General features: G+C 35.4%; 2 protein-coding genes and 1 long non-coding RNA gene across 4 annotated transcripts; 2 read left to right on the top strand and 1 right to left on the bottom strand.

The window, feature by feature from the left end:
* Nucleotides 1–27,033: 27,033 nt before the first annotated feature.
* On the top strand, nt 27,034–28,639 carry LOC112732979 (uncharacterized). Its single transcript, XM_025781820.3, has 3 exons — nt 27,034–27,441; nt 27,536–27,665; nt 27,748–28,639. Exons 1-3 carry the CDS (start codon nt 27,309–27,311, stop codon nt 28,388–28,390), a joined length of 906 nt encoding a protein of 301 aa, XP_025637605.1. The 5' UTR covers nt 27,034–27,308; the 3' UTR covers nt 28,391–28,639.
* A 3,079-nt stretch (nt 28,640–31,718) lies between these two features.
* Nucleotides 31,719–37,304, bottom strand: LOC112732978 (uncharacterized). 2 transcript variants are annotated; one of them, XM_025781818.3, is made up of 11 exons: nt 36,985–37,304; nt 35,425–35,951; nt 35,216–35,302; nt 34,870–34,969; nt 34,591–34,698; nt 34,252–34,352; nt 32,792–32,857; nt 32,609–32,696; nt 32,373–32,433; nt 32,177–32,240; nt 31,719–32,046 (listed from the first exon to the last, which is right to left on the bottom strand). In XM_025781818.3, exons 1-11 carry the CDS (start codon nt 37,043–37,045, stop codon nt 31,915–31,917), a joined length of 1,395 nt encoding a protein of 464 aa, XP_025637603.1. In that variant the 5' UTR covers nt 37,046–37,304; the 3' UTR covers nt 31,719–31,914. The 2 variants fall into 2 exon arrangements, with proteins under 2 accessions (XP_025637603.1, XP_025637604.1); XM_025781819.3 differs by lacking the exon at nt 32,373–32,433.
* A 5,932-nt stretch (nt 37,305–43,236) lies between these two features.
* On the top strand, nt 43,237–43,629 carry LOC140178190 (uncharacterized). The gene is made up of 2 exons (XR_011870444.1): nt 43,237–43,329; nt 43,431–43,629. It is a non-coding gene; the product is annotated as an uncharacterized lncRNA (long non-coding RNA).
* The last annotated feature ends 28,460 nt before the right edge of the window (nt 43,630–72,089 follow it).

The following is a 72,089-nucleotide window of genomic DNA, read 5'->3' as shown; positions in this document are numbered from 1 at the left end:
AAGCTGCAGTTTAAGCTTAAACTACAACTTAAACGCCACTCTTGGAAAAGGTTTCTGGGCCAAAAATATTGTGATTTAAGTTAGTCTTTGAGCACAAATATTAACTTAAACTTACTTTGGTATGAAACCCAATTGAATATCATGGTTTATGGGATTGGGCCTGAAGGATTGATGAGTTTGAAATCTCAATTTATTGAGTCATGTGTCATTATTTGATTATCACTAAGTTGGCTCAATAAATGTTACAGGATTTGGATCAACAACCTCATCAAGATTATGGATCATAAACCCAAGGCAAAAGGAAAGCAAGGAGAGGCCTCAAAGCCCAAGAAGCACAACTGAAGCTCAATATAGAAAGTGTATAAATAGGATAGGAGTTAAGTTAGAGGACTTTTACTTTCACTTTTAGCTAGTTTTCCTTTTCTTTGTAATTGAATTCAGAGCTATGATTCACTAAACCCCCTTTCATTGGGTTAGGGAGCTCTATTGTAATTCAATGAATCAATAATAGTTTATCTTCTTCTTCAATCTTTTCTCTTGAATTTTGTTAGAAAGCTTCTCGATCTAATTCCATTGAGTAGTTGTCTTGGGAAAGAAACTACTCATACTTGGAATCCTTCGGAGCCTTGGGAAAGGAATGGAGGATTCATGCTAGAGAAGCTTTCTCACAGTGGATTGGATTGAGGTTTGGATGGATATTGTGACATGTAATCCTACCAAATTGTGGTTCATGAAATTGTGTGGTATAATCAGTGATCAAGCATCATCTCTTCTTATGAACATTTAAACCAAGGGATTGGGAATTTGTTCGTTTTTAGAGAGAATTGGTGAGCCAAGGGATTGGGATCCAATCATATAAGATTGCCAAGCAAAATTCAATGAACGCATTGGTTGAGAAAGAGATAAACATGTTTTGATTCGGAGATCTCAATATCTCCTATAACCCAATGAATTCCCCATTTCTGATTTCCACTTTCTCTTTACATTCTGCTACTCAATTCATGCAATCACCCCCATTCCCTTTTAATTTCAGCAATTTAGTTTCTGCTCTTTAATTCATGCAATTTAAGATTCCGCCATTTCAATTTCTTGTCATTTACTTTTCCCGCCAATTTTACATTCCGCAATACTCATCTCAATCTTGATTCCGCTCAACTAGAACACACTTCTAATCCGAATTGCTCACTCAACCAATCCTTGTGGGATTCGACCTCACTCTATTGTGAGTTTTTACTTGACGATAACCGGTGCACTTGCTGGAAGGAATTTTGCCGATCGTGCAATTTCCTAAATCGTAGCATAACTAGTTTATGTGCATCACTAGGAGACGCTCCGATCCAACCCCTCGGATACATCCCACTGCACACGACCATCAGAAAGGGAACCTGGTCCAAGACACTGAGCATAGACTACATCGTGGTTGACGTGAACTCCGCGTACAATGCTCTTATAGGCCGGACAACCCTAAATCAGCTCACTGCGGTAGTCTCCACGCCCCACCTATGCATGAAGTTCCCAACCCCAGAAGGCATAGCCACCGTCAAAGGAGATCAAAAGCTCGCGCGACGCTACTATAATGAAAGCCTGAACCTAAAGGGTGATCCAGAGGTAAAGAAGCCAATGCAATCGAACTCGGAGGAGACCAGACTCGCGAGGAACTTCGTCCCTAACCGGAAGGCGAGACAGAAGATGTCCAAATTGGCAACACCAGAGATAAAACAACCAACATAGGTGCAAACCTAAAAGAGGACCTAAAGGAGCTACTAATAAAGTTCCTAAGGGATAATTCTGACCTCTTCGCATGGAAGGCAGCGAACATGCTCGGCATAGACCTCGGCTTAATGTACCACAAACTGGCAGTGTACCCTGGATCTCGACCAATGCAACAAAAGCGCAGAAAGCTCGACCCGAAAAGATCACAAGTCGTGGAGGAACAGATGCAAGCCTTGCTAGAGGCCGGGTTCATAAAAGGAGGTCAAGTACCCACTGTGGTTGGCCAACGTTGTACTGGTCAAAAAGCCAAATAGAAAGTGGCGGATGTGTGTAGACTACACCGATCTCAATAAAGCCTGCCCAAAGGACCCATATCCCCTCCCGAACATCGACACCCTGGTCGACGCCTCATCGGGATACCAGTACCTCTCCTTCATGGATGCTTACTCATGGTACAACCAGAGCCTAATGCATCGATCCAACCAAGAGAAGACCTCGTTCCTAACCCTGAGAACGAACTACTGCTACGTAGTAATGCCGTTCAGACTCAAGAATGCCGGGGCCACATATCAGAGGTTGATGAACAAAGTGTTTGCCGACAACATCGGGAAGCTGATGGAAGTCTACGTAGACGACATGCTAATAAAAACCCCAAAAAGAAGAAACACTGTTGCCCAACCTCGCCAAAGTATTCAGCACTATAAGAAAGCACGAGATGAGACTAAACCCGACAAAATGTACCTTTGCAGTAGAGGCCAACAAATTCCTAGGGTTCATGCTTACGCAGAGAGGCATTGAGGCAAACCCAGACAAATGCCAAGACATACTCAACATGAAGAGCCCGACCTACGTGAAAGAGGTACAACAGCTAAACAGAAGACTAAAGGCCCTGTCCAGATTCTTAGCCGGATCGGCGCTAAGATCTCTCCCTTTCTACGCAATACTAAGGAAAGGGAAGAAGTTCGAATGGACCCCAGAATGCGAACAAGCCTTCCAAGACTTCAAAATATTCTTGGGGCAACCACCCATCCTGACCCAACCTCGACAGGAAAAAGAGTTGATACTATACCTCGCCGTTGAAAGTCGGGTGATAGCATCAGCGCTAGTCCGAGAAGACAAAAACAGACAACAACCCATCTACTTCATCAGCAAATCTTTGCAAGGGGCTGAACTAAACTACCAAAAGATAGAAAAGTTCGCCTACGCCTTCATACTTATCTTTCGGTGACTTCGACCATATTTTCAAGCCCACACCATCAGAATACGGACCAACCAACTCATAAAAGTCATCCTACAAAAAACTGACTTAGTTGGAAGAATCCTACAATGGGCGATTGAGTTGTTCGAATTCGACCTCAAGTACGAAGATCGCACGGCCATCAAGTCCCAGTATTTAGCTGATTTTGTCGCAGAGTATACTGATACCCCAGGAGCCCCCGTTGAATGGAACCTTGACGTTGGGATTTTTACTAGTAAAGAATTTTATAAAAATAGTCGCGTTGTAGATATAGTTTCTAAACCAACAGAAATCCTTTGGTACAAATATTTTGGTTGTCACAAGTAACAAACCCCTTAAAAATTGATAACCGAAGTATTTAAACCTCGGGTCGTCTTCTCAAGGAACTGCAGGGAAGTATGTTCTTATTATTGGTTATGAAGATTGTAGATTGGGGTTTTGAAGATGAGGAACAAGTAATTTAAATGGCAAGTGAAATAAATAAATAACTGTAAAATAAACTTTGGCAAGGTATGGGAAATTAGAAGTCCTATCCTAGTTATCCTTATCAATGATGATGAAGATTGAATCTTAATTCCACTTAGTTAGCCTTTACTTAAAGTAAAGAAAGGTCAAGTGACTAATTAGTTTGATCTTCAAATCCTAGTTAATCCCTAAGGAAAGATTGGAATTATTGAAGTTCAATTCAATTAGCAGAGATAACAATTATCAATCATGTTGAGTTTGATAACTCCTGAGTTACTGATTTCTTAACCAAGACCAAAAGGGAAAAAGTAAATCTACTTGAATAAAAATGTCTTCAGATTGGAAGCAACAGTAATATAAATAAAAGAAAGCAATCATAAACTGAAATACCTCAAATAACATTAATTCAAAGAATAATCTGTAATATAGAAGAATTCATAAATTAAATTGAGAAAATAAGTAAAAAGGAATATTGAACCTGATAAAAAGAGATAATCCTGAAAGCAAAAGAAATCCTAATTCTAAATCCTAAAAGAGAGAGGAGAGAACCTCTCCCTAAAAACTACATCTAAATCATGAAAAGTAACTAATTAGAGACTCCCCATGAATGGATGCATTCCTCCACTTCATAACCTCTTATCTGTGCCTTCTGGACTTGGATTTGGGCCAAAAAGGGCTTCAGAAATCACTGGGAGCATTTTCTGTAATTTCTGGTGCGTGGCCTTTGTCACGCGTCCACGTGGGTCACGCAGTCGCGTCATCTGGAGTTTTCCTTATCACGCGGTCGCTTCAGTCATGTGTCCGCGTCATATGCGTTTCGCTTAAGGCGCGCGATCGCGTCAATCACGCGGTCGCATCACTGCCAGTTTCTCCAAAAACTCCGTTTTATGCTTTCCTTCCATTTTTGTATGTTTCCTTTCCATCCTTTAAGTCATTCCTGCCTTAGAAGATCTGAAACTACTCAACACACGAATCACGGCATCGAATGGAAATAAAGGGTAATTAAAATAATTACTTTTAAAGCATAGGAAACATGTTTTTCACATACATCACATAATAAGGAAGGGAAAGTAAAACCATGCAATTAACATGAATAAGTGAGTGAAGGATTGAATAAATCACTTAAATTAGGCACAAAATATATCATAAAATATGGGTTTATCAACCTCCCCACACTTAAACAATAGCATGTCCTCATGCTAAATCCAAGATAAAGAGTAAGGTAAGGTTGAAGTGGTGGAATCTCATGCAATGCAATCTATTCTAAATGCAACTACCTAAATGAATCATGCAATTCTAAATTTTATTCACTTGTATATAAAGCTTACATGTAGTTAAATTAATTTACATTCTCAAGGAATCATATATGCATAGCCAAACCTTAGATAATGATAAAGCACTTTTACAATTGAGATGGGAAAGAAAAATATTTTACAAACTTGCAAGACAATTAGCAATTTAAGCAGAGATATATGTTGATGAGCTATTGAACCCTCACTGGATTTTGTGTTTACTCTCTAGTCACTCAGTGTTTATTGGGTTAATCACTCTATTCTTATTTTTATCCTTACTTTCCATGACTTTGTTCTTCATCTAACCAATCAACAATTATAGAATATAGGCATACAAAAATCATGAGGTCTTTAATTAAGGTTGTAATGGGGCCAAGGTAAAGGTAAGGGTATATGTATAAGGTTAAGTGAGCTAATAAGTGAATCCTTGATTAGTCTAAGATCTTACCTAACATACATACTTTGTAAAGCAAGAATTTCTTTACCTATTCACCCAAATTTTCCCACTTTTGATGTTACATGCTCATGCATTAGTTTTAATTTTGTCCCATGTGCATTGCTTATTTTGCATTTGGGGAATTCTTTTGTATCCCCTTTATTCAAAAATTTTTTTTTAATGCTCATGGTAATTCAATTATTTTGATTTCACATGAGCATGCTTCCCAAAATTTTTATTTTGAATTATTTTATTCTTTTTAACTTTCTACCCTTTGTTTTTATTATCCATGTTCCCAATAGGTTTCCCACACTTAAACAATACACACTTTCTATCTTAAGCTAACCAAGGATTCAACTTGGAATTTTTATTTTATTTTTCTGCTTAAGGCTAGTATTGTGATTTATAGAATAAGAGGGGATTTAAAGGCTCAAAGGGGCTAACAAGAGTGATGTAAAAGGTAGGTTAATTTAGGATAAGTGAGCTAGAATCAAACAATGGCCTCAATCACTTTCTTGGTATGTATCTATATTCTATAATCGGACATATAGATTAAAACAAAGTAAAGAACACCAGAATAAAAAAGAAGGGCGGAACACACAGGAATAAAAATTATGGTTTGAATGTAACCATACAATTAAGCTCAAAACTCACAGGCTGTGTGTTCTCCAACTCAAAAATCATATATTAGTTATATATGTCATGCAAGTAAAAATTAAGAATTCCCATTATTCTCAATGTAAATCTTAAGGTGGCTTTAAAGTTTTAGTGTTTCTCCTTGAGGAAATGTTGTTAACTAACTAACATGTAATGCTATATACAAGGTGTGTGGATTATTTTTATTATGTTAAAGTCTCTAGTTTACTTCCTTTTTATATTTTCAATTTAAACTAAGCTATCTTATGCTAAAAAGGGTAAACTATACTAATTAATCCATATTTTCTATAACTAATAAGTTAGAATTGCAACTAAACTAAATGGCTAAAATATGAACTAAAGTGCAACATGCAGAAATATAGTAAAAATACATGAAAATAGCAATGTATAAATACTGAGAAAATAAAAGATAAAAAGAAAAATACAGAAAAGTAGCAAAATAAAGTAAAAGAGTCTGTAGTGGTTCACCAAAAAAAATACGCCAGAGATGGCGACCTCCCCACACTTAAAATGAAGCATCGTCCCTGATGCTCACTCAAGCAGGGTGTGAAGGGGTGTCACCACTGGAAGGATGGGCAGCCGGAGTCTGTGTGGTGGTGGTCTGAGGATCTGCCTGCTGCAGAGGAGGTGCTGACTGAATAGGGATCTCTGGGTCTACAGCCTGAATCTGAGGCGGGGCCTCCTACTGTGATGCAGCCTGCTCCGTGCCTGCCTGCGCAGCCTCTCTCTGTGGATGGGTCTCCGCCTCGTGATCATCCGCCTCTTCCTCAAATGGCTCTGATGGCGTGTCGGGCTCGGAGGGAATGTCGCCGTCAGATCGTATCATCAGCTTCAGGTGCTCATAGCGTCGCTTGCTGCAACACTCAGATCTCTCATATCGGCGCCGGTTGCGGCGCTCCATCTGGTCTAGCTGATGGAACAGGTGGTGTACTAAGTGATAAACTGGTTTTGAGGCAGGTGGAGGTGCAGTGGTGGTAGCAGGGGTAGCTGGGGTAGCTGTAAAGGAAGATGGGCCAGCAGACGGTGTGGCTGTCTCACCAGGAGCTGTGAGGAATGGAGGTCTGTAGCCCAAAGCCAGAAAGTTTCTACTGTGAGGGATAATCTTCTTGCATTCTGCAGCAGGTGGCCTCTCATTAGCATCCTCCCAAGGCACGTCAGCTCGACGGCCTAGCTGTGTAATCAGATATGGAAAGGGGAGAGTGCCTCGGACGTGGACCCTGGCCATGTAGTACCGGATGAAGCGTGGCAGGTACAGGTCCTTACCCTCCATCACACACCATAGGAGGGTGATCATAGCGGCAGGTAGCTCCGTCTCATGGGTACTCGGCATAACAAAGTTGCTCAAGATCTGATGCCATAGCCGAGCCTCATCATTTAAGTAAATCCGCTTGATTCCCTTAGGCATGGTGGTGTTCTGACCCATGACCCATGGAACAGTCGGGTCAAGGGCTATCCTTGTCTTGACGGCATCCCAGTCAAACTTCATGAAGCGCATGTCCTCCTCAGCCTTTTGATAACCATCTGGCTGATCAGATTAAGGCAGAAGCTTTAGAATATCCTCAATGGCCTCTTCAGTGACCAGTATATGCTTTCCTCTTAGGTTCACTGCATCTAGGGAAGTTTTGAAGTAATTACAGTAAAACTCTCTTACCCAAGATGCATTGACCTCAGTCAGGTTTCTCTCCAGGAAGAACCAGCCTCTTTGTTTGATCTGATCAGAGGTGTATTGCTGGAGTTCTTCCGGAATTTTCAGAGTTCGCTCCAGGTACAGGTTCCTGGAGGTTGCAAACACCGGATACTTTAATTCACAGTATTTGTTTGCAAACTTGATGGGATCAGTAGCAGGGAGTAGCTGGTCAGCCTTCTCCTGCGGGGTGAAGTGTTTCTCCCTCCAGGAGCAATCATGCATGATGTCCAGGATGGACATAGAGGATTCTCCTCTTTTTCATTTGCCAGTTGTTGCCTTTCCTTTTCCTTTTCTTTGGGTGTCAGAAATTCTGAAAAACAGAAATCAAGGATATAATAAAAACAGAAAAACAAGTAGGCAAATAACAAAAGAAGCACATAATGGCAAAGGAGCAGTAGAATGATGAAAATGAGTTAAGTAAATGTGCATTAAGGATTGTATAGGAGTTAAAAGTCCGAGAAGAAAAATTCACAATCCAAAATGTATTAGAATTCATGTTAATTAGGAAAAATTATTATCATGCCTTGGTCAGAAGGTTAAAGAGAATAGTGAAAAACCAGAAGAGATGTTTTGAAAAGTAAGTAGGTTAGGAATGAAAAAGAGGTAAGGAAGTTTGAAATCAGTGAGGTAGGAAAAAGAAAGTCAGAGTAAGTGGCATGATGATTATTTTCTAAGTAACAAGCATTCACAATTAGAAGCTACAGTTAACTTATATCCAAACAAGGAAATCAGGTTGATGATGATTCAGATAGATATAGAAATAGCAAAAATTAGAATCTAAACATCAAAAATACAGATTATGAGCTAGGAAATCAAAAAGAATAAGAAAGCTTGCACTGGTATTCATGAATTGGTTTGGTAGAAGCAGAGAAAAGCAGAGTTCAAAGTGCCAAAACCAAGACATGAATGGAAACAAAACAGTTTACAGAAAATTGGGCAGCATTCCGGCTAAAATTGGATGTTCCCGGAAAATAAACAGCAACAGAATAGTTCATATAAAATAAAACAAACTGCAAATAGATATAAATAAAATGAACATGAAGGAACATTCGCAGTAGCATCATGCATAGTAAGAACAGCATATGAACAATACGTAGAGCACAGCAACAACAGAATTGTGAAAAGTATAAAGCAAGTAGCATGAACAGCGCAATTAATTAGGCCTAAATCCACTAACCACATCCTAGACTACCTAACCACCAAGAATCCACTACAACATGCATATCTAACTAGCCTAATTATGAATATAAACAGAAAAATATGTAATTAACTAGGAATTGAAAGAAGGGTGGCGTTCGGCGGAACCTGGTAGGCGTATGAATGAAGTGGGGCAGAAAGATGGCTGGGGGATGGTGGTGGTGGCGGCTGACGCGGCGGTTGAGGGTGGTTGGCACGGTGGTGGTTGTTCGGAGGCAGGGGGTGTTCGGGTAGGTTAATGGGGTACGGGTTAAAGGGGGGGAAAGGGAAGGGGGCGTGGGTGGTGGGTGGTGGGTGCGGCGGTGACGGCGGCGTGGTGGGGGTGGTGGTCGCGGAGGGGGGCAGTAGTGGTGGGGGGAGAAGAGCAGAGAAGAAGAAGAAAGAGAGAGAAAGGAAAAGGGGGTGGCATTGCGGTGGTGTCTGGGTGGTGCGGTGGCGTAGGGTGGCGCGGGTGGTGGAGGAGCATCAAGGGTTGCAGAGAAGAGGAAGAAGAAAGGGTTAATCTTGTGCATAATTTATTGCTTTTATATCATTCACATTAGTATAACTCAAATTTGACTTTTTTTATTTATGGATAAATTTTTTTTTTCAAAGATAAGATTTTTATTCATTTCAACCAAGAGAAAATGGATACAAAGTTTATAGAAAAAGGGACTCCCAATGCTCATACATGTGAGCTATCAAATAAACTTTATTAAAAGGAAAAAGGAAAAATTAAAAGACAAAGGAACAAAAACCAATTCAAGGAAACCGAATCATTAACTAGGAATTTTAGGAGCGTAGTATGTTCGAATTTTTCACGCCCTAATTCCTAATCCATTTTGTTGCAACTACGTCAACTTCCATCGCTGTTCTATTTACTTGCTCGAAAATAAGTTCATTTTTGGCTCGCCATATACACCAGTAATAGATACTCAGTGCCACCATTTTCTTCGTATCTCCGACGTTCATGACTAGGTATGCACATTTTTCATTCCAGCACTGATAGAACTTCTCCTTATCTTTCCATATGGTGAAATCATTGAATGAACTTCTCAACCAGACTTGCTTTGCTTTTTCACAGGTGAAGAGGCAGTGAATAATGGATTCTGGGTGTTGGTTGTAGCATGGGCAAGTCTCTGATCTGTAGGAGATGCAACGGTGAAGCTGTTTTAGAATTGGGAGGCATTCCATTAGAGCACGCCAGAAGAAGAAATGGACTTTGGGCGGAAGCTTCAATTTCCAGAAAAGATTCCAGAGACTCCGACGAACAAGCATCTCAGGGTAGAACTCAATTGGAGGGTGGGTGAACTAGAAAGCAACTCGATATCTAGAAGAGACCTCGTATCTATCTGATTTATTTAGGCTCTAGGTAAGTTTATCCTCACCCCTCCAATTTTAATTGTTAGAATTTGTTGTCTGATATCATCTATGAAATTAGCTTGAATAATTTGCTGGTTCCATTCATTATCGATAGTAATAAGACCACTGACTTTATGTAGCATCTAGTTACTGTTTAGTGTATTTAGTTTGATAGGTGGTTGTGATGGTTGTTGAGGGGGGAATCCATGGGTCCTTGTATATACAGACATTAGCACCTGATCCTACCTGCCACATCAATCCTTTCTCAATAACTTTACACCCCTTAAAGATGCTCCTCAAGTCCCAAGATGGTGAATTATCTATCTTCGCATCGAAAATATCACTATAATGAAAATATTTATCCTTCACTATTCTAGCTAATAGAGTATTTGGCTGCGTGATGATCCTCTAAAACAAATTTTCTAGGAGAGCCAAGTTTTGGACCTTAAGGTCCTTGAACTCCAAGCCCCATTCTTTCGTGGGTCTTAACATCCTATCCCAACTTACCCAAGCAATTTTCCTTTTATCTCTCCACTGATCCCACCAGAACTTGGATAGAATACTGTGGATTTTGTGAATAAGAGTGTCAGGGAGCTTGAAGCATGATAGCGTATAGATCGGGATTGCTTCGCCAACTGCCTTGATTTGTACATGTCTTCCACCCGAAGAGAGGAGCTTTCTCTTCCAACCTTCTACCCTTTTCTGAATTTTGTCCTTGATGGTGCCAAAAGTAAATTTCTTTGATTTCTAAACAATAGCGGGCAACCCGAGCTATTTTCCTTGAGCACCTATATGGCTGATATTTAAGATTCCGACCAGCTCCAGTCTAGTTTCTTGAGAGGTGTTATTACTGAAGAACACATCTGACTTGTTAAGGTTGACCTTCTACCTACTAAATCTTTTATAACATTCCAATAGATTTAGAATATTGGCACAACTAGTCTCAGAGACTTTGCAAAAGATATTTGAGTCATTTGCAAAGAGTAGATGATTGATCATTGAACATCTCCTATTAATTTAAATACATTTGATCTGCCTGTTTTGCTCTTCTTGGTGTAGCAAGAAGGAGAGACCTTACACGCAAAATAGAAAGACATATGGAGGGAGAGGATCACTCTGACGAATGCCTCTCGATGGTTTGAAAAAATCATATGGTTGACCTTCGACCACCACAGAGTAAGAAATAGTGGTAACCATCTCACGTATCCAATCTACCCATCTAGCATCAAACCCAATCTTTTCTAGCATAAACCACAAAAATTCTCATTCTACCTTGTCATAAGCTTTTCTCATATCAAGTTTAAGGGCCATTTCAACCTCCAAACATGTCTTTCTAGTCTTCAAGTAGTGCATACACTCATGGACTACTAGGACATTATCTGAAATTAGTCTTCCTTTCAGAAAGGCACTCTGAGTATGGCTAATGAGCTTATTCATAATTTCTTGAAGTCTGTGAACTAGTACTTTGGAGATAATCTTACAAACCACAAAGAACATGCTAATTGATCTCACTTGAGTCATATCTCTGGCATTTGGGATTTTTGGGATTAAGCATAATTGGGTGAAGCTCCTAGGCATTCTGCCTCCCATAAAGTAACTCTTTCTACGTTATAGACATCTCCCCTCACTATGTTCTAATAAAAATAAAAAAACTTAGCAGTGAAACCGTCATCCCCAGGCGCACACTGTAAGTGCACACTAAATATGACTCTCTTCACCTCTTCTAAGAAAATAGGCCTGGTCAGTTTTTTACTCATGACTGGGGTAACTTTTACTTCAAATTTGTCAAACTCCATACTCAGGTTAGCGATAGAGGAAGCCGAGAAGATTCCTTGGAAATAAGATTCAGCTACATTAGCAATTCCTTCATTAGTGTAGGCAATAGTACCATCATCCGCAACCAGGTTCCATATATTGTTTCTCCTACATCGGACTCAGGCAAACTGATGGAAGATTTAATATTACGGTCCCCCGCCTGAAGCCACTTGATTTTGGATTTATCTCTCCAGTATCTCTCCTCTTGATTGTAGGCATTTCAAGTTTCTTCTCTAATTCAGTTACCTCATCGCTTCCTTGTACCCCCGTTTCTCTGAGATCTTCTAGTTTCCTTTGGAATTCTTCAATGATTTTTTTAGAATTATTTCGGGTTGTTTGCTGCCACTGAACAATAACATGTCTACATCTTTTCAATTTATGTGCAAGGATAAACATAGCCGAGCCCTCAATGTCTGAACTCCATACATTTTCTTCTATTCTTTTCATCTCTTCAACTCCATACCATCTCTGTTAGAACTTGAACCTTCTTTTAGATCTCTCCCTGGGGGGAGGGGGAGGGGGAGGGAGGTTAGTGTCCAATAGATCAGAGCATGGTCTGAGCCCTCTTCATTTAGTCTAAAGATTGCTGCAAAGGGGTAAATACTAGACTACTCTGCTGCTGCCATCATACAGTCGAGGTGCTCCTGGATCAGCTCTTGACTTCTTCTTCTATTAGACCATGTAAACGGCCTACCCACTATCCCAGATCTAACAAATTGTTGCTATCAATAAATCCATTAAATTCTGCCATAGAAGAACCCGAGCTAATAGTGCCTCCTACCTTTTCTTGTGAACTTGCAATCGCATTGAAATCCCTTAAAATAAGGCTTTTACCTTGAAATTGTTGTATAATCTGTGTTACTTCTTTGAACTGTTTAGCCCTTATTTGCTCCAAACAACTGTGATGTGTAACACTCTTACTACCAGAATATCACGCTTCTGGCTGCACCACTCTGATAGTGAGGAGTGTTACGACGACCTCCATATACTTAATAATAAAATAGGAGCATTTATAAAACTCGAAACTGGAAAAACTATTCTTTTTAAAATCGAAAATATTTTTGTTTGAAAACACATATACATACATATAAATCAATCACAACCACTTAAATATATTTACACACAATAACTAAGTTTTTTATACAATAACTTACAAACATAATCATCACGACTCCTAATCCTCTTTGCAAGATACAATATTAATGGCAAGGGAAAAATAAATAATAACTAAATTAATATAACAATATCGCATAAACAAAATGCAATTAAACTCTTTATAAACTTCTTCATTTGATTCCTGAAAAGATAAAACTATAGGGGGTGAGAACCTAACCATATGGTCTCACCATGAATTTTTAGAATTGTCATAAGGAGATATTTAAAAAGAAAACTGTTTTCAAGCACAGTGATCATCGCTTATCTTACGAATCTTTTAAAAAAAAACAATGGTTTAACATAAAAAAAAATCCAAAACCTTTTTAATCAAAATCAATTAATTATCTAAAATCCAAAACCTTTCTTTTCTTATAAGAAGATCTTAAAAGTTTCCTAGACTGTATGAATGACCAACCTGCTCCAAGCATAGGTTCATTAAGTCTATCCTGAACCAGCTTGATTTTTCATACTTAACTAAACCTCAATCAAAAACCAATCACGGCCTCCCGCCCATCACACAATCAATCAACATTATCATCAACTCATCACCAATGCTCAATCTCAAAAGTACCACACCAGAATAACCCTCAGTGCCTCCTTCACCCGCCAGAGGGATCTCTCAGAAACAAACACAGGCAAAACAGACAAGAAAAACACATGTATAGATAGCAGTTACAGCAAATAGCTCAGATAGTAATTAATAACAGTTAATTAATTAAGCAAACCAAAAAAAATTCAAAATCAAACAAAGTATACAAATGCATATGATGCATGTCTGCCCTATGGCTGATCATATCATCTGTCAGTTATACAGCCAAACCCAACATATCCGGTAGCTAATCTTGGATAGAAACACCAAACACAGAACAAGTGGGACCAAACCGCAACCCCTACATCTTTTTCGCGTTCCCAGAGCAAGGGGGACAACCTCACCCCTTGCCTCTTACCCAGGCGGTGTTAGAATTCTCAACCTGGAGCAAGAGTGACAAAACTCAACCCTTGCCTCTTATTCGGTGTCTCGAACTTTTATCCGGAGCAAGTGGACAATGCCACTGCATCTTACTCGGGTCTCATATCTCAATCAAATTCAACTTCATTTTCAAATCCATTCTCAATATCATTCAATTCATTTAAAAATAATACTTTAAAATCAATCATCGTCATCCTTCATTCAAAATCAATCATCATCATTCCTCATTATCACACTCCTTCTCATCACACCTCCCATTCCGTTCATCAATAATCCAAACTGAAAACATAATTTATTCTTTTCTAAATAAATCAAACTCAAAATGTAATCATTTTCTTGATAACTCAAAAGTAAAACATATAACCCTTAAATCCAAATCTTTCTAAATAACCACTTCAAACGAGACCTCTAATTATTATAAAAATTTTGGCAACATTCCTCTAAAACTCGGACTTTGCCACCCTTATTTTCCAAACCATTCTCAACCATTTTCAATATCAAACAATTATCAAATATCAAATCCTTTCCATTTTTTAAACCAATTCTGATATTAAATTAGGCTCAATATCAAACCACTTTCAATTTAAACTATTTTCAATATAAATTTATTTTTTAATATCAATTCAACTCCAAAACCAAGAAAACTAATTTTCATCATACTCAATCGAATAAACTTTTCAAATTTATTTTTATCAACAATCACACACCACTTAAGCAACCAATAATTCCATCAAGCAAACAATCACATTCATAAAACTCACATAATCACAGAAATATGTTTTTTTACATCAAATCTATTTATAACAATTATGTAATAGAAAATAAGTTTTAAGAAAACTGCTACCTCGAATAGTTGAAACCCAAAAGTTATAAAACGTGTAAAACACCTTCTTACCGGCCCACAACAGCAGCAGAGAGCTCTAGCGGTAACGCAGCAACTTGGTGTCGCATGCAACAACCATTAAACTCAGCATGCAAGACCTGGAACTCTACCCTACGTTACTGACGAACGGATTTTTGCTAGTAAAGAATTTTCAATAAATTCTCGTTGCTAGTATAGTTTCTAAACCAACAAAGAATCCTTTCATACAAAAATTTGGTTGTCACTAAAATAAACCCAATAAAAATAATAACCGAAGTATTCAAATATCGGGTCGTCTCTCAAAGGAATTGCAGGGAGGTGTAATTATTATTGGTTATGGGATTTTATCTTTTTGGGTTTTTTTGAAATAAGGAACAAGAAAAGTAAATTGCAAGAATTAAATCAATAACTAGGAAAGCTCTTGGCAAGGTATGAGAACTGGATGTCCTATCCTAGTTATCCTTATCAATTGTAATGAGAATTGTTCATTGCTCCCACTTAGTTAACCTCTAACTATGAAGGAAAGTCAAGTGGACAAATCATTTGATTCCTCAAGTCCTAGTCAACTCCTAAGGAAAGACTAGCTTTAGAAGGATCCAAATCAACCAGCAACTTTCAATTATCAATCAACAAAGGAGTTTGATAACTCAAGAGTCTCCAATTACTCTACCAAAACCAAGAATATAAAAATCTAACTTAGCACCCTCCCAAGTATTTTATCAAACACTTGGAAGGCATAACATAAAGACATAGGAAACTAGCAAGAAATATTAAATCTAAACAACTAATTTACAAGCATCAATGATAACAAATAAAGGAAGAAGCAATAAACCTGAAATACCTCAAATTGCATTAAATATAAAATTAAATCTAACATGAAAGGTTCATAAACCAAATTGGGAAAATAAATAAACCAATAAGAGAAATAGATAAACTAAAGTGCTAGAACTAATAAGAGTAGAAGAGAAACTAATTAAAGCAAAGTATAAATCTAAGATGGACAATAACTAAACCTAAGAATCCTAAAACCTAGAGAGAGGAGAGAGCCTCTCTCTCTAAGAAAACTACATCTAAAACCTAAAATTGTGGATGAATGATTGAATGAATCAATGATTCTCCCATTCTGTAGCCTCTATTCTGTGTTCCCGGGCTTAGAATTGGGCCAAAAAGGAGCCCAGAAATCGCTCCGAGCGCTTTCTGCAATTTCTTCACATGGCGCATGTCATGCGTGCGCATCGTTTGGCGATATTCCTTGTCACGCGTATGCGTCAGTCATGCATACGCGTCGCTTGTCTTCTGCACTAGGCACGCGTACGCGTCGCCCATGCGTGCGCGTCGCTGCCAGCTTCTCAAAACTTCATTTTCTTGTGTTCCTTCCAATTTTGCATGTTTCCTTTCCATTCTCTAAGCCATTCCTGCCCTATAAAGCCTGAAAATACTCAACACACAGATCACAACATCGAATGGTAATAAAGAATAATTAAAATTGACAGTTTAAGGGCCCAGGAAACATGTTTTTAACTATATCATAGAATTGGGAAGGAATTATAAAATCATGCAAATTATATGAATAAGTGAGCAAAGAAGTGATAAAAACCACTCAAATAAGCACAAGATAAACCATAAAATAGTGGTTTATCAGTTACCAATATCTTAGAACATTTAATAACTTATAACAGAATACCGATTACAATGGTTTCGGAAAGGAAAAATGCTTACCAAGACAGGGACTCCAGCGGCAATTTCCGACGGCCACAGCCACGGCGGCGCAGCCCAAAACGGCGACGGTGCATGGCGAACGGCATTCTTCTCCTCCATCGCGTTCTTCTCCTCCATCGCGTCCTTCTCTTATCTTCTCTCTCTCTCTCTCTCTCTCTCTCTCTCTCTCTCTCTCTGGTGCTCAAGGACGACGGCGAGGATGGCTTCAATGGCAGTGATCTCAACTGCGATGGTTGCGGCTTGCAGCGGCAGGGACGCTTCCTTGCGACGGCAATGACAGCACTGGTGTAGACTCCACGAATGGCAAGATTGCAACTGATGCGACAGATCTGACACTGACTTTGGCTGGTGGTATGCGAAATTGCTACTCTGGTTGTGAATTGTTGTTCGAAATTGATTCCCTGGCAATGGCACCAAAAACGGATGCGCAGGACCATGGTCTAAACATATCTTCACAACTTCGCATAACTAACCAGCAAGTGCACTGGGTCGTCCAAGTAATACCTTACGTGAGTAAGGGTCGAATCCCACGGAGATTGTCGGTATGAAGCAAGCTATGGTCACCTTGTAAATCTCAGTCAGGTGGATATAAAACAGTAATGGAGCTTTCGAAAAATGAATAATAGAATAGGGATAGAGGTACTTATGTAAATCATTGGTAGGAATTTCAGATAAGCGAATGGAGATGCTTTTCGTTCCTCTGAACCTCTGCTTTCCTGCTATCGTCATCCGATCAGTCTTACTCCTTTCCATGGCTGGCTTTATGTGATACATCACCACTGTCAATGGCTACTTTCGGTCATCTCTCGGGAAAATGATCCAATGCCCTGTCACGGCACGGCTAATCGTCTGGAGGCATCACCCTTGTCAATGGCTTCATCTTATCCTCTCAGTGAAAATGGTCAACGCACCCTGTCACGGCACGGCTATTCATCTGTCGGTTCTCGATCATGCTGGAATAGGATTTACTATCCTTTTGTGTCTGTCACTAACGCCCTGCAATCGCGAGTTAGGAGCTCGTCACAGTCATTCATTCATTGAATCCTACTCGGAATACCACAGACAAGGTTTAGACTTTCCGGATTCTCTTGAATGCCACCATCATTCTAGCTTACACCACGAAGATTCTGGTTAGGAGATCTAAGAGATACTCATTCAGTCGAAGGTAGAACGGAAGTGGTTGTCAGGCACGCGTTCATAGGGAATGATGATGATTGTCACGTTCATCACATTCAGATTGAAGTACGAATGAATATCTTGGAAGTGAAACAAGATGAATTGAATAGAAAACAGTAGTACTTTGCATTAATCTTTGAGGAACAGCAGAGCTCCACACCTTAATCTATGGAGTGTAGAAATTCTACCGTTAAAAATACATAAGTGAAAGTCCAGGCATGGCCGAGAGGCCAGCCCTCAAACGTGATCTAAGATAGCATACAACTGATCAAAGATGGTCAAAAAGACGTCTAATACACTAGTAAAAGGTCCTATTTATAATAAACTAGTCACTAGGGTTTACATGAGTAAGTAATTGATGCATAAATTCACTTCTGGGGCCCACTTGGTGTATGCTTGGGCTGAGCTTGAGTGTTGCACGTGTAGAGGTCCTCCTTGGAGTTGAACGCCAGCTTTTGTGCCAGTTTGGGCGTTCAACTCTGGTTTTGGCTCCTTTTCTGGCGCTGGACGCCAGATTTGGGCAGAAAACTGGTGTTGAACGCCAGTTTACGTCATCTATTCTTGGCCAAAGTATAGACTATTACATATTGCTGGAAAGCCCTGGATGTCTACTTTCCAACGCAATTGGAAGCGCGCCATTTAGAGTTCTGTAGCTCCAGAAAATCCACTTTGAGTGCAGAGAGGTCAGAATCCAACAGCATCAGCAGTCCTTCTTCAACCTCTGAATCTGCTTTTTGCTCAAGTCCCTCAATTTCAGTCAGAAAATACCTAAAATCACAGAAAAACACACAAACTCATAGTAAAGTCCAGAAATGTAAATTTAACATAAAAACTAATGAAAACATCCCTAAAAGTAACTAGATCCTACTAAAAACATACTAAAAACAATGTCAAAAAGCGTATAAATTATCCGCTCATCAGCTGGCTCTAACAACGACGACAGTTTGCAATGAGGACGATAACGGCGGCAAGGCACAGTGGTGGCGATGAAGATCCCTCCAGCAACGGTGACTGCTCCTCCTCGCACACAGCGTCACTCTCTCTCTGATTCGACAACGATGACGGCGATGCCGGCACCAGCCCCATCGGTGCCGTCACCTCCCGCTCTTATTCTCCCCTTCCCATGCTCCCTCACTTGAACTCTCGCTCTCTTCTTTCTTTCTTCTGTTCTCTGCTGCTGCTGTGTATTGTGTTTTGTGTGTTAGTTTAGGAAGAAAGGGAAAGGGGGTGGCAGTTAAGTTCAGGGAAAATATTAGGGTTTGGGTTTTATGTAGTTTAGGTAATTTTTAATGAAAATTAAAGGATAGAGTAATAATTTAAAACCAAATTTAACCTAATATAATTTTTCTTTGAAAATACTAATTATTCTTCAACTTATAAATTATTTTCAATTGAGTACTCTAATTTAAAAATTAGAGATAATCAAATTAACTTTCCTTTATTCTTAAAATAAGGTTCAAAATCAATATATTCAAATTGAAGCATATACAATTCTCATTATTTTTTAATTACTAAAGCTTTAAATTATAAATAAGAAGGTACCCAGTTAATATAAAAATATCTGAAAATATAATCTTAAATAAATATAATAAATCATAAATAACTTATTATTAAATTTCTAAAAATCCAGAGACTTACAAGATGCACCCCTATCAACCCCCATTTCTCCTACTTGTTTAGATCTCTAACCCTCGCTGCACAAAGTAGTCACCTGAATTAATAACCCTCAAGTCAATACCCTCTTTCCAAGCCAAAGCAATACCTCTTGCAATATCAACTAGATTAAAAGAAACCAATCATGAAAATCACACTGTCTCAGCTTTGTTTTCACCCGGCGAGGCTAGTTTTTGGTTTCACATAAAAAACCAACCTCGAAGGAGTGGGATTGGCAGATCTCTTTGAGGTTATGGACTGTTAGAGATCTTCCCAAATTTTGACAGTTCCACGCTGATACTTTCATGGCTCTGTGGGTGCCATTTGCCAGTTGGTGCCCTCTACTTCAGTTTTCTCTACTTGATCTTTATGCTGACAGATTTTCTTTTACTTTTCCAAGCTCTCCTTGTCATCATTATTTCTTTTCACTCCATAGACAACCTTGTAGTCATTTGCCTTTCGACGCACTAGTTGCTTGAGGTTAGCCATTTCTCCATTTGGATCACTAGTTTTACCTCCCTTTAGGCCTTTGTCCATGTTCACAGCAACAATCGAATCCTCCCCCACCCTCCTATTGTTGGCATTAATCCCTGGTTCACAATGTTTCTCTGAGTCTCCTGTTGTTTCTTTTAGTGCAGATTGCTTTGATTTAGTTCTTAACTCTTCTAAATCTATTTTATTCTCTGTGAGTGATAGACTTGAAAAGCTATTAAGTAGCCAAACTGGGATTGGTTTCTTCATGGATTTATTCCTCTGCTGCTATTGTTCAGAATGATTACCCGAGTTGCCGTTTTTCTCAGTCTCCACTCTTTTGCCTATCTAATCTGCCTAAGCCAATCACCAATCTTATTCTATCTCACCCTATTCTCTGCAGTGTTTTTCATTAGTATATTGCAAACTCTCGGTTGATGTCCCAAATGAGCACAATATGTGTAGAATTTGCCACATCTTTCATACCGTATGCCTATTTCCATGATTTTTCATTTTGGAATAACAAGCCTCACTATATCCTTAACCCTTTAATCCGCCTTGATTTTAACTTTTGCCTTGACAATTCTAGATTCCACACCCCTGATTTCAAAAAAGCCTACATCCAACACCTCACCTATATTGCATCCAAATTTTCTTGCAACCTCCAGTGTCTTGAAGCTCTCCAGAACTCCCCAAAGTTGAATTCAAGTTGGGAAGGATTAGATTTTGTTCTTGTTCTCCTAGTCAGCCTCACACCATCTTCTTACATAAAGGACATAGTCCTTGAAGAGTCATGGGAACTGTTTTCCACCCTCATTATGTCCGTTTCAGAATTGAAGAAAAATTAGAATTGGTTCTTTAGTCTTTCCACCACTCGAAATTCATCGGGATTCTCCCAGATCGCTTTCATGGCACTTTCCATTGTACCAACTAAAAATTTTCTCTCTGAAGATATTCTACCAACAAGACTGTTAGTACAGACTTCCTTTCCTTTCTTAATGTCCTCTTTCTCCAAAAGAACAACGCTATCAATTTCTTCATCACTATCATCATCCTCTTCCCTTACGTTATCTTCCTGATCCTTCATCAGCCTACCACCAACAGCTCCAAAAATAGAGATATGACTAAAGGTTATGAGAGCAAAATTCATAGAAGCGATAGGTGAAACATAGGAAGGGTTGTATGGAGAGAAGAAACAATATTGAAAGGTTTGATAGGGTAAATGTTGATTTAGACGACACAAAAATTCTATTATAAAAAAATCCTAGCAGAACAATTTTGACCTAATGGCAAGCGCCTTCACTTCCTAATTGCTATAATTTATGGATAAATTCTTATTAGAATTTGGAAGTCATAATTCATGGAATCATTTATAATAAGGTATTTTTTTTAAAGATAAGCAAACTTGCGACCTTTTAAGTGAGTATGGAAAAACTATGTCATTTGAATTATAACTCATTGGCTTTAATAAGGTATTTTATTATGCCAAAATTGGAGGCATGAATCATGATGCTCTATTTATACTCTTGAAATAGGACGATTCATCATATATATAGTCGACGTGGTACTCCATCACACACACATATTTAAAAATATGAGATAAAGTATATTATTAGATTATTAAATTAAAAAATTAAATTAATAACTAAATGATGATAAAAAAAAATAATAAATTCTGGTAGTTCTTAATATTTTTCATATATATATATATATTGAACTTGATACTAGTCTAACGAAAAAGTACAAACTTGGTTAGTTTATTGCTAACATCGAACTAATAATAACGAGACGCAACACGAGTTTCTTTGCACATAACAATTACTGTACAATACAGTTAAGTGGATGTAATTCAACCTTAAAAATTTTCAGAGGACTATATCAAGATTTACAACGACATGTGAAATTTGAATACATCACACACCCTTAAAATTTGATGGATTCCTAAATATATATCGGATGGTCCTACTACAGTCATAAAGTATACTTTTGATATATATCAAAGTTGAATAGACCTTAATTTTTAAAAAAATATAGTTCATATAAAAGGTTATCTAGGGCTTACAAATATGATTGAAACTAGTTTTAGAGCTATGTTTTTATTTAGATCAGTTAAGAAGTTACAATTTTTTTCTGATCAAGTTCATAGTTAGCATTATTACTAGCCACTTAAGCCTTTCCGAAATTAAATTTGTTAGAGAACGATGGGCCTTGGAGTTATTTAATTTCAATCCATTGGTGTGGGAAGTGGAGAACACAGTTGAAGCCCAGATCAAGGCTCATTAATTGCCGTTGGATCCAGTGCAGTGTGTGGGTGTTTGTTTGTCCCAATTCCAAACCCTAAAGAGCTGAATGCCACCAATTCTATGCCGCTACATGAATGCATGTCACCGAAAAAAAAAAAAAAATCCCTGCAAATGTCACATCTTGTTTTTATTTAAAAAAAAAAGACTTAAGCGAACGGCAATTTTATTAGGATAGATTTTGACAGTTTTTACTCTTGTAATTTCAATTAATGGAGCTTAGCGGTTGAGCCTAATTTGTTAGAGCATTGCAATTCTTTGGAATTATTTGAATTTTGAGTAAAAATTGTTGGTAATGTATGGGGAAAAAAAGGTATTTATCATTGGTTTATGTGACCGGTCCAATAGGTGATGACTATTCAAACTAAAGGCATTTTTATTTTATATAAAATTCATAGTTAAAGATTATTAGATAATTTAATATATTTAGTTAAATTATTTGACTATTTTAGTATAAAATTAAAAAGATGATGTGAGTAACTAACCACCTATAAAAGAAAGGAGAGAAAGAAAAGTTATACTGATATACATTTCTGATAAAATAATATGAAAAAAAAAAGAGTTGACACAAATTCATTTCTTTGAAGAGAGGAGGGTTGAAGGGTTTGAACTTTGAATGAATGGACTAGACGACTAGTCTACTTGCGCTTGTAAGAAGGAGCTAAGGACCGTGTAGTTAATGTAAATTATTGGCCTCTTGATATGAGACGACCGCACACCTTTTTCTTTTCTTTTTCTTGTCTTATATAATTAAACTTCAAGGACAGATATATGTAGGCAAGGACCAAGTGAATTTTAGGGCAGGTAATTGTATAGCCTTGAAATTTTGAGACATCACCATCACTTACACGTAAGCCTCTATCTTCCAGATTGGATACAATTATATACACTATCCACAAATTAAATATACGAGTTTCCTTCTCCTTTTTTTCCTTGGTTCACGTATACAGATCACGGCACATGATAAATTGAATTCGACCGAACTTGATCTAATCTGTTTCAACAAAATGGAATCCGATTCTGCGTGTTGGGTAAAAAAGTAAAATGCATAGCTATACATGCAGTTACAAGAGTAGTGAAATGGAAGGTTCGAATTAGAGGCACTTGATTATTCATTCAGAGATGACAAAACAAAAAACCGAGAACACACTCTTGGATTTGTTTGTCAACGTGGATGAATGAGTCAAACAAGATAGGATGCCTCAGCTATTAATATAATGATTTTGGTAATTATATGGAATATATGCCACATGGCGTTGAACAACTGCATAATTATATATTGGTCCTCCACTTTTTCGGGTCCATCTTAATCTAATCTTCTCACATGGTCCCATCCCAGAAAAAATCCATACGTGGTCATGAATTATTAGACTAATGCCAATAATCAATTTTATAAGTAAATGTGATGATTTGGTGTAAGATACAAAGATGAATTGAATTTGGTGAACTTTGTGGTATTTTATAAGTATATTCAATTACATGTTAGTAAAAATAATTATTTTTTAATTTTAATTGTATAAATAATTATTTAAAAAAATAAATATAATTAAATAATTATGTAAAATATTTTATACTATTAGTATATTAGAATTAGATTTCAAGCTGATAAGAATAATTAAAATAAAAGATGAAAAAGGAAAGGAGAAATTGTTTTGAGGGAAGAGTATATATGAATGAATAAGGTGAGGAAGTTGAAAAGCATGGGATAGATAGATTGGAGCTAGCTAGGAGCAGAGTAGTAATGAATGAAGGGGCCACTTTGAGTGGAAATACATGAGGTGGGAAATCCATGGAGGCAAGGAGGTGGGTCACCAACCACACAGATTCTTTTCCCTTAATTTAATGCAATCTTGCTACCCAGTGCTTCTAGAACCAACAAAAAACTAAGGTTGGAGGGTGAGGCTTACCAACCCTGTTTGTAGGAATTGACATGGCCGGCTCTAAATGACATAACTGTGTTGGATGTGGTTGAACTTTGAAAGTGACAAATACTATTTCTCAAACAACTTGTTTTATCTACACATTCATTATGTGTCAAAAAAATTTGGTAAAATTTACACATCATTTAATAGCAGATAAAAATGTTAGATTACTTTATATTTTTTTTACAATTTTGAGAAGATACAATAATCATAATGTAGCGACATACAATATATATTATTGTTGTAATATAAATATATAAATAATATAGTATCATGTGATGCGATGTTGCAATGGACTCATACTACTATTACTGCTGCCATAAACGATTTTGGTTTCAACTTTCAAGTAACGGTGGAAATAAGTCAAGTGGCCGTAATCTAGTCTGGCCAATCATAAAATAATTTCAGACTTATTTAAAAATTTAATTTTGTTAATAGGCTATACTCAGCTCATAAAATAACCTAATAGATTTGTCAGGTTTATTTGAATTTGTTAAAATATATTTTATAATAAAAAAATTATTAAATTTATTATATTTTATTATAAATTATTTTCTTATATTTTAAATACTTTAAAAATTTAAATATTATTATAAAGATTAAATTTAGTATATTACATATAAATAATTAAAAAAAAGTCATTTTTAATATTTTTATTTTTTATTTTAATAAAAAATTATATATATTATGTCTTTTATCAGACTTTAAATAAGATCAAACTCAATAACAAGTTAAATTTAATACTAATCAATTAAATATATTATAAATTTAGTCTATTAAAGATAAAATCTGATATGATCTAACCTGTTTCCATCTCAACAAACATCCACTGGAAGAACATAACACGACGCATGAATATAATGAAGATTGTATATATGTTGGGACCACCCCCATAAAGGCGAATCAATTTAATTTCTTGATTCTTTTGTGCCATAGTACTGTTTAATTTACTCCTTTTTTCTTTAGTCATGCAATATTATTATTCTTAACTACTATTAATAAATATTCGACCAATTAATTAGAATTATTAATATTAGGGCTCCATGGCTATAATAAGAATCGTTAAATAAAATAAAAAGTAGAAATTGCAAAATAACATAGTATAAAGACATAGATTGGTTAGGCACTTAATTAGCGAAGCAATTGACCTATGAGCCAAATTGAACAATGCTGTGCTTGTTGAATTTGGTTATTCTTTATTATTCGGTGAAAGAATCGAAAGAAAAGGTGAGCAGTATTAATCCCTCAATCATGGATGGTAGGGGAAGTTAGTTACTCAAATCAAACCCGAATTGACAAGAGTAAGTGGAGTAAGTTGAGGAATGCATCTAGAAGCAATCTTTAATTTATTAAGAGAAATAAAAATACAAAAACATAACAAGTAGTTAGAAAGAAAGTGGAAAGGTGGAAGACCATAAACATAAAAAGTTGTGAAAAAGAATCATCAAATATAAAAGCGATTTATTTGGAAGTGTACCCGAAAAAAAGAAAATGCTTGGTACGCATAGCCAATTTGATACTTCTAAATCAATGTGCAATGTAGGCAAACATGCTTTTGCTATGGTAGGTCTTCACAGCCTTTTATTTTCTTCTCAGACATTATTATTTATTTATATATATATATATATTCTCTCTCTCTTTAATTTCAAGCTTTGCAATATAGATCGTTTATTCGAAGGCGGTGTGATATTTTATGCTGAGATCATGTCCAACTAAACTAATTGCATGAGTGAAGCTGCTTTAACAAATTAGTAACAATAGTCAAACCACAATAATGCATTTTTTGGCTAATTGGCCTAACAGGAAAATAAGAATACTTGTGAGGAGGGTGGAGAAACGAAGAGAGGAAGAGGGTGAGAGAAAGAGAGAAGAGGGGGAGGGTTGTTATGCAATTTTATTAATGTTTAGGGATGGCTGATAGCTAAATTGTAACCTTAATTAGGGTTTATTTTTATCATCACATAAGTAGTAAATAAAGTCAATAAGATCAAATATATAGTTTCAAATTTCTTTGTTAAGGAAGAAGTTAAAAAGAAAAAAATATATGCAATTTATTGAAATTAATTACTACTTATACTTGGATAATTTTGAACACAAAAAATATTAGGAGGCCAATAAATTTTATGATTTGTAGTTATTATTTAGTTATAAATAATATTATTAATGGTGTGAGATTAAAAATTACTTATTTTTTTTTATAGTTAAATATTGGTCAAATTTTAATAAAAGTACGGACTTTTAAACTTTCTCTTTTGAACACCTATGGAGAGTAATTATGACTTGAAACATAATCAACATTCCATCGCTAGCTCGGCTTGTATCACCATTCTTTATTTGTACTAATTTGTATAAGATAAGATGGTGTCAAATTTTATATAATTTGATATATATGTTTTTGTTATTATGAAAGAAAATACTTATTTTTTATATGTTCAACGTATTATTTATAAATTAATTATGTTTACTGATATAATAATATTATTACCTAGAAATTTGTTTACAGTAATAGTGAATAAATTAAAAAATTAATTATATAAAATCGGGGAAGGCCTATATTATTGGTTGCACTGCTTTAATTGAAAAATATTTCTTATAAACAACTAAGTAACGAATAATACATTAGTTGATACGGAATGCATATATATATTCAGCGTGAAAATTCTATTAACAGTAGTAACTAACTTATATAGAAATGAAAAAGAGGAGCAACCGTTATAAGTTATAGATCCATTTAACAGATATTGTGTCTCTAATAAGAGTAATTGGAAGCCGAGACACGACTGTTGACAACCGTTGTGACGTAGGCAAAAAATGATTAGGAAGAGAAGGACACAATGAAATGAAGAAGAAAGAAGAGGGGTAGAAGTGCAAATATGGGAAAAAGAGGGGGTGTGGGGGACGGAGATGAAAAAGAAGGAGAGAAGTTGAGAGACATGAAAAGTAGAGCTACCTACCCAATTGAAGCACAAACTTAATTGTAACCACTCGTCTTTCTCACCAACTCGGTCAAATACTCTCTCTCTTTGAGAAAGAGAAAAAGAAGGTACCCGAGTCAATTGCACCCCCTCTCTCTCCACCACCTCCCATTTATATTCCCTTCCTACCCTCTTTTGTCCCCAATCACTTTCTTCCTCTTCTCTCTCTCTCTTTCTCTCAACAAGTTTCAGGTTCCATTCCCCACACACACACATTCTGAAACACACACACACACACACACTCTCTCTCTCTAGCAATATACACATGGGTAGATCTCCTTGTTGTGAGAAAGAGCACACAAACAAAGGAGCTTGGACGAAAGAGGAAGATGAGCGCCTCATCAACTACATCAAGCTTCATGGCGAAGGCTGTTGGAGATCCCTTCCCAAAGCTGCAGGTACGTGTTATTCTTTAATTTGCCATATCTATCCTCACATAAAATACATGACGATATATATGGATTAAATAATATATATTGTGTTTGTATTCAGGGTTGCTTAGGTGTGGGAAGAGTTGCAGGCTGAGATGGATAAATTACCTAAGGCCTGATCTCAAGAGAGGCAACTTCACTGACGAAGAAGACGAGCTCATCATCAACCTCCACAGCTTACTCGGTAACAAGTAAGTTCCTTCATCATATATAGATAGAGAATCAAAGATGGATGATGTTAATTGATACGTGATTTCTTGAATTGTTTGTCAGATGGTCTCTAATAGCAGCGAGGTTACCGGGAAGAACCGATAATGAGATAAAGAACTACTGGAACACCCACATAAAGCGTAAACTTTATAGCCGTGGAATTGACCCTCAAACCCATCAACCACTCAACGCTGCACCCGCACCTTCCACCAAAACAATAACCCCACCACCAACAACAACAGCAGTTCCACCTACGGCCACAAACAACAACGAAAACAAGAAGAGAACATACAACAGCAGCGACAACAGCATCAATTTTCGTCTATTTGGTGTTGCTTGTGCCAAGAATAATAATACTGATGGAACAGACTACTACTCATCAGGAGGGGGTGATGAAGATTCAAACAGCAGCAGTGGCGTCACAACGGAGTTAGAAGCATATCCTAAACTCAACTTGGACCTCTCCTTAGGCCTTCCCTCTCCTCTTTCTTCCATAATCCACACACAAAACCCAAAACGACACCGTCAACAACTACAAGCTGCTTATTCCTTTTGTGTGTGTCAAACTCTAGGGTTTCAAAAAAGTAATAACCAACCTTGTGCCTGCAAACCCAAGCCTGGTGCTGCTACTGCAAGTGCTGGTGGTGCTTCGAATAATAGTAGTAATGATAATAATGTGTATAACAGATTTCAATTTACAAGCTAATTAATTAGTCCATGAAATGGATATATAAATATATAGAGAGAAACATTTCTTTTTGGGGAGGGGGAGTTAGAGAGTTTAATATATGGAATGGAGTTGAAGTGGTTTATTCCATGTGATATGTTGTTGCGACAGTTATTGACAGTCAGCAAGGACGACCAGTAGTTGTAGATTTCGAAACCCTCTTCTTTGAGAAATTTTCACATGATTTTTGTTGAGGCTATTTAGTATATATTATTTATTTTATCTTTATTCTTTGGTTTATTAAGCTTTAAAAAATTTTCATTTTATTCTCAATTATAAGCAAATGTAAAGTTTCCATGGTAAAAATAACTAATTTTTTTACAAACATCTAATTTTACATTATATTATTATTAGAAAAAAATAGAATTAAAAATATAAAAATGTTAGAGGATCGATATAATTTATTATTTTTGTCAATAATTAATTAATAATATTTAAAAATATAAATTAAAAATATATTATTAAATTAATAAATTAGAAAAATTAGATTGATAATTAAAATTATTAACAAAAAAATAATAAATTTTATTGGTCTTTAAATTTTTCTCTTGAAAACAAATAAAAACATTTGAAATATTCAACTTTATTATTGATGATAAATAAAAAAGAATTATATGAGTTAAAGTAATTTAACTTTTTCTTTTTTTAATGTAACCATCTTAAAATAAGTTTGGTTAATGTTAGGGTTTTTCTTATTACCTAGAAGGAAGGAATTACTCAACCTTCATCATTAACCTACTCCTCTATTGACTAGATTGTTAACCCGCTTGCGTCCCCTTCTGATAGCACATATTCGGGTGGTTGCTGCTTAACTTTTTCATTGTTTACCATATGCGATGTATTTATACCTTGGTTAAACTATGGTAAATGCTAAATAGTACTATCGATCCATGCATTTTTATGTAGCTTACTTTATTCAGAATTTTGAATATTTTCAAATATTGCTATATTGATCGGTGAAAGTGGTCAATTGGTCACCTATACGCTGAAGTCCTTGACCAGACTTGGTCTATGATAAATTGAATTCTTTTTTTTTAATATCTTTGTAGTTCAACAAATTGTAGAATAACCAAAACAACTCATATCTCAGATATTTAATTCAAAAATTATAAAACTAATTAATTGATTAGTAATTAGACCATTTATCCTTCCTATACATATAAAGATTAATTTCGAGCTTGGAACTTCAGAGTGAAGACGTCCTGATCTTAATTTTGGCATATAATTTTATATTTCTAGTCACTGTGCCTTTTGTATAGATAGAATCCTATTAAACTCTTATCTTAACTAAATGTTAGTATTTCGTTATGTTTACACGTAGAATAGAGCTATCCATTATTTAACAAAAATACTAATATTTATATTTTATTTTAATAATATAAATGAAGGTAGAAAAGTGACTCTGGTCATGTGGTTGGGCAGAATGTTAGTCACCACCCAAATTTTGAAAGAGAGAGAAGACAAAAAAATAAGATTGATTGAAGAAGGGGGGTGTGTGATTTATTGAAGAGGAAAGAGAGTGTTTGGTGAGGAGTGGGGCCACGTATGTTCTGCCCTTAGCCCCCTTAATTACCTTACCTTTATGCCTATGGGAGTATGGGTCATGAATGAGACTATGAGAGAGAAAACATAACGGAACATATATGATAAATTGATTGATAATTGCACCGTAGGAAAATTAAAATATGAAATTCAAATTAAGAGACATAGTAAAAACATCAAACATGCATATGAAAATGAATGAGACATCTACATTGAACACTGAGCAGGTTAGGTACGTGTGTAGATGGAGCTCACGTCACCAATTTCACCTACCCCTCTGTCTTTTCTCATAAATTCTCACTCCCTTCCACATTTTCCTCCAATCTTAATGTATAACAAGTATATAAAAATTACTTTGTTTAATTAATATTGAAAGGTAGCTGTCACCTATATCATGCATCTAACCATTATGATCCTAAAGTATGATACATTAATCTATAAGTTTATCTATGTGGACACTTCTGAATTACTATATTACCTTATACTAATCATAGGGACGTGTCAGAATTTGAGTTTCCCAGATATATATTATTGTATTGCGAGGACTAATATAAAGAGGCAATTAGGCAAATACATAATAATATAATATATGTAGGTGTTCTAGAAGGTTTAGGAGCTAAGTCGCATGTTACTCGCATCACCCACCTAATTCTTTCGTTTTCGTATCCACGTGAGCCTTCCACGATTGGAAGGAACTCTCTCTCTCCACGATTATTGTGGTTTGGTCTAAATCTCAATTCTCAACCCTGTTATGGTTTGTCATCTTCAGAAGAGGTAGGGCTCAACACTGCACCATACGTCGTTGTTGTTGTTAGTTAATGTTCAAATGCAATAATAACTGTATGGATGGATTATGCAAATTAAAGGAGTCAATTAAGCTCAAATCCTACGCGGTTGAGCTTCGTTCAATGTTCCGTAACACTAATGGCGAAAATATTCGAGCTAAGTTAACAAATTATAGTTGGAAAGTAGTTGATTTATAGATTAATAATTTGGGGGGAATAAAACGTAGATCTTTCAAAAGCTAACGTCTTGTTTTCAGTCGCTCTCATGTTATATTAATGCATGGTTTATTTTTAAGACTGCAAATTTGACCAAGTTTTGTTCAAACATCTTCGATTGCTTTCCACCATATCCTATTCCGTTTGTAAGGGACTCTTTTCCTTACTTTAAATGCATATACGCAAGACGATTTTATGAAAGTTGGTAGGCAGAACCAGTAGCCTACTGCTAATCCACGTAAATCCTTCATCAATGTTTCGGATGAAGTTCAACAACGTTCTTTTACCACACTACCTATTTATTAAGTACAGTAAAAACCCATTTTTTATGTGAAGTTAATGTCTAAAAATAAAGGCATGCTCGGTAGACAAGGTCATAAAAGATAACTAGAATTAAGGTAGTAGCCACATCGCACATATTTAAATCAATTTAAACGGAGAGGATAATTCAAACCTCACTCACTATCGCCTTTATAAAAAATCTTGCAATCATCTGATCATCACCCAACCAAAAAAAAGGAAGAGTAGGTAGTGTTTGCCGCTACGAATTTTGCGGGTCACTATTAAAAGATTATTATAAAGCAATCCACATGCTAGTATGCTACACACACAGTCTTATTCCATTTTGTGACGAGAGAGAAACGCATTCGTTTTAAAGAATGTCAAATGATTGATGATATCTTATTTTAATGTCATTAACTCAACTATTTTCATCATGTCACACTTTCTTTTAACAGTTTCTTAAAACACACAACACCTCACCATTAGAAATAATTTCTTTTTTCTTTCAAGAAATGGGCGTTTTTTTTTTTTCGTTTTGTATTTATTCTGAACTAATTGAACCCAACAAGTCATGTCAGTCAATACTCAACAAAGTTATTTTCTAAAATATTACCAAAAGAAAAGTTATTTTCTAAAAGATTAAAACTAAAAATGAATGTACATGAGAGAAATGGAGAATTAGGAGGCATTGCCTCTAGTTGGACGGCACACATGGTTCCTTTTACGAGCATGGTCTTCACTGTGGTGTTGTGTCCTACACGCATATCCATACCAACAATCTTGCCTTGCTAACGCTGCTTCCGAATAATACTTTTTGCAATAATACATTAAAGAAAAAAAAAGGGTCAACTTAGTAAGCAGACTGTAAGTTCAAAATGTTTTTTTTTTTTTTTCACCTAACAAACAAATGAGCAGAAATGCTGTTCTTGAAGGGACTTACATTTCTGGGACAGGATATTCGAAACCAGTACAAGAGAAAAGACACCAACTTCTCATAACAATCACTGCATCAATGAATATAAAAGAATGCATTATGGAGATGCCAAGATTGTTTTAAGTGACACCGTTACAACATAAGAAAGTATCATGATTCAGAATCCAATCTACCCCCCTGAAAAATTGAGGACCAAGCTTACCAACATACGATAGTCCTAGCAGTAATCATCTCGGCATTATTTAGCGTTAATCTAGTTCTATCTGACAAGGATAAAAGTAGAAGAGGTTGAGATAATGCTATATGATCTGTATAGCAATAGTATGAATCTCATGATGAACGAGTATGTAGACTGAAATTTTGAAATCTAAGTCAAGATTGTTAACATAATTGTGTGCATCAGATCAACGGTTAGAACAGGGAAGACAAGTTTATTACCAATAAGTCTGTTGTCCAGATTCACTATCCATTCTGATATAACATCCTGCAATGTCCTCCCCATTTGTCGAATGCAATTTTCAGTGATCTAGAACACCAAACACAATTATCAAAGTTAATAAAAAAAGAATAGAAAATAGCTACGACTGGACAAAATAAAATACAGGGATAAAAAACCAGTACAATATGCTCATGCAGATTCTTTTCATGTGCTATCAAAGGGATTCTAGAGATGGTGTGTTCTGAGATCTGCAAAAGCAAAGCACAAGTAGAGCATCATGACTAAGTGAGAATTATATCATATCTATGACCTTTAACAGTGTAATGACCAATATATTCACCCAGTAATGGCATCAATATTACAAAGTTCACACTTTTCAGGATAACTTCCACTATAGCTAGCAATTGTTTTAAAAGAAGGGTAAAGTATACACTTTTTGTCTTTGGTGTTTTCGAAAAATTTCAAAAATGCTCTTAATGTTTAATTTGTTTCGATTTTGTCTATAATGTTTTTGATAAGCCTGAACTCTACCTTTACTGTTAATTTTTTGATAGTTAGTCAACATTTTCTCCCCAATTTTACCCTTTTCCCTGTACCTATATCATCATTGTCACCATCATCACACTCTTCTCTCTCGCCCCTTCTAACTCTATACCCTCAACTCCAACTTATTCCCATCTCCCATCCAACAGCATCACCCTTAACCTCCACCCTTACTGTGCCGCAGCCCCCAACCCTAACTGCCACCATTACGATTCATGCATATAGATACAAATGGTTCAATGGGAGCAAAAATTTCCAGGAACCTTTAGAACTTCCCAGTTCTGAAAAGAATAGCCTTATCCCTCATTCTATTAGTGAACTGCCTCTCTAGAAATTGTGAAAGATGTCCCACTAGAAATACTCTTGTTAAGTTGTTATTGCTTCTACTCATATTCCCCCAAAATGTGGATCCCACTCTAATAGCTCCGAATAAATTAGGTACATGCATTAAGATACGAAGGCTTCTTATTCTACACAAAAGCACTTTTTCACTCTTTCATATGCTATGGGATTTCACTTGGAAAAGAGAATGTTCCACACTAATGGACTTGGGCCACGACCTTCTCCCTTCTCACCCCAACCCCCGGCCCTACAACCCCAACTTCCCACTGTCACCAACACTTTCTCCCTCAACATCCTAACCCCAGCCCCACAATCCCAACCTCCACCATCACCAACACCTCCCTCAACAACAACATTCAGGTTGAGAGAGAGAGAAAGAGGCGGGGGAGGAGAAGGTTAAATCACTGTGAGAAGGATTGCATAGCGAGGGGTGGTGGAGAGGAGGCACATGGCATGCAAGTGCAGTGCCAGCGATGGAGGTGTGGCATAGGCGGCTTGAAGGTGATGACAGTGATGGTGTCGATGTCCTGGCAGAGGAGGAGGAAGGCATGGCGCAAAGCGCAGAGAGAGAGAAGAAAAGGGGGTTTGGATATGAAGATGGCGATGAATGTGTTTTTGAAGGGTGAAGTTGGAAAAAATGTTAACTACATGTTGACCGCCAAATTTAACAGTATGGATGGAATTTGAACTTATCGAAAACTTTAGGTACAAAAAGTATAAGTTTACCCTTAAAAGAAAGAAAACACGTGTTCCATACAGGTTTCAAAGTATCCTGGGAGCAAATGGGATAAGAACCACTCCTGGCTACCCCTAAAGTATGCCAGTAAGCTCCACAAAATGGTCTATCACATCCTGAACCTACAAGAAAAATATTCATTGACAGACATTATAAATGAACTATTAAAAGTTAAAACTAACCATAAAGAAAATGGAGAATATATAAAATAGTTTGATTTATCATATAACTTTCAATGACCTTTATCATGCTACAAGATAGCGTGAAAGCATCTTGACCCTTGAGTGATGCACATTTCAAAGGAAAACAAAATTCTAGATGGAGTTGTGCAGTAAGCAAAATCACAGGTGATGAACTTACAATGTTGAGGAATGCCTAAATCAGTACGGGAGGGCATCATTCCTCCACATGCTTGACATTGGAGATGATCAGTGCTATGATTGCAACGAAACCCAGCAACTTCGGTAACTGAAAATTACAAGTAGCAAACTCAGTGAGTATGAAACATGGAAATCAAGGTAGAAATCTGAATTAGATTTTCATTTCCTATATTAGTTCCAGCCAAGTCTTGCAAATTGCAAGAAGCAAAATTGCATAGGACCATATTCCATATCCGATATTTAATCGCAATGATATTACCACACTGTGGGCATCGAAGGTCTGAGCCATCATCACTATGATCATTAGGTGGTGTGGATGTCAAAGCCCTTTTTCGGCGATTGTTTCCAGACCTAAGGACCTTATGGTAAAAAAAGAAGTTAGTAACAGGTACATCTCATAGAAAATGTCGGACAATAAAAGCGTGATACAAAATCATAAATCCAACCAACATGGTGTCAATCACTGTTCTTAGGTTGAATTAAAGGACATGATATTTTACGCTACCTAGGCACTGAAGAAACTTATAAATAGTTTGAAGGTTGGACCAAAAAAACACAATTTTACAGTGATAAATTAGCTCTGGTTGAAGAATCATATTACTCACAAGGTTTGATCGTATTGATGAATACGAATCTAATAGTGCAATATCTTCATCCGCACGTCTTAGAGAAGAATCAGCTTTTACCATATCCTGATTTTTGAAAAGTAAGATTAAACAAAATGCAGAAGATGAGAAGTAAATCAAACATGCTTATCTATTTCTGATATAAAATTCAACTCAATTTCAACAGAATGCTTCAGCACAAAACTTACATCTGCAATGGCACGTAGGAAGTGATTTTTTCCAACAAATTGAACAACTGCTCTGCATTGAGGACAAAGTACTGCAGAACGTCTTTGCTCTGACCTCCTTAACCACTCTGATAAACAACCGTTGCAAAAGTTATGAAGGCATGGGGCAACAGTAACAACATCATGCCATAAGTTCAAGCAAATGCTACACTTTGCATGCTCAACATCTATGCATATCTTTAGCTGCCTCTGGCATGTTTCTGGGCTTGACATTATATTAAATCTGTAGTTAACAAACCCTTCTCCATCAGGACCTGGAACAATTTCACTTCCATCCTTGATAACTACGGTATCTTCATTACATAACTTGGCCCCATCAACAAGAATTGTATTTGATCTCTTGTTTTTTATTGTGGCAGAACATAGATCAGAATTCCTTACGATCTTGCACCAGCTATGTTTGTCACTAGAAGTAGATGATATCTCCGAACATATAACTATTTCATCTGACCTTATTTCTACATCTGAATATCTTGAGTCTGATGAAACTGCAAGAAAGAAGGAATTTGACCAAATAAGAAATTGAGAACCTTAAAAGAGATACAAATTCTACAGTAAATGTATGCCTTGGCAAGCTCATAAAAAAGAGTCCATTTAGAATCCTCTACAAACTGAAGACAAAAAAAATGGAATAAGAAGCACCGAGGCCCGTCACCATCCTTTTTACCATTGGATTGGAAGCTTTCATACTTCATAACCATAAACTGTTTTATCTTTTGGTATGATGGTTAAAATGAGAGTGAGTAACCATCGCTGGATCATTCATACAAGGTCGAGCATGAACAGACCCTATGGAACGCCCGCTGAGGCACTGATCTTAACTGTTAACAGCATTGAAATTCCAACCATTACACTTACTCAAGAAACACCATAGACCATCACTTGTATAAGACCATTTAAAGAAAAATTGAGCGATGTAACTGCTCTAATTTCCAGAACTGCCACTACTCACCGGCATCTGCATACTATCAGATCACATACCCAGCCCGGAAAATAAAGGCACTCTTCCTAGTACTTTTCTACCCATTGCCCTTCTGCCAAATACACTGCAGAGCTACATAGATATTGTGTGTGTTAAAATACTCTCATTTTTTTTTTTTCAAATTAATCAGACACCAGAAGATGGCATCCACAACAGCCCATTATTCTAGGTAGTTACTAACCAATGGAACACAGAGGGAACAGAGAACGAAGCATGAATTTCTGGGTGCAGCATATAATGCAACAATATAATGACTATACAACCAAACAGTAAAAATGGAAGCTTTAATAACTGTGCCGTTGTTGGGTTCTAAAACAAGAAAGATCGAGTCTTTTCACACACCCAATGTTCTAATTTCATTCAATATTAGAATAATTACAGCGAAATCCAGTGAAAGGGGAGTGGTAAAAGAAAAAGGGAAAACAAAGGAAGAATGGCCCAGGTTTAAAACCCTGAATTGGTATAATACAGTAGTATGCCAGATTGTTGCTGCGCACAAAAAAAAAAAAAAAAAAAAAAAAAGAGAGTGTAATCCTCACCAAGCTTAGCCCATATTTCATCACGGGGTTTGGCTCCGGAGCTTTCTGCCATTTCTTCCATTGTTTGATCAGAAAAGAAATGCCTTTTCTTTCTTGGAAAATGAATGAGGGTTTTATACAAAGATTTAGTCTTTTTGTGAATGTAAGAGGTTTATACAAAGATTGAAAAGGAAGGAAAAGCGTGCAAGGGAAGAATTACATTTTGAGAATCAAAGAGGGACGTTTGTTTGAACAAAGAAAACTAGAAAAGTGTTAACTATTGTGTCGCAGTCAGAACTGGGAACGTTGTTGAAGTTGCCGGTTTTTTGTATTTTCAGAATAGATAAACACCCATGTCTTTTTTTTTTTATATCTTCTCAGAAGACTGTGTTGGGGCCTTTTTTGGGGGGGGGGGGGGGGGGGGGGGGGGGGGGAGAGTGCCAATGTTTATATCGCATTTTAATATTGAGCTTAGATCTTTTGAATCCATAACTTCATAGGTCTTCTTATTGTTGGGAAAAAATCATAAGTCCAACCCACCAAAAATGACTCTCAGTCCCCCAAAAAACGTTCCTAACTCCTTCATGCACTTTCACATTTTTGTGATGGTAAACTAGCGTGATGACCTGTGCAACTGCACTGAATCGATGTATTTTCAAAACTTTTAAATAAAAAATATTAAAATATAACTAATATATGTTGAATCAAAATATATATGTTGTATTAATATTTTAATAACAAAAAATTTCTCTATTTAAAATAGAATAATAGAATATAATAATCATTCAGTATGTTAATTAATATTGTAACATAAAACTTAAGACACTTGATAAGTATGGGACAAAACACTAAAATAAGTTAGGGGAGAAAATTTTTACGCAAATCTGACAAATTAAAATCTGGTTCATGAATCATGCATGTTTATATGTAGTTTGAATAGATTCAAACTCGATCTACACATAATTCGAATCATGTTGCTTCGAATTATACACAAAACTCACACACATACTAATTCGAATCAACCTTATTCGAATTACACATACAATAATTCGAATCAGGTTGATTCGAATTACACCCTGATTTATTAAAAAATAATAATTTAAAATTAAAAAAATATATTTTTTATTTCATACATTAAAAAAAGCTAACAAAATATTTAGACTTCTTTAAAATATTAATGAGCTATCAATTCGAATTTCATACAATACACTTTTGTCCATTTTTAATAGCTCATGAATATTTTTTAATAAATTTTTTAAATTATATGGTGTATGGTGATATATTACATGATTCGAATTACGCATGAGAAGTTCAATCACTCTGATTCGAATTATATGGTGAGCAATTCAAATTCTATACAATACTCTTCTGCCCATTTTTGATAGCTCATGAATATTTTTTAATAAATTTATTTTAATTTATTTTTTAATTATTCTTTTATAGTACTCATAACATTTTTTTAAGCCATTTTTTTAAAATTATTTTGTGTAGAATAAAATATATTTTTTAATTGTTTTGGATGGAATCAAATAGTTTCTTTAATTTCTAAATTATTATTGACTATGTAGAGTATTTTATTTAAAATTTGTATATATGCATGTATTTATCTAAGTTATTAGAACATTACAAATTTTTATGGTACTCCTAACATTTTTTAATCAATTTTTTAAATTATTTTTTATAGAATAAAATATTTTTTTTGTGGTATAGTTAAAATAAATTTATTAAAAAATATTTATGAGCTATCAAGAATGGACAGAAAAGTATTGTATAGAATTCGAATTGCTAACCATATAATTCGAATCAGAGTCATGCATAATTCGAATTATGTAATATCTCACCATATAATTTAAAAAAATTTATTAAAAAATACTCATGATCTATTAAAAATGGACAAAAGAGTATTGTATGGAATTCAAATTGATAGCTCATTAATATTTTAAAGAAGTCTTGTAATTAAATATTTTGTTAGCTTTTTTTTAATACATGAAATAAAATATATATTTTTTAATTTTAAATTATTATTTTTTTAATAAATTATTAATTTTTAATAAATCAGGGTGTAATTCGAATCACCCTGATTCGAATTATTGTATGTGTGTAATTCGAATCAGGTTGATTCGAATTAGTGGGTGCGTGAGTTTTGTTTATAATTCGAAGCAACATGATTCGAATTATGTGTAAATCGAGTTCGAATCTAGTTGATTCGAACTACATATAATTATGCATTAGTTGATTCATGAACCAGATTTTGGTTTGGCGGATTTACGTAAAAATTTCCTCCCCTTGGCTTATTTTAGTGTTTTGCCCATAAGTTTATTATCAACAATAATTTTTAAATATTTTTATTTAATGAATAGAAAAAAATATATGATTTTTTTATATTTATACTTAAATTTATTGCAATTTGTAAACATAATATAGTGTCGAAAAAAACATATTAACTAAACTCATTTCTTAATTATTTTTAGATAGCGCTTAATACAATTGAACAAGAATGAAAGATTTAACTTTAATAATTATATCATACTATTGTTGTTGAATTAATTACAAGAAAAAATCACATTAGTTAAAAGGCAATAGATCCTCGAAGCCAATAAGAATAATAGATGATGATATCATGATTTATCTAAAAGCCAAATAAATCCTCGAAACCCTTAATAAAATAAAGTAAAATAAATGGAAATTAAAAATATGATTGGTTTAAAGAAGAATGGTAAAAAACTTTTGCAAATGCACCAATCCTCATCACCTTGGCAAGAAAAAGAATATCAGTTATAAATGATTCTCATATTTCTTCTCTCACTGCTTGCAATGGGATAAACATATATACTTTAGGAAACGTTTCACGTGCTCCACGGTACGGGACTGGAGTTTCAGAACTCCAACCTCTAAATGCGTTCAGATTTAACATAAAAAATTTCATTGACTAAGATGAGGCGAAGTTTTGATACTCTGGACTCAAGTTAGGTGGGATGCAGCATGGAAATTCGACTGGTGGTGAAAGTGAGCTGTTAACCCAATGTTAAAGGTTAGATTTGGCCAAAATTTGGTTGAGTGAACTGACGGGACTTGTAACCCACGCTAACAGCCGCATGGCTTAGGCTTCTGGGCATGGCATTGAGGTCCGATTAATCATGGGCCCTTTAATGACATATTGAGGTAAAAGTAAAACTCAAAAAATAAAAAGAAAAAAAATTAATTAAGTTGGATTGGTCTAGTAGTTATTCATTGATTTATGGGATAGAATTTATTTTTAAGAAATGGGATATTTTGATAACTCAATATGATTTTTTTTTTATCAAAAATAGAAAGATTCGGACCCACAACTTCTAAATGAGTATGGAAAGATTATACTATTTGAACTATAATTCATTCACAAAGTATTCTTTTTATATGGCTAAAAAAATAAATAAATTTATAAAATCAGAATTGAGACAGAAAAAATATTGCAAAAAATAATTAAAAAAAATAACACTTCAACGAAAAAATATTAAACATAATTTTTTTTACTTAGTTTTTGTTATATATATCAAAATTAATGATTCCGAAAAATCAATTTTGTTTTTGAAGGTTTAGGGATAGGAAACAACTCAGATAAAGAAGTTTAAAACGTCTTTATTTAAAGTTGTTTTTTAATAATTAAAATTCAATACATATAATTAATTAAATCATGTTATTTTTGTCAAAATGAGATCAGATAAATTGATTTGGCCAAAAAATTGGTGAATTATATCTTGAACAGATCTAAATTAATATTTTTTTTATAAAAATGACTACAAAATCTCTATTATAAAAAATGACTAAAATACTTTTATTATTATTATTATTATTATTATTATTATTATTATTATTTTGAGAATCCTAAATTCTAACCATTTTCTTCTCTCTGTGTCGTTATAGAGTTAGGATTTAGGATTCTCAAAATTTCAAAAAATATATATAATAGCAGTATCTTAGTCATTTTCTATATAAAAAAATAATTTAGACTGGTTTAAGATTTATTTAGTTTATCGATTTTTAGATCAAATTAATTTATCTAATCTAATTTTGACAAAAATAACATAATTTAATCAATTATATACATTAAATTTTAATTATTAAAAAACATCTTTAAAAAAATATGTTTTAAACGTCTTTATTTAACTGGCTCCGTTAAGGATATTATAAATTTGTTATTAAATTATTTTTGCTATATAATTCAGTTTTGATACATAACAAGAATAAAATTAATGTAAGTAAATAAAAAGGATTGTTTTTAGTTTAATTTTTAATGTAATTAATTTATTGACATATCTTATTGTGATGTTTATAAATTGTATCGCAAACTTTTTCTGGTTTAACTTATTTTTCATTTTATAAATTTAATGGAAGTAAAAGCTAAGTTAAATTAAAGTGGATAGGTTGTTATTTTTTATATTGGGAATGCTAGCAAAAGTACACTTCATCTCATACAGAAAAGCATATATGTTAAAAATAGACATGGACTAAATTAATTTGTTGTTGTTCTTATTAAGAAGAAAATGAGATTGAAACAAGGACAAACACTAGAGAATTCGATTCCAATAAGCATGGATAACAGTATTCTAAATGTAACAATACGCAATTTTTGTTAATTAGCGTTGAAAGCGTGATTCAACCACGGAGTACCTTCGAGACTCACCGTGCGCCGATCAGCTCCCCGCATTTTCTCTCAAAGCTACAAGCTGCCCAACGTAGTCTTTTCCATTTTAGATGTGGAGTGAATTGGTAATTCAACAAATTGCTAAAAAACAAAATTTTACATGCAACTTGATCGTACATGGAGTTCTGAAACTCTAGTACCGTACCATGGCACACGTGAAATACTTCCTATACTTTAATTTACACAAGTCAAATATCATACCAGTAGTATATCTGACATCAGTTGATATACCATTTCCATTCAAATAAAAAATTTACATTACCCCTCAGAAATAAAGCCAGTTTAAAGAATTTACCATACACCAGTTAATGGTTTGCATTTTGCGCATAAATTTAGATGTGAACAGAGTTATTTACACCTTTGCAAATTATTTGATACAATTGTACACGATAGTTGATGTTTAAATCCTACCATTCACAACCTAATGTTTTTATACAAAGAATTCATACAAAAGCAATTTGTTTCCTTCAATAATTGTTTCATTTGGAAGCAATTAGAAGCAAAAAGGACACAAGTAATGCACTACCTTATTATAATGGATATGTTTATATAACAAAATATAATGGATATTCATAGACAAAAAAAATGTCCAATATAGATGTAGATTGCTATTATGTATAATATTCAAAACATCGATTGTTACATAGGTATATATAAAAAAACAAAATATCTGCAACACAATCTAATATATAGTCCAAAACATGTATATAGCTTAGTGCACTGTTTCTAATGCAGTCATGACAGTCGACCAGCCGCTTTCCGTTTTTTTTTTGGAAGGGGGAAGGGGGGAGGGTGTCTGATTTTGTTAAGGATAGAAAAGAATTAACAAAATGTTAAAATGATTTAGAGATTAATTTTTTTATACGTGCCTTGTGAATAATTTTTCAAATATAACAACAATAACATAAACTTGATATATATATATATATTATTTTTTTTAATAGTTCTTCAAATATACTAACGAACAAAAAAATAGATTAACAGTTATAAAATAAAATTTTATATTTATCAAATTAAAATCACTCTTGAAAAGTCAAAATATCTTTTTTTTTTTCAAACATTATTTTATCAAAAAATTGAATTTTTTGAAAATCAAAATGTCGCAGTTATAATTAATTCAATACCATATTAGATTCTTATGATTCTTGACCTAAATACCAGTGAAATATTTTAAGGAGTATAATTGGACCATACAAAAAATATTAAACCACTGGACCATTGAATTTTATCATTTTGTACTACTTGAGTCACATTTTTTTTTATGTTTTTGGCCGAGCACTCCAAATTATATGTACCTACTCATTTATAAATGCTTGTAATTAGTTATAAAAAAAATATTTGTAATTGATAACATCCACTAAAGTTGATTTTTTTTCCAAAATTACACCTATCAAATGTCATAAAAAAGAAGAAGATAAAGCTGAAATGAAGCACTTCTCGAATAACGTGAAAAGCATCTATCATAATGTCAGAGATAGAAACCACCATAATGAGTAGTTTTGAGTCTAGCACACAGTTTTACAAAAAACAAGACAATAAATATTTGTATTTATACCAATAACCTTTCCAACCATTCCATTCACCCAAAACCTAATAAAAAATAGCAGAGTTTTCAATCCTTGATAAATTTGCCAAAGGATAACAATCATTGCCTGCATGAAGTTAACATATTTTCTAATCAGGTACAAACAATCAAATAGAAGACACCTTAAGCACTCTAGTTTGTATATATTTTTATTTTTTATTTTTTCATGTAATATATAGTCTTTCATGTTGAATTCAGCAGCCACAATGACAGTTTAAATCTACTGATAGTATGGGCAAAAAACACATAACAGAGAGCAAAGTAAATGTAGCCAAGCTTGCAACTGTGTTTCCTTTTATAAAGTCACCAGTAAGAGCTCAAACTAATATTTAGTTCTATAAAAAATCTGGAAAATTTGAATAATGAATAATATTTCAATTTATATCTATTTTTTTTATTTCAAATACTTGTATTTTGAATTTCTTAGTAAAATATCTCTTTAAATTTACGTTTATTTCTTCTTCATGCATAATAGTTATAGCATGTCATATATGAATAATTTAATTATGTAACATATATATTATATTTTTTAGATGCTTTAAAAGAATTTTGCGAAAAAAGATTGGGAAAAGAACTCATCTCTTATAGTGATGAAGCTACCAAACAATAGGAAACAAGAAGTATGTTGAAGTTAAAGGAAAAAAAAGATGAAGTTTGGTTGCAAAATGGTTGAAAAAAGTTGTGAAGTTATGTCACTTAGAGTATGAGTTTTTATTAACATTTGAGTAGAAAAAAAGAGAAGATCTAAAATCAATGATTGAAGAATGAGTTTTTATTAACATTTGAGTAGAAAAAAGGAGTAAATTGTAGAATCAAAGGATATTATAAGGGTGTTTTAGAAATAAATTACGATTTTGATTGTGATGCTAATGAAAAAATTAACAAAGGATTTTTTTATGATATAGACTTCATAGTTCTGTTCTTCCCTGTAATTAATAAAATTTTCCTTTGCTTCAAAATTCTGAATCAATCCGTAACTTGATTTGTCAAATGTCAAAAATATACCCATTTACAATTAATAAAATAATTTTGCCAAAGATAAAATTATAAAAGAAGAAAACTTGATTCATATAAAAGTCATTCCAAACAAAAGAATTGAATTTCATTATATTACCATATTAAAGTTATTCCAAACAATGGAATTGAGTTTTAAATAGAAATGAATTATTTCTTGAAAAGAATAGAATTATTTTCTCATATTAAATGGTTTTCAAACAAGCTTCAGGTATAACTAACAGTTAATTCAAGATGCAAAGGATTATGAAACATAATGACATCATACAAAGTCAATATATACAATGTAGATTTCAACTGCAAATAATAAGAAAAAAATTTCTTTTTTATCTTACCACAAGAAGCCATCTCTATGTTAGCACGTGGATGACTTTCGAAAAAGATTCTGCATGTAAGCTGGCCAGATAAGAAGATGGATTAAAATGGAATACAAATGAAACTGGAGCAACGAAAGAATATAAAACACAATTAGATTTATTGACCAACTGTGAATCCCAAACAATTCATGTCTCACCTCTATAACATCAGCATGCCCAAATGATTGGTTTACCCACCTAGAGATATAAGAATACACCAAAGAGCTATGCAGCGATCCAGTGTAAATACACGGGCAAAAACACAGCTGGAAAATGAAAATGATAAAAGGTGAGAAGTAGAAAAGATGAAGCCACAGATACTGTGCAGCAAATAATATGCATGGTCTGCAGCATAATAAGAACCTTAATTGCTGATAAATATTATACCATGACCTATCTAAAAGCCAAATAAATCCTCAAATCCCTTTTAAAAAAATAAAATAAAATAAATAGAAAGTGAATATATGATTGGTTAAAAAAAAAGGTAAAAAGTTTTTGTAAATGTATCAATCCTCATCACTTTGGCAAGAAAAAGCATATCAACTATAAATGACTTGATTATACTCATGCAATAGTTATTTTGAAGTGGAAAAGACTAAGTCTTTTTTGCTCTTTTTTACTCTTTTTTACTTCCAAAAGCTTCTTCCACTCTCTCAATCACTTCTTCCATCACCTTATAATATGGCTCTCTATCTTCTTTTGTTTCAATAGTTATAGTGCTCTTCATGGAAGAAAACTACTACCCCCATTTGGACAGAAAGGAAAAAACTATTAAGAATCAATTGATCTACAGTTGATATATAATTTTTCAGTAGAGACAAAGTCACATATAGTAAGAGAAAGCTAACTAATTAGAGTAATTAATATAACCTACCAACTAATTTTTTAACTTGTTAACTAACAACATGTAACAAACTTCCATCTGAAATCCATGTAAGTTATTTTATTGAAATAATAGTATACTCAATATAATTAATAGAACTAATCTAATAATAGTGAGTTGGTTGTAAAGTTGTTAATAAAGAATAAAATTATTGATACTTTTTAAACAATTACAAATGTCTCAAAACTCACCAACATAAACTTTTAAGATCTTCTACTCAATAACAATTGAAATAATCCAACTTCAATGAAACAATGAGAAAAAAACAGTGAAAATAGCAAAAACCCAGATAGAAAAAAAATAGAAAGGAATCACCTTTTCATTTATATAAGTGGCCAAAAAGCGAGGAATTGCTCTGTCATAAGGATTGAAGGGAAGTTATTAGTGGACCAAGCCTGATCAATGTATTCAACTACGATGAGAGACTAAGAGATGGGTTTGGCATGGTGGATTAGAACAGGGACCCTGGAAAATAACAGAGGATTAGACTTGCGAAGAAGATCACTCTTGGGATTCAAGGTCTCTTCAAAGTCTTCATGTTCAATGGACTTGATTCTGAGGGCAATCTTCACCCTCATCAACCCTAGCACATTAAGGCCAAGTAACTACTAAACTTATCAAACCATTTGTAGTTGCACCGTGGATCAACTGCTTGGTTTCGTTAGTTAGGAGGTTCAGCACGTACAACTCCCAATCTTTTACGTAAATAAGCATCGATCCATTTGGGGACAAATGTGGATCAATAATAGGTGAATCTAATGTACTTGGAAGCTTGACCTTTGATGTTGAAATAGAAATATGATGAACATAAATCTGTTCATATGTAAAAGGCAAAATCACTAGAAACTTGATAAAAAAAAAAGAGTATATTTCACTACACAGTTTCTAAACAAGATACATACATGCATACTTAAACTATTGGGGTAATAGGTACCTATGCATGCATAAATAAAAATTATCAACCATGAGAGCTCCTATTAGATGACAGATTCTATCTAATTTCAGTAGGAAGTACCTTCAAGGCAACCAGTACGGCACACAGTAACACTGATAATAGTTCCTGCAAATAAATGTGAGAAATGCAAGAATTAAGCAATTTGTAAAGAAGCAAATGATAGAGAGAGAAAGAGAGAGAGAGAAAAAGACAAAGGGGTGAAGACTTGAACAACAGAGTTACGAACAACCAGATAGGAGAAGAAACATAAGAAATGAAATAGCTAGTACAGTTCTAAAGCCATCTTATTCAGTCACTGGTACATATTACAACTGCTTTCCTTTCGCATCCAAGCTTGAGTATAGATCAACCTTACTATGTGGTTTTTGTATCTCTGAATACACTGCAATGCATTGAAATCTTAGGAATAAAATTGGGGATGAGAAGAAGAATTTCCTTGTGCATAATTTGGACCTTTGACTTGAAAACCTCACCTTGTCTGGGACAATGAACATGGATGGACTCGCAGCTACAAATTAATTAAATAATCACAAATAATGTACAAATTAAAGCAGTTGATCTACGATAATTTATCAATTGCTCTGTCCAAAAATTAGAAGAAAAAATGAACACAAGTAATTTACTACCTTATTATAATGGATATGCTTAGATAACAAAATATAATGAATATGATTAGATAACAAAAAAACAAAATAAAAATAATTTCCAATACAGCTATAGGATGCTATTATTTATCATATTTAAAACATAAATTGTCAGATACTCATAAATAACAAAACAAAAACATACCCAATACAATCCAAGATATAAACCAAAACATCTGTTTTCATAGAGTAATAGATAAGCGGCCATTTTTCATAGGATTTAAAATTTTTCAATCACCAACTCTATGTGTTGGTTCGGTATGGAGGCTAGTTTCAGGATAATGTTGTCCCTTCTCGTTAACTTATATAATTTACAGCATTTCTTCCATTCAACCCAAACTTCCACTCTGAAATTCTTCCTCTACTCCTCAGTAAGTGGAAAAAAAATATATTATTGCCTATGATGGAAGGTAGACCAATGATCTTCTAGACTGAACCATTCCTATATGGTTTAAGATATGCAGCAAAATTAGAGGACAAGTACTGCAGTGAATGAATCATAGTTAGGGTTTAAAAAAATGAATGAGTTCATTAGGATCAACTTGCCAATCTAGCACTCAGGTCTGAACGTGTCATGGCCTTCCTATAGTAAGCATATGGAGTGTAACTAGTATAGGATACTTAAACATGTCAGTCACCATAGTAAAATATACCTCTATGTACCATGATATTAAAACCCAACCCGGAAAAGAAAAAATTTTACATAACATTACCCGTTGTTATGAAACCCAAGTAAGTTTGTCCAATTTGAGGAACTTTATACTAATGCTCAGTAATTTACCTGTTGGAATCTTTTCTATCTGCATGCATCGCCATTCAGCTGTTTGATATTTCTAATGTAAGATCCAGAACTTTTGAAAAATCCTATTGTGAACTAATTTCAAATCATATATTTAATTATCGTTTTAATTTCAGCAATTATTTTATTAAAAATAATTAAAGGCAATTTTGATTAATTGGATTTGAAAGAAATTAAGGATTTTATCCAAACTCTATAATTATGGATTATTTTTCTATTTACAATTTAAAGTTTTAGAAATTTAAAAATAACAAGGTTTGGCTTTTTAAATTAGAATTTTATCTAATTTTACAATTATTGAATTATTTTCTATATTTAAATTATAAAGTTGGTAATTATGAAATAATAAAAATTTTATATGATACGATTTAAATAATTGATATTTTTATAAATTAATACTTTAAGTTTTAGGAATAAAGAAAATTTATTATATTACCATGTATTTTCAATTAGAGTAATTGATTGAGAATCAATTAGTATTTTTGTACCACAAATAATATTTTAAAGTAATTTTAGAGATCAAATTAGTTTTTCAAATTAATACTCTATGCTCAAATTTTATCAAAATTACCCTACTCAAATTAAACCTAAAAATTTCTAAATCAAAACCCCAATTTTATACACAAACCCTAATTCTATTGACACACACATTTTTCCCTTTCCCTAATTGAAACCCTAGCCGACACCCCCCATTCCCAAAACTCAAACACACACACCAAATACACACACACGCAGAAAGGGAGGAGCAGAGGGAAGAAGGGAGAGCGTGAAGGAAGGAGAGAGGAGGAGGGAGGAAGAGCGTCGCCGCCGTGCCACCACGCCTCACCGCTGTGCCACCACACCTCGCTGTCGAGCCCGTCCCGCCGTTGCCACCAACGTTGATGAAGAGAGAGAGATCGGGCAGAGGGAGAGAGAGAGAGCTTGTGAGGGAGCCACCGCTGGAGGGAGGCCACCACCGCGTCCTGTTGCTTGCGCCGCTGCCGTTTGTCCTCCCTGCTACTAGACGCCGCCGCCGTTTATGCCTGCTGCTTCTGCCGTTGGAGTCGCGAACAGAGGACGCGCGAGAGGGAACCATCGCAGAGCTGCCGTCATTGCCGCGTTGCTGGGCTTACCCTGTGTCGTTTGGTAAACCCTACTTCAGCTTCTTTATCTATTAAGTTCGTTGTTACCATGAGAGTTGTTGTTGAGGTTGTTTGTGCTAAGAGTCTATTTATCACGAGTTGCTGCCGTCGGAGCTACCATTGGAGCTACTGCCGTTCAGTTCAGCTGTTCTTCCTTGTTACAATAGGTATCTCTGTTTTGAAACCCTCATCGCTAGTGTATAAGAGTTTTCTGTTATGTTTGATTATAAACTTTGAAGTTTCAGTAATATAGGGTCGTGTTCTGAGTGTTGCATGTCACTCTTGAGTTGTTGTGGTTACTGCGAAAGTGAGTTGCTGTTATTATTGCAAAAGTGATTAGGGCCGAGGTTTCGGCTGCTGTTGGTTTCGGGTCAAAAGGAAAGGAATTCTTTGGTGCGTTTAGGTTATGGGTTCGGTTTATCAAGGTAGGGGCGTTTTATAAAAACTAATTTATTTAAATTGGAATTGTTATAACTTGATATGATGAGTGAAATGCTTTTTTGTTGATTATGTAAGTCTTATGAACTGTCTAATCTGTCTTGGATGAATATGGTTGTCTGTTTGATTTGGAATATTGTCTGGTGTTGTTAATTGGATATTTCTGGACTGGTTGATTTGAAATGATTTTGATAGTCTGAAAGTCTGGATTTTGTTTTATTGGAAACTGATTTGGTCTTGAACCTGTTGAAAAGAGTTGAGGATTGTTTTGGTTGGGACCCGAAAAGGGTGGCAAAGTCCAAGTTTTAAGGGAGATGCTGCCAAAATTTCTATGAAATCCAAGACTTTGTTTGAAATATTTTTTAAAAATAATGAATTATTCTTTGAATTGAATTATTGATAAATGAATTATGTTTGAACTTACTTTATTAATAAAATTATTATATTTTGAATGTAATTTATTTAAGAAAAGAATTTTGTTTAAAGTCGATTTAAAGTAAACAAATTTGGAGGAGTTTTAGTGGATTTAAAAGAAACTTGAATTTTGATTAACTAATTTCACTTGACGCCGTTTTTGGAAAAGTTGAAGTATTCTCTAAAACTTTGATTTAGCAAAACTAAAACAATTTCCGAGCCTTTGGAAACAGATTTAAGAATGAGATTGAAATTAGTTTTGGATTAAATGATTTGGTGTTGGTTTAAGTAAGTGGGCTTTGAAATTAGTTCAGAATATTTGGCTACATGACTTAGTTTTGTTTTAAATTCTATTTTATCCATGCGGATCAAAAAGCTAAGATTTTAGAGGTTTCAAATGAATTTAAGAAAATGAATTAAGTTATTCTCCCCTAAAGTCTTGAGACTCTGCTAAGAAATTTTATGACCAAATTTTGATTTAGAATGAATATTTTTTGATGACTTTTGGAAGAGAATCACAATTGACATGATTTTGAAATGTTTGAAATTTTTGAAAAATGTTACCAAAGAAATGAGTTTTGATTTTGAAGGAAATTGATTTGAGAAATTTGGAATTGATGATAAGTTTTGGAACTTGGAGATGAATGAGAGACAGTTGGTTATTGAAAGAGTGTGCAGGACACTATATCCTTGGCATGGCAGATTTTTTGCTGCAAGAGTGTGCCTAGCACTATATCCGTGGGTGAGTGTGCAGGGCGCTATATCCCTGGCGTGGCAGATATTTTGCTGCAAGAGTATGCTCAGCATTATATCTGTGGGTTATGTGAGGACTGAGGCAGATAGTCCCGCTCACATCCTTTCGGATCACAAAAGTGTGCTCGGCACTATATCCGTGGGGGGATCCCATTTTTATATTCGTGACCGAAAGGCGACATTCCCATGGGAATGTGTCGGGTTTGTAATTGAACCGACAATGTGATATCACAGCCAGTAGGATAGACATTCATCATTTGCATCTATGTGACATTGTTTGAGTGTGCATATTGTAATTGGTTTGCCTATGTGAATACTTATGTTAACTGCTAACTGTTATACTTGTTGTAATTGCTCTTGATTGTGCTTGAACTACATTAATTGTGATTGTGTTTGATTGGTTGGTTTGCGATGAATTGGTTGATGATTGAGTTGTTAGGCCGGGGGCCGTGTTGGATTGGATGGGCTTGAGGCCGTGGTTGGTATGTTTGAGGTCTAGTTCTGTATAAAGTATCTGACTGGTTCAGCATAGACTTAATGAATCTATGCTTGGAACAGGACGGATGATCATTTATACCGCATAAGTAACTGCTTTTATGTTTGTGGTCTAGTAAAGTATGAAAAATCAAACTCTTACAGCATAGACTTACTTGAACCTATGCTTGGGACATGTTGGTCATTCATACTGTCTAGGAAAACTTTTAAGATTTTACAAGAAAGGAAAAAGGTCTTTGATTTTGAGGAAGTAACCAAGCTCTCTTTAAAAAGGATGTTTGGATTTCGAATGTGAACCCATGCTTTTTGGAAAGACTCATAAGACGAGCAACGATCACTGTACTTTAAAAATAGTTTTATTTACGTATCTTATTGTAGCAATTATGTAACCCTATAGTGAGAACCAGCGAGGACGATGTTCTCATTCCCCTATATGTTTTTCCTTTTTAGGATATGGGTGGTGAAGTTTTAGAAGAGTTTATTTCATTTTCTGTCTTTTTGATATCTTTGTATTATCTTAGTTATTATTATTTTTCCCTCGCCTTTATCTTTATCAATTTTGTAAGAGGGACAAGAATTTCTTATATGTATGTTTGTAAGTTATTGTTATGTGTATATATATATATATATATATATATATATATATATATATATATATATATAAAGTATTGTATCTAGTCTGTATGTATATATATGTATATATTTCAACGGAAAAGTATTTTTGAAAGGTTATGCGATTTTGAAAAGTTTTAAACAGACCCCTATTTTAGTATTAAATATGTTTAGATTCGTAATACCTAAGTTATCAGAGTGGTGTAGCTAGAAGCGTGACATTTCGATAGTGAGAGTGTTACATCTAATCTCCTTATCAACACTGTAGAAGAAACCTAATATTTAATTAGAATGATTAAGTAAACCATAGTAGAAAATCTTAAAACCAAGAACAAATAGTCAAATTCAAACAAAAAATAGAATGAAGTAATTAGAAGTTGGAAATAAACAAAAACCCTGGAGAATGACAGCGATTGCAAAATGTTGGAGAATACAAGCTATGACTTCGATGCGAGAGTGCGAGGTGACGGGCGATGAAGAAAAACGCTGCCATTGTGAGGAAGGGGAAGCGTAAGACAAGGACTGCAAATATGGAGAGACTGACCGGCAGTAAGGAGTAGAGCGGAGAAGGACTGAGGCCAAGTGATGGTTGAAGGAGAGAATGACACCTGATATAAGGATTAGCATTCATTTAATGGTGACTTTTGGATTTTGGCTTCAACTTAACCCATGAACTCCCCCTTAGTTACGTTTTAAATTTTTGCATATAATTATCATAAGGTATATTTTATTTTTTATTATAGAAAAATACATATGTTATCAAGAGAAGTGTATATATTAAAATTATAAGAGAAAGAAAAAATGTTAACTTTAAATAATAAATATAAAAGTGTATATATTAAAATCCTCTAAGTATCAGAAAATACAAACTAAAATTAATCATTAGATAAAAAAGTTTAAACTTTTTTCAAATAATAATAATAATAATAATAATAATAATAATAATAATAATAATAATAATAATAATAATAATAACTAAAAACTTTACCAATTCTTTATCTTATACTAAATGTTAATTATATGTCTCCATTTCCTCTATATCTTCCAAAACTGTGTAATTATATGTTATGAATGCAAAATGAATAACAATAAATATCGTAATAATAACAAGGTCATATATTATTTATATTAAATTGGGTATACTTTATTTTTAGATTACATAATGGTATATTAAATTATTTGAAATTGAATTTAAAATAGTTCATCCAAAAAGTAATTTTCTACTTTCTGATAAAGATGCTAAATCCATAATAATTTTACATTTCTACCATTTTAACACTATAACTATTATTTTCCATTGTAAAACTATTATTATCATTTTAATATTATAGGTATTGATGAACGGATTTTTTCTAGTAAAGAATTCACAAAATAAAATCTCGTTGCTAGTATAGTTTCTAAACTAACAAAGAATCATTTCATACAAAAACTTGTTTGTTACTAAAGCAAACCCAATAAAAATAAACCGAAGTATTTAAACCTCGGGTCGTCTCTCAAGGACTTGCAGGGAGGTGTAGTTATGGAAAAGTATCTTTTTGGGTTTTTGAAATAAGGAACAAGGAAATAAATGATAAGAAAGTAAACTAATAGCTAAGAAAGCTCTTGGCAAGGTACGAGAATTAGAAGTCCTATCCTAGTTATCCTTATCAATTGTGACATCAATTGTCCATTGCTCCCACTTGGTTAACCTCTAACTATGAAGGTAAGTCAAATGGATAAATCAATATGAATCCTCAAGTCCTAGTCAACTCCCAAGGAAAGACTAGAGTTAGTGGAATTCAAGTCAATTAGTAACTTTCAATTATCAATCAACAAAGGAGTTTGATAACTCAAGAGTTTCTAATTACTCAACCAAAGCTAAGAGGAGAAAAATCTAACTTAAAACCCAACCAAGCATTTTATCAAACATTTGAAAGACACAACATAAAAACATAGAAATTAATAAGAGACAATAAAATCCAAACAACCAATTGTAAGCATCAATAACACAAATAGAAGAAAACAATCATAAATATGAAATACTTCAAATTGCATTAAATAGGAAATCAAATCTAACATAAGAATTCATAAACCAAATTGGGAAAATAAATAAACCAACAAGAGAAATAGATAACTAAAGTGCTAGAACTAATAAGAGTAGAAGAGAAAACTAAACTAAACTAAGATAGAAATCTAAGTTGAAAATAGCTAAACCTAAGAATCCTAAAACCTAGAGAGAGGAGAGAGCCTCTCTCTCTAGAAAACTACATCTAAAACCTAAAATTATATGAATAAAAGTTGTATGATTGAATTGATGATTCCCCCACTTTGTAGCCTCTAATATGTGTTTTCTGGGCCAAAAACTGGGTCCAAACTCAGCCCAAAATTGCCCCCAGTGTTTTCTGCGCTTTCTGCACGTGGCGCATGTCACACTGGTACGTGGCAGAAGTTATCCAATTTAGAGATTCAATTAAGAGACAGCGTTGCACGTATAGCTCTTAACCGGCTAAGATTTGCCTCACCAATTTAGAAAAGGGTTGTCACAAATTTTAGAAATAAAATACTGGGAGTATGAGTCCCAGGTCGTCTCCCAACGAGTTGCAAGAAAGAGTGCTAATTTATTAATCAGAAAATTTCCAGAAAGTTGAGTTTGATAATGAGCAATTAAAATAATTTTGAATTAAGGCAATAAAAATAAACTACGAATAATTATTGATGCTCTGAATAAAAAATCCTTGACTGGGGGAATAATTAAGCAGAACTTCTATCCTTGTTGGGATCTTCTCAAGTGTGGTGTAAAAAGGTTGTTGTTCTCACTCGATTTTCTCTTACTAAATAAGGAAAGGTATGGTGATTGAGCTAACTCTTACCCTCAGATCCTAGCCCTCTCCCTTGGGGAGGTCTAGTGTTAGTAGGTATGGAATTAGCCAACAACGTCCAGTTTAACCAAACATTTGAGCATTCCAACTCAAGTATCTGCTCTTAATTAACCCCCATGTCAAGTGGAGGATCTACTCCATTGACATGAAATTAATAATCATAAAAATATGCGAAGACATAATTAATTAAAATAAAATAGAGAATTAAAATTAATTAAAATAAAAATAATTCTATGTATTAATAAATTCAAAACGCAACATAATCATCTGAACATAACCAATAATTAAAAATAAGGGAATGAGGAAACAAACTAAAGTAATGTCTTCAACAGAGGTGATGAATCTTCAACATCCACTCTCAAAAGCAAAAGCATAAACTAACAATGTAATGTAACTCTAAAACTCAGATCTAAAACTAAGAGTAATCCTAATGTTGTGAATCTGAATGTGTGTGGATGCCTGTTTGAGTTTCTGCATGTTCCCTAGGTTTAGTCTGTATTTCTGGGCTAAAAACTAGGTCAAAAAGCGGCTCGAAATCGCCCCCAGCATATTCTGTTATTTTTGCAGATCGCGCAGGTCACACGTACGCATCGTCCACGCGTTCGCGTCATTCAGCTTTTTCCTTGCCATGCGTTCGCGTCAGGCACACATCCGCGTCAGGCGTACAAACTCCAATCCACGCATTTTCGTCAGGCACGCATCCGCGTCACTGCGATTTCTTCACTTCGCGCGTTCGCGTGGGCAATGCGCTTGCGTCATTGCTCGCTGGTCATCTCCTTAGTTTCTTGTGTTCTTTCCATTTTTGCAAGCTTCCTCTCCAATTTCCAAGTTATTCATGCCCTATGAAGCCTGAAACACTTAACACACGAATCACGGCATCGAATGGGATAAAGGAGAGTAATTAAAAGTCTTTAGGAAGCAAGTTTTCAATCATGAATAATTTTGGGAAGGAATTGTAAATACATACTAATTATATGAATAAGTGGGTAAAGATTTGATAAAACTACACAATTAAACACAATATAAATCATAAAATAATGGTTTATCAATCTCCCCACACTTGAACAATAGCATGTCCTCATGCTTAGTTGAAGGAGATAGAGTAAATGAATAGGGAAATGCAAAACTCATGAAATGCAATGCAACCTATATATATATATATATATATATATATATATATATATATATATATATATATATATGAATGCAACTATATGCTTCTTGTCTACTTGGTTAAAAGTAAATAAGCTATCCAAGACAAATATAAATTAAATTTTTCACTAACTTAATTCATATAGTAAATACAGGTAACATTGTAAGAAGATAGCTCATGAAAGCAGGGAACATAGAAGTAAGCACTGAACCCTCACTGATGGTGTATATGCACTCTAATCTCTCAAGTGTATAGGGTAATCACTCTACTCTTCTCTAGTCATGCTTTCTAAAATTTTGTTCTTCACCTAACCAATCAACAATATTTAATATACCAATGCAAACATCATGAGGTCTTTTCAAGGTTGTAACAGGGCTAAGGTAGGGGTAAGGATATATGTATGGCCAAGTGAGCTATAATATGAATCTTTAATTAACCTAAGCTCTCGCCTAACATACACTCTATATACTTTTAAATTCATGCCTAACTACCCAAAAATTTCCCACTTTTGCATTACATACTCATGTATCAACTTTTCTTTAATTCTATCACATATGCATTGAAATTCATTAACTTAGCATTGGGGTAATTCTGTCCCCTTATTTATTTACTTAATTACTATTAATATTTTTAAAAAAATAAACACAACTTATCAATGCACATGGATTTTAAATTTTCATAGTTTCACATGAGTAGGTACCCAAATTCTCATTATTTTATCATGACACATTCCCTTATTAACCCTTGTTCCCACAATTTTCCCATACTTAATTAACACATAATTTCTATCTTAAGCTAACCAAAGATTCAATTGGGATATTTAATTATTTTTCCGCTTAAGGCTAATAATGTGGTAAAATATAGAACAAATGGGATAAAAATGCTCAAAGTGGCTGACAAAGGTAATTTAAAGGGTAGGTTTATTTGGGATAAGTGAGCTAAACAAATAATGGCCTCAATCATACGCATGCATATAATATATTAAATACTGGACATATAGGAGGAAACAAAATAAGATTACAATCATAGAGAAGCAAACACACAAGAATAAAATAATTATGGTTAAATAATGTAACCATGTAATTAAGCTCAAATCTCACAGGTTGTGTGTTTTTAGCTTTTTAAACTATGTTCCAAATACAACTTCAAACAAGTTTTCACACAAAAGTTTTGCTTTAAGTTAGTGAAATTTTTTAAAAATAAGGTTTTAGAAGAAACTTATTATTTTCAATCAAGTAGAACATGCATGTGAATAACCTATTTCTATGTAATCTATTATATCTAGATAAAAGAAAAATTAACTAAATATCCTATTTTATTGGTGTTTTAAGGGAAAGAAATTACCTCCGGAAGTCAGGTACTGACCGACCTCCCCACACTTAAGGCTTTGCACCGTCCTCGGTGCCATTTGTCAGGAATAAAGGGGGGCTGGTAGCAGCATCTCCACCATCGGGACCGTCATGGCTCCCTGTGCTGGTAAATGAAGTGGACTCCGAGGTGTCTGGGTCTTTGTAGTTTCCCATAAGTAGCTCCTTGAGGTATGTGAATCGGCACTTGTTACAGCGCTCTCTTATCTTTGCTTTGTGTTCCTGCCGATCCAACCTTTCAAATATTTGATGGAGCAGTTGGTTTGTTATAGGTGCTTGTGGTGCTGAAGGAGGAATGTCTGCAGCCGGTTCTGTAGGCTGGCTTGTAGTGGCTGCTGGTGGTCTGATATATTTTCCATTAGGGACATACTGATCATCTCGTGGGAGTATGGCTTTGGTGTCCTCAGTTCTGTAGGAGACTCCGGCTGCTGAGACGAGATCTGAAACCAAGGCGGGAAAAGGTAAGTTGCCCGCAATTTGTACGTATCTCATTGCATTCCGGATGTGTCTTGGTAAGTTTAGGTGCTGGTCTGTAAGGATACACCAGAGTAAAACATCCATGTCTGCAGTGAAGGAGGACTCGTGAGTGCTCGGAAATACATAATGGGACATGATCTGTGCCCATACTCTAGCCTCCAAGGTAAGTGCTGAAGCCGATATTCCCTTAGGTCAGGAACGATGGTATCCGTAGATCCATAAGCTGTCAGGTTGTGCTATAACTCTGAGAACGGTGTCCCAATCAAATTGGTATGTCTGGCGCTTGAGTGAGGCTTCTTGGAATGCGTCTAATCCTTCCGGAGCAGGGGGAAGATCTAAAGCTTGTTGAATAGCCTCTTCAGCTATGGGGACTTGCTTCTGACGGATATAAACAGACTGCATGGTTGGCATGTGAAAGTTAGAGTAGAATTCTACTACCCATGAAAGATTAACCTGCCGTGGCTGTCTTCGTAGGAATCCCCATTGTCTTCATTCGATTTGCGGCTCAACAAATTCAGCAATGCGCGTTGGGAGGATGAGAAGGTATTCATTGTTGTAATTCCTCACTGCCAGGATGGGGAACATCTGCTCACAGTAGCGGTTAGGAAACCGCGCAGTGTCCTTTGCTGGAAAAGCTTTTTCTTTTTCATCGATCTTGATGATCCTCTTGATTCTTTTTGTTGAGGGCTTTACTGCTGTTGAAGATGGCTTTGCCACTAATGCTCTTTTTGTTCCTCTCCTTGCTGGTGGTTTGGGAGTGGCTTTCTCCTTTCCTTTCTTGGTGGCCATCTTGAAAAAGGGAAGAGAAAGTGATGTGTAAAGTGAAGGGTTCGAGCAAGGGGGCGAATATTAAAGATGGTAATCAATGCACGGTAAATAAGGATGTCGTTAACACATGGTCACGAATCCATGTGAAAAGTTCATCAAAGGTAATATAGTAGATGCATGTGATGGCAATTAAATGCAAGATGTTTATTGGCATGCTGGCAAAGGCATGAGTAGCATAGATCAAGCATTCAATGTCCAAGTTAGATTACCAAGTCTTTCATACTAACAACCTATTTGTGTTGACAATTAAATTTTAATCAATAAAATATAAAAGAGGTTTTGTGAAAAGCAGGCATTAAAGTAGTGGGATAGAATAAATTAAAATAATGTGCAATGCCATACGGACAATTTCACAAATACTTGGCATGCATGTTGAATATGTTATTGAAAGTAGTAAATTTGAACATGCAAGCAATCCTTATGAAAAGTAATATTTAATTGTCAAACAAATCCATGATAATCCACAAGCAAAATATGGAAAATAAAGACTGAAATAAATTTTCAACACCAATAAAAAGGAGTAAAAAGAAAGAAAATAAGGAAAAATATAGGTAATAAAGGTGAAAAGAAAAATTTAAGACATGAATAAAATTGATAAGGGAAAGTAAAAAGTAAAGAGAGAAAGAAAAGAACCTTGATAATGGATGTAAAAAATAAGGAAGAAGAAGGTAAAAAGTGAGAATGAGTAGAGAAAGAAGAAGGGGGAAGAAAGAAATAACAAAGGAAAAGAAAAATTAGGATTTGGGGAAGAAAAGATAAGATATTTTGGCTGATCTGAAAATTCTGTGCGCCGCATACGACGCGGACGCGTGGCTCACGCGGTTGCGCGACCTGATTTGTGCGATTGGCGCAAGGGCAGCGACGCGGTCGCGTAACTCTCTGTCTAAAACTTATTTTGCCAAAACATTTGGGTGACGCGATCGCGTGGTTGACGCGATCGGATGAATGGCGATGTTTTGAAAATGACGCAGCCGCATAGGGCATGCGGTCGCGTGATGTAGCTGGTGCTTCTAGCATCAGTCCAGCCCAGCTCCATCACAACATGCTGCCATACACCTATTTACGTCGATTTTACAGGGTCACGCGTTCGCGTGGGTGATGCGGACGTGTGGGTGACACGGACGCGTGAGCGTGTTTGTGCCTAAGGCACGCCTCCAGCCACGCTTTCACGTGACTTTCTGTTCAACTTTGTTTTCTTCCCTACGCACATGTGACGCGGACGCGTCAGCGACGCTGCCGCGTCGCGTGCATGTTTTTTTTAATTAAAATAAATAAATAAAAAATATGCAAAATGTTCATGCAAACTATGTGCATCTATATGCAGGGATGATGATGAGAGTCATTAACATCATGAAAATAGAATAAAATTAAAACTAAGACTGAAACGGAACGATCATACCATGGTGGGTTGTCTTCCACCTAGCACTTTGCTTTTACGTCCTTAAGTTGGACACTCTTCAGGCTCATTCTGCTTCTCTTGGTGGGTCTCCCAAGAGGAAAATCTCCAGTTCCTTTTGATTCTTCATCTTCTCACCATGATAAAGCTTTAGGTGATGTCCATTGACCTTTAGAAATTTGGAGCTAGTAGGATGACGCAGGTGGAAAACTCCCTATGGCTCTACCTTTTCTACTCTGTAGGGACCTTTCCATATTGATCTCAGTTTACCTGGCATGAGCCTCAGTCTGGAGTTATATAGTAGAACTAACTCCCCTAGTTTGAATTCTTTCCTTTTAATGTGCTTGTCATGGACAGCCTTCATTTTCTCCTTGTAACGCCTAAAGTTATCATATGCTTCTAGGTGAAGGCTCTCTAGTTCTGCTAGTTGTAGCTTTCTTTCAGCACCAGCTTTTGTAAGATTCATGTTGCACTCCTTCACAGCTCAGAAAGCCTTGTGTTCCACCTCTACTGGAAGGTGGCAAGCCTTTTCGTATATCAAGCGGAAGGGGCTCATCCCAATGGGTGTCTTGTACGCTGTTCTATATGCCCAGAGTGCATCTTGTAACCTGGCACTCTAGTCCTTTCTATGAGGTTTTACTATCTTCTCCAGAATATGTTCAATCTCTCGGTTAGATACTTCTTCTTGTCCATTGGTCTGGGGATGATAAGCTGTTGCTACTTTGTGAATTATCCCAAGCCTTTTCAGTAATCCTGTTAGTCTCCTATTACAAAAATGGGTACCTTGATCACTCACGATTGCTCGTGGTGATCCAAAGCGACAAATAATATGGTTTTTAACAAAGGAAACAACAGTGTTAGCATCATCAGTACGGGTAGGAATTGCTTCCACCCATTTAGAAACATAATCTACAGCTAACAGTATATAAAAGTAACCATTAGAATTTGGAAATGGACCCATGAAGTCAATGCCCCATACATAAAAAATTTCATAGAAAAGCATATGCTGTTGAGGCATCTCATCCCTCTTGGATATATTACCAAACCTTTGGCACGGGGAACAAGATTTACAAAATTCAGCAGTGTCTTTAAAAAGAGTAGGCTACCAGAATCCACAGTCTAGGATTTTTCTAGCTGTTCTTTGAGGGCCAAAATGTCCTCTAGTCTCAGATGAGTGGCAGGCCTCTAAAATAGACTGGAATTCTGATTGAAGAACACACCGTCTAATTACCTGGTCAGCACCACACCTCCATAAATATGGGTCATCCCATATATAATATTTGGACTCGCTTTTCAGCTTGTCTCTCTGGTACTTATTAAAATTTAGAGGAAAAGATGGCTAACTAGATAATTAGCTACGGATGCGTACTAAGGAACTACTTCAGATACTGCTTGTAAGTTATCAAATGGGAAATTATCATTAATAGGAGTGGAGTCACCCTTAATGTGCTCAAGGCGACTCAAGTGGTCTGCCACTAAATTCTGGTTACCACTCCTGTCCTTAATTTCTAGATCAAATTCTTGTAACAGTAGTATCCAACGTATTAGCCTTGGCTTGGACTCTTTTTTAGCTAATAAATATTTTAGAGCTGCATGGTCTGAATACACTACTACCTTAGTACCAAGTAAATAGGCTCAGAATTTATCCAGAGCAAAAACAATAGCAAGAAGCTCTTTTCAGTAGTAGTATAATTAGACTGAGCAGCATCTAAAGTCTTAGATGCATAAGCAATTACAAAAGGATCCTTACCTTAGCGCTGAGCCAGCGCTGCTCCTACTGCGTGGTTGGAAGCATCGCACATAATTTCAAATGGTTGGCTCCAGTCTGGTCCTCTTACAATTGGAGCTTGAGTCAGGGCGGTCTTCAGCTTATCAAACGCTTGCATACAGCTCTCAATGAACTCGAACTCAATATCTTTCTGCAACAATCTGGATAATGGTAGTGCTACCTTACTGAACTCCTTAATGAACCTCCTGTAAAAACCTGCGTGGCCAAGGAACGAATGGACTTCCCTCACGGAGGAGGGATAAGGTAAACTAGAAATAACATCCACCTTTGCTGGATCTACAGAAATGCCAGTATTAGACACAACATGTCCTAGTACAATTCCTTGTTTGACCATAAAGTGACATTTTTCAAAATTTAATTCAAGGTTTGTATTAACATATTTGTCTAACACTTTAGATAAACTATCCAAGCAAAGGATAAATGAATCACCATATATACTAAAATCATCCATAAAAACCTCCATACAGTTCTCAATAAGATAAGAGAAAAGACTCATCATGCATCTTTGGAAAGTAGCAGGGGAATTACACAAGCCAAAGGGCATTCTTTTATAAGCATACGTTCCAAAAGGGCATGTAAAAGTAGTCTTCTCCTGATCTTCAGGAGCTATATAAATTTGAAAGTATCCTGTATAACCATCTAAAAAATAATAATGAGATTTACCTGATAGGCGATCAAGCATTTGATCAATGAATGGCAAGGGATAGTGATCCTTGCGAGTGGCTTGGTTGAGACGCCTATAGTCAATGCAAACTCTCTATGAATTCTGCACTCTAGTTGTCAAGAGCTCTCCATGTTCATTCTTTATTGTTGTGACTCCAGACTTCTTTGGCACTACTTGTACTGGGCTGATCCATTCACTGTCTGAAATCGGGTAAATAATATCTTCCTCAAGTAGCCTGGTCACTTCCTTCTTGACAACTTCTAAGATGGTGGGATTCAATCTTCTTTGAGGCTGACGGACAGGCTTTGTGAAAGAGCGGAAGATTGATGGTTCAGAGGTTATAAAAACTCTCGTTGTAAGTATAGTTACTAAACCAAGCAATCAACCTTTCTTACAAACGTTTTGGGTGTCACAAGTAACAAACCCCTTTAAAAATTGTTAACCGAGTATTCAAATCTCGGGTCGTCTTCTCAAGGAACTGCAAGGAAGTATGTTCTTATTACTGGCTATAAAGGTTGTAATCGGGGTTTAGAAGGTGAGAAGCAAGTGATTTAAATGACAAGTAAAGTAGATGGCAATTGAAATAAATAAACACTGTAAAGCAACTTTTGGCAAGGTAAGAGAAATTGGAAGTCCAACTTAGTTATCTCTCTCAACAATAATGAAAGTTGAATCTAAATTCCACTTAGTTAACCTTTACTAAAGTAAAGGAAAGTCAAGGGACTAATTAGTTTGACCTTCGAATCCTATTTATTTCCTAAGAAAAAGTTGGGATTATTGAAGTTCAGTTCAATTAGCAAGATAACGATTATCAATTATGCTGAGTTTAATAATGTTGAGTTACTGATTTCTTAACTAAGACCAAAAGGAAAAAAGTAAAATTGTTGGAATAAAAATGTCCTTAGATAGAAAGCAATGGTAACACAAATTAAGGAGAAAGAAATCAATAACTGAAATACCTCAATTAATCATTAATTCAAATCATAACATGGGAAGGATTCATAAGTCAAGTTGGCAACATTTATAGGTACGAATAAAAGCATTAAAGTAAATATTAAACCTGGATCGAGAGTCACTCTTACAAACTACGAGAAGTCCTAAATCCTAATCCTAATCCTAAGAGAGAGAGGAGAGAACCTCTCTCAAACTAAATCTAAATCATGGAAAGTGAAAATTGGCGAGCTCTCCCTGAATGGATGCATTCCCCCACTTCATAACCTCTGGTCTATGCCTTCTGGACTTGGATTTGGGCCAAAAAGGGCTTCAGAATTCGCTATGAGCGTTTTCTGCAATTTCTGGTGCGTGGCCTCTGTCACGCGTCCGCGTGGGTCACGCGGTTGCGTCATTTGGAGCATTTCCTTGCCATGCGATCGCGTCAGTCATGCGGCCGCGTCGCTGCTGATTCGTGCTTGGCACGCGATCGCTTCGTCCATGCGATCGCGTGGATGCCAGTTTCTTCAGAAGCTCCGTTTTGTGCTTTCCTTCCATTTTTGTATGTTTCCTTTTCCATCCTTTAAGTCATTCTGCCTTAGAAAATCTGAAACTACTCAACACACTAATCACGGCATCGAATAGAAATAAAGGTAATTAAAATAATTAATATTAAAGCTTAGGAAACATGTTTTTCACATACATCACATAATAAGGAAGGGAAAGTAAAACCATGCAATTAATATGAATAAATGGGTGAAGGATTGAATAAATCACTCAAACTAAGCACAAAATAACTCATGAAATATGGTTTATCACTTTGCTCCCTCTTCTAAGAATATTCTGTGCTCACAAATTTGAGGACTGATGTCTACTATATCCGCCAAGCTCCATCCAATTGCTTTCTTATGTTTTCTCAGCACTCTGAGTAGTTACTCTTCTTGTTGAGAAGTGAGTTCCCTTGCAATGATGACTGGGAACTTCTGCTTATCCTCAACGTAAGCATACTTGAGGTGTGAAGGAAGGGGCTTCAATTCTAATTTCTACTCATAGCTAGGTTTTGGATCATCCGGGGCTGGTGATAAAGGTAGAGTTTTCTCATTATTTTTAGAAAGTGTCCCCACACTTGGACCTTGCTCCATGTACTTCTCTTCTAATTCTTCCTGGTGAACTTCAGCTACAGTTTCATCAATAATATCACACTGGAAGATAGAATGATCTTCTGGAGGATGCTTCATAGCTTCATTTAAACTGAAACTCACTGTTCTACCATCTATCTCAAAGGAGTAAGTTCCTGAGAATGCATCCAGCTTGAACTTTGAAGTCTTCAGGAATGGTCTTCCAAGCAGGATTGATGATAGTCTTCCTGAGTCATTAGGGGCATTTCTAGGATGTAGAAATCAATGGGAAATGTAAGCCCTTTAATGCTCACTATAGTACATCTTCAGTAATTCCAACTACTATAATAATGCTTTTATCTGCCAACACAAAACGAGCTGCCGACCTTTTTAAGGGAGGGAGCCTCAAAATATCATATATGGACAAAGGCATTATACTAACACATGCTCCTAAATCACACATACAGTTAGAAAATATTACACCTCCAATGGTACAGCTAACCATACATGGACCTGGATCACTACATTTTTCAGGTATTTCCCCCATTAAAGCAGATATAGAACTACCTAAAGGAATAGTTTCTAATTCATTAATTTTATCTTTATGTATGCATAAATCCTTTAGAAACTTTGCGTATTTAGGTACCTGTTGAATAACATCAAAAAGGGGAACAGTTACCTCAACCTTTTTGAATATTTCTACCATTTTGGGGTCAAGTTCCATCTGTTTCCTGGGCTTCCTTGCAAGTTGTGGAAATAGAATAGGAAGGGCGCAAATTTCAGCTTCTGCCTCCTTTGGTGCTTCATTCTGTGGTTGAGCTTCCTTTTCTTCAACTATATCTTGTACGTCTTCTTCCTCTTCAGCATCTTCTACTTCTACCATATCCTCTGTTGACACATTTTCTGAAGGGTTTGGCTTCTCATGGTTCCTCTCCTGCAGTGTGGTTCTGGACCTTAGAGTGATGACGTTGATGCCACACTTGGAATTAGGTAGTGGTTCAGAAGGAATTCCATTAGAGCTTGAAGGTTGATGTCTGAAATTAAGTAAGGAATCCATCCGGGAGACGAGAGCTTGTATAGTGGTAGTTAAGCCATTCAGACTGGAGTTAAGCTGAGCATGCATGTCTTGCTGTCCTTGCGCAATAGAACAGAGTATCTCGTCATTTGATGAAGAATTAGAATAAGTAGTCTGAGAGACTTGTTGTTGGGTTTGCTGGGTTCCTTGTAATTGTCTAAGGTGAGGTGCTCTATAAGGTTGGTTCTGATTCTGGTATCTGTTGTTGTTATTGTTATTCCACCTCTGGTTTCCATTATTGTCTCTGCCTCCTCTGTTAAAGTTATCTCTCCAGCCATGGTTAAAATTATCTCTCCAACCTTGGTTGGAATTGTCCTGCCATCCATGGTTATTGTTGCCACCTTGGTTGTAGTTGCCACCTTGTTGATTGTATCCTTGATTCGGGCGGTCATAGAAGTTGTGAGTGGCTGCTACGGTGTTGTCTTCCTGGAGCTGCAGATATTCATCAGTATAATGACTATAATCAGCACAGATCCCGCATACTCTTGGTGAAACTAACTGTTGAATCTGTTGTGGTGAAGGTTGAGCTTGTTGTTGATTCAACTGCATTTGTTTCAGTAGGTTGGTCATTTCACATATACTCTGGGTGAGAGCGGTAGTTTCTTTGCTAGAGGAAATCTCTGCAACAGCTTTGGGGTTACGTCTCTGTCTATGATTCCTAGTGGACTCAGCTAAGTCGCTGATCAGCTGCCATGCTTCATATGCGGTTTTGTATTTCTTCAAAGAACCATTACTAGAACCTTCCAGTGTAGTTTTATCCTGTGGGTTCATGCCTTGAGATAAGTAGTTGATCAAAACTAGTCTATCAATCATGTGATGGGGACATGCGTCCAGGAGATTGTTGAAGCTCTCCCAGTATTCGTAGAGAGTCTCGGATTTGCCTTGAACAATCATTGAAATCTCTTTCCTCAATCTATCAGTAACTTCAGCTGGAAAGTATTTCTCCAAAAATTCTCTTCTAAGCGTGTCCCAGTTAGTAACAGTTGCTTGAGGTTGGTAGTAGTACCACTCCCTCGCTTTTTTCTCAAGAGAAAACGGGAAAGTGATTAACAGAACAGAAGTTTCATCTGCACCATGACGCCTAACAGTAGAACAAGCTGTTTGGAAATTCCTAAGGTGCTTGATAGGCTATTGAGCAGGTAAGCTATGAAACTTGGGCATCAAGTTGATCAGTGCGGTTTTTAGTTCAAAATCTGTATCTGCAGTCGGGTGATGCACTTGATACGGCTGCAATGTAAAGTCTGGGACTCCTGCCTCCTGGAGAGTAATCCTCCTAGGTGCTGTCATGTTTCCTGCACGAGAATCAACTGGATCAGTAGTAAATGAGCTTGTCTCGCTCTCAGATGGCAGTTCAGATTCGCCCTCAAATGAGACTGGTGAATTGATAATAATCACTTCACCACCCTCGGAGGCTAACCGACGTCGAGTTCATCTAATATGTGAAAGAGTTCTTTCAATTTCAGGATCAAATGGGACTAAACTCGGATCAGGCAATGAACGCGTCATTCAATGAGAAAGACATGTAACTCATGGTAACAGAAATAAAAATAAAATATGCAAATAAAATAAAATATATACACTAATTAATAATTTATCACACTATTGCAACTCCCCGACAACGGCGCCAAAAATTGGTGCGTGGCAGAAATTAACCAATTTAGAGATTCAATTAAGAGCAGCGTTGCACGTATAGCTCTTAACCGGATAAGATCTGCCTCACCAATTTAGAAAAGGGTTGTCACAAATTTTAGAAATAAAATACTGGGAGTATGAGTCCCAGGTCGTCTCCCAACGAGTTGCAGGAAAGAGTGCTAATTTATTAATCAGAAAATTCCCAGAAAGTTGAGTTTGATAATGAGCAATTAAAATAATTGTGAATTAAGGCAATAAAAATAAACTAAGAATAATTATTGATGCTCTGAATAAAAAAGCCTTGACTGGGGGAATAATTAAGCAGAACTTCTATCCTTGTTGGGATCTTCTCAAGTGTGGTGTAAAAAGGTTGTTGTTCTCACTCGATTTTCTCTTACTAAATAAGGAAAGGTATGGTGATTGAGCTAACTCTTACCCTCAGATCCTTGCCCTCTCCCTTGGAGAGGTCTAGTGTTAGTAGGTATGGAATTAGCCAACAACGTCCAGTTTAACCAAACATTTGAGCATTCTAACTCAAGTATCTCCTCTTAATTAACCCCCATGTCAAGTGGAGGATCTACTCCATTGACATGAAATTAATAATCATAAAAATATGCGAAGACATAATTAATTAAAATAAAATAGAGAATTAAAATTAATTAAAATAAAAATAATTCTATGTATTAATAAATTCAAAACGCAACATAATCATCTGAACATAACCAATAATTAAAAATAAGGAATGAGGAAACAAACTAAAGTAATGTCTTCAACGGAGGTGATGACTCTTCAACATCCACTCTCAAAAGCAAAAGCATAAACTATCAATGTAATGTAACTCTAAAACTCAGATCTAAAACTAAGAGTAATCCTAATGTTGTGAATCTGAATGTGTGTGGATGCCTGTTTGAGTTTCTGCATGTTCCCTAGGTTTAGTTTGTGTTTCTGGGCCAAAAACTGGGTCAAAAAGTGGCCCAAAATCGCCCCCAGCATATTCTATTATTTTTGCAGATCGCGCAGGTCACGCGTACGCGTCGTCCACGCGTTCGCGTCATTCAGCTTTTTCCTTGCCACGCGTTCGCGTCAGGCGTACAGACTCCAATCCACGCGTTTTCGTCGGGCACGCGTCCGCGTCACTGCGATTTCTTTACTTCGCTCGTTCGCGTGGGCCATGCGCTCACGTCATTGTTTGCTGGTCATCTCCTTAGTTTCTTGTGTTCCTTTCATTTTTGCAAGCTTCCTCTCCAATTTTCAAGTTATTCATGTCCTATGAAGCCTGAAACACTTAACACACGAATCACGACATCGAATGGGATAAAGGAGAGTAATTAAAAGTCTCTAGGAAGCAAGTTTTCAATCATGAACAATTTTGGGAAAGAATTGTAAATACATGCTAATTATATGAATAAGTGGGTAAAGATTTGATAAAACCATACAATTAAACACAATATAAATCATAAAATAATGGTTTATCACACGCGTACGTGTCAGTCACGCGTACGCATCAGGTACGCACACGCGTCGCCATGCATTTTTGCTTTTCACGCGTACGCGTCAGGTATGAGCACGCGTCGCTGTGAAAATCTCCAAATCACGCGCACGCGTGATGTACGTGCGCGCGTCGTTCCTTGCTGGTCAGCTGTTTCTTGTGTTCCTTCCATTTTTCCAAGCTTCCTTACCATTCTCTAAGCCATTCCTACCCTATAAAGCCTAAAAACACTTAACACACAGATCATGGCATCGAATGGTAATAGGAGAGGATTAAAATTAGTAATTTAAGGCCAAAGAAGCATGTTTTCAATCATAGCATAGAATTAAGAAGGAAAATGTAAAATCATGCAATTTATATGAATAAGTGTGCAAAGACTTGATAAAAATCACTCAATTGAGCACAAGATAAACCATAAAATAGTGCTTTATCAATCTCCCCACACTTAAACATTAGCATGTCCTCATGCTAAGCTCAAGGAGATATATAGAATGAATGGAGGAAAGTAAGACTCATGAGATGCAACCTATGAATGCAACTATATGCTAAGATGATTCTGTCTACTTGGTTAAAAAGTGAATAGGTTCCCAAGACAAAAACAAATCAGATTCTACTAATTTAAATCACACAATAAAAGACAAGTAAACTTGTAACAAGATAGCTCATGAAAGCAGGGAACATAGAATCAAGCATTGAACCCTCACTGGTAGTGTATATGCACTCTAATCGCTCAAGTGTCTAGGGTTAATTCACTCTATTCTTCTCTAGTCATGCTTTCTAGACTTTGTTCTTCATCTAACCAATCAACAAAAATTTAGTACACCAATACAAACATTGTGAGGTATTTTCAAGGTTGTAATGGGGCTAAGGTAAGGGTGAGGATATATGTATGGCCAAGTGAGCTAAAATATGAATCTTTGATGAACCTAAGCTTTCACCTAACATACACACACACTCCATGTAATTCCAAAATCATGCCTAGCTAGCTACCCAAAGTTCCCACTTTTGTATCACATACTCATGTACCAAATATTTCTTTAGTTTTATCACATATGCATTGATCTTTTATTAAACTTAACATTAGGGTTATTTTGTTCCCTTATTTATTTATTTATATTGTAATATTTTTTTATTTTTTATATTTTTTATATTTTTTAACATAAAAATAAACATAACATATCAATGCACACGGTCTTTCTGGTCTCACATGAGTAGGTACCCCAAATTCCCAATATCTTACCAATAAAATTCAATACTTTCTTATCAACTTAAGTTCCAACGGTTCCCCACACTTAAATGACACATAATCTCTATCTTAAGCTAACCAAAGATTCAATTGGGGTAATTAATTGTTTTTCTTCTTAAGGCTAGTGATGTGGTAATATAAAGAACAAATGGGGATTAAAAGGCTCAAAGTGGCAAACAAAGGTAATTAAAGTGGTAGGCTATTTGGGATAAGTGAGCTAATAACAATTAATGGTCTCAATCACATGTATGCATGCAAATACACTAAACAATGGACATATAGAATGGAACAAACTATAGATTGCAATCATAGAGAAGAAAACACACAAGAACGGAATGTTATGGTTAAATAGTGTAACCATGTAATTAAGCTTAAATCTCACAAGTTTGTGTGTTCTTAGCTATAATTCATGTTCCAATTTACAATCTTCAGACAAGTTTAACAAAAAAGTTTTAATTTAAATTAGTGAAATATTATAAAATAGAGTCTTGAAAAGAAATTTATTACTTCAACCAAGTAGTGGTAAAATGTGCACAAAATCAAGCAACACATGCAATCAAACATGCAATCAAACATGCAATCAAACATGCAAATGCAACAACTAATTTAACATAGAAAATTAAACATTGGTGTTGAAATAGAAACTAACTAATCCACGGAAGTCGGTATCGACCTCCCCACACTTAAAGATTGCACCGTCCTCGGTGCATGCTAAGATGTGAAAGTGGACGAGTTGATCCAACTGATGCTTTTCTCCAAAGATTGTGTAGATGGACTTGTCTGTCGCCCTATGTAAAAGTTTTCCGTTTCCCTTCCTGGTGGCCATCCTGAAAGAAAAAGGGAAGAGAAGTAACCCAAAAACAAAGATAGAAAACAAATAAAATATGGCTGGATTAATGCCAAATAATGAGGGTCTCAATTACATGATAGCTACAACATGCAAGTGAGAAAATAGTAGAAGCAAATGGCATATCAATAGTGCAAAATTGCAACAAAGGGGAAGAGATAGTAGGTAATGCAAGATAGTATAAGTGCATATCAATGCAAATGGAATGCAAGTATCATAAAAGATTAGCATTGACTTGAAGAATATTACCCAATCAGAATAAAACAAGTCATGAAGCACCAAAATAATTCAAGAAAAGATGCAACAGTTGAATAAGAACATTTAACACCAATGGTAAAATAATAACTTAGAAAAGAAAATAAAAAGATGCACAAAATGAAAATGCAATGAACGAAAGTATGTAAATGTAATAAAGAAAATAGAATGAAAGAGAATAAGGATGAGAAGTTAAAGAAATGAGGAAGAAGAAAGTAAGAAAGGAGGAGGAAAGAAGGAGAAAGGAGAGAAGAAAGAAGTAAGAATTTAAAAACAGGGCGTGACGTGTACGCGTGCATCACGCGTACGCGTGAAAACTGAGTTGGTCATTTGACGCGTAAGCATCGCCCACGCGTACGCGTGGGTGGTCTGAAAGCGAAATGACGCGCACGCGTCAGGGACGCGTACACGTGGGGTGATTTTATACTTCTAGCACAGTTCCAGCGCAAGGGTGGTGCACGAATTGTGAATCACACTTTTCACAACGCGTACCACTAACCAGCAAGTGCACTGGGTCGTCCAAGTAATACCTTACGTGAGTAAGGGTCGAATCCCACGGAGATTGTTGGTTTGAAGCAAGCTGTGGTTATCTTGTAATTCTTAGTCAGGAAATCAATTATGTTTATCAGTTGAATTGCGAATAACCAAGGGAGCATAAATTAAAGGTTACTTGTTATGCAGTAATGGAGAATATGTTGGAGTTTTGGAGATGCTTTGTCTTCTGAATCTCTGCTTTCCTCTATCTTCTGATTCACGCACGCACGTCCTCCTATGGCAAGCTGTATGTAGGGGATCACCGTCGTCAATGGCTACATCCCATCCTCTCAGTGAAGAATATGCTCACATGCTCTGTCACAGCACGGCTAATCATCTGTCGGTTCTCGATCATACTGGAATAGGGTTCTTCATCCTTTTGCGTCTGTCACTAACGCCCAGCACTCGCGAGTTTGAAGCTCGTCACAGTCATTCGATCATTGAATCCTACTCGGAATACCACAGACAAGGTTTAGACTTTCTGGATTCTCATGAATGCCGCCATCAGTTCTAGCTTATACCACAAAGATTCTAATTAAGAGATCTCAGAGATACTCATTCAATCAGATATAGAACGGAGGTGGTTGTCAGGCACACGTTCATGGTTTGAGGAAGGTGATGAATGTCACAGATCATCACCTTCATCACAGTTAAGCGCGAATGAACATCTTAGATAGGAACAAGCGTGTTTGAATGGAAAATAGAAATACTTGCA

This window comes from Arachis hypogaea, chromosome 13 (assembly GCF_003086295.3).
Source record: "Arachis hypogaea cultivar Tifrunner chromosome 13, arahy.Tifrunner.gnm2.J5K5, whole genome shotgun sequence".
NCBI classification, from domain to species: Eukaryota; Viridiplantae; Streptophyta; class Magnoliopsida; order Fabales; family Fabaceae; genus Arachis; species Arachis hypogaea.
This window is presented reverse-complemented; position numbering and strand designations above follow the sequence as displayed.

Excerpts from the sequence above, each read along its gene's own strand:
- LOC112732979 (XM_025781820.3), top strand. The coding sequence starts at position 27,309 with ATGGGTAGATCTCCTTGTTGTGAGAAAGAGCACACAAACAAAGGAGCT. Across the intron at positions 27,442-27,535 it reads ATCCCTTCCCAAAGCTGCAG|GGTTGCTTAGGTGTGGGAAG; the intron begins GTACGTGTTATT and ends GTTTGTATTCAG. Across the intron at positions 27,666-27,747 it reads CACAGCTTACTCGGTAACAA|ATGGTCTCTAATAGCAGCGA; the intron begins GTAAGTTCCTTC and ends ATTGTTTGTCAG.
- LOC112732978 (XM_025781818.3), bottom strand. The coding sequence starts at position 37,045 with ATGGAAGAAATGGCAGAAAGCTCCGGAGCCAAACCCCGTGATGAAATA. Across the intron at positions 32,858-34,251 it reads CCCAGGATACTTTGAAACCT|ATCTCAGAACACACCATCTC; the intron begins GTATGGAACACG and ends TTGCTTTTGCAG. Across the intron at positions 32,434-32,608 it reads TCTGGACAACAGACTTATTG|ATAGAACTAGATTAACGCTA; the intron begins GTAATAAACTTG and ends TATCCTTGTCAG.